This window comes from Nicotiana tabacum, chromosome 17 (genome assembly GCF_000715075.1).
Source record: "Nicotiana tabacum cultivar K326 chromosome 17, ASM71507v2, whole genome shotgun sequence".
Classification (NCBI taxonomy): domain Eukaryota; kingdom Viridiplantae; phylum Streptophyta; class Magnoliopsida; order Solanales; family Solanaceae; genus Nicotiana; species Nicotiana tabacum.
Window position 1 is genome coordinate 88,949,404 of NC_134096.1, and position 72,089 is coordinate 89,021,492.

The 72,089-nt window shown below is 36.5% G+C and overlaps 5 protein-coding genes across 6 annotated transcripts in view; all 5 read right to left on the reverse strand.

Moving 5' to 3' along the window:
- The window catches only part of LOC107828041 (actin-related protein 2), a 6,480-nt gene extending 6,174 nt beyond the window's left edge, over positions 1–306 (reverse strand). For both annotated transcript variants that reach the window (XR_012701316.1, XM_075234574.1), the window contains exon 1: positions 109–306. Coding sequence is in view for 1 of the 2 variants with exons in the window: in XM_075234574.1 (XP_075090675.1) it covers positions 109–150 (42 nt within the window). In the remaining variant the exon portion in view is untranslated. The remainder of the gene's footprint in view (positions 1–108) is intronic.
- An 8,242-nt stretch (positions 307–8,548) lies between these two features.
- Positions 8,549–11,465, reverse strand: LOC107807773 (pentatricopeptide repeat-containing protein At5g14080-like). The gene is made up of 2 exons (XM_016632211.2): positions 9,707–11,465; positions 8,549–9,129 (listed from the first exon to the last, which is right to left on the reverse strand). Exons 1-2 carry the CDS (start codon positions 11,361–11,363, stop codon positions 8,831–8,833), a joined length of 1,956 nt encoding a protein of 651 aa, XP_016487697.1. The 5' UTR covers positions 11,364–11,465; the 3' UTR covers positions 8,549–8,830.
- Positions 11,466–11,862: 397 nt separating this feature from the next.
- LOC107807774 (ACT domain-containing protein ACR6) lies at positions 11,863–15,383 on the reverse strand. The gene is made up of 7 exons (XM_016632212.2): positions 15,096–15,383; positions 14,709–14,754; positions 14,477–14,591; positions 14,321–14,388; positions 13,024–13,632; positions 12,715–12,819; positions 11,863–12,625 (listed from the first exon to the last, which is right to left on the reverse strand). The coding sequence occupies exons 1-7, from the start codon at positions 15,140–15,142 to the stop codon at positions 12,284–12,286; spliced, it is 1,332 nt and encodes a 443-aa protein (XP_016487698.1). The 5' UTR covers positions 15,143–15,383; the 3' UTR covers positions 11,863–12,283.
- A 16,318-nt stretch (positions 15,384–31,701) lies between these two features.
- Positions 31,702–32,919, reverse strand: LOC107787814 (transcription factor TCP20). The gene has a single exon (XM_016609417.2). The coding sequence runs from the start codon at positions 32,753–32,755 to the stop codon at positions 31,946–31,948; it is 810 nt and encodes a 269-aa protein (XP_016464903.2). The 5' UTR covers positions 32,756–32,919; the 3' UTR covers positions 31,702–31,945.
- A 3,543-nt stretch (positions 32,920–36,462) lies between these two features.
- LOC107787813 (putative metal-nicotianamine transporter YSL6) lies at positions 36,463–44,079 on the reverse strand. The gene is made up of 7 exons (XM_075234573.1): positions 43,573–44,079; positions 42,320–42,492; positions 41,827–41,924; positions 41,244–41,381; positions 39,749–39,938; positions 38,011–38,143; positions 36,463–37,572 (listed from the first exon to the last, which is right to left on the reverse strand). The coding sequence occupies exons 1-7, from the start codon at positions 43,937–43,939 to the stop codon at positions 36,638–36,640; spliced, it is 2,034 nt and encodes a 677-aa protein (XP_075090674.1). The 5' UTR covers positions 43,940–44,079; the 3' UTR covers positions 36,463–36,637.
- Positions 44,080–72,089: the final 28,010 nt, after the last annotated feature.

Genomic DNA, 72,089 nt, shown 5'->3' on the forward strand with positions numbered 1-72,089 from the left:
AAGCCTTGGATAAAAATTCAGTTTCGTTTGACAAATGCGCGATCTTCAGATGAATTAGAACTCTACTACACCAAATAAAAAGGCAATGTGAAAGAGCAAAGACAATACCCCGGTGCCGTTGTCGCAAACGACGACGTTCCTACTGTCCATCTTGTAGCTATTCAGCTGGATCAATCATGGACTCGATTTTCCTTCCAAGTTTTTTGTGCTTGCGCTAACAGCAAAGATCAAAGCTTTTAGTTGGTAATGGTCATGGACTTGCTCCGGCTACCGGAAGTTAAAAAATATTTTTCGTTTGAGTCCTCCAATTTGGTAATTTTGTACTTTTTACCTCTTTGGTGAACTTTCCTGCATAATCAATCCCTTCAATTATGTTTATTACTATAAATTTGTCTAATTATCCGCTCAAAATTTTACTCCCTCCGTTCACTTTTACTTGGCAGGTATACTAAAAATAAATTTTTATTTTTACCTGTCACTTTACGCATATCAAGAGAAAGAGAAAGAGCACACAATTTGTTTTCTTTGTTTTACCCTTAATTCATTGACCAACATTTTTAAAATAAATAATGGTCAATTGTAGCTTTTCAATGCTCAATATTGAAATTCACAAAGAACTCTTCATTATTATCCTTAGCTAAACACAAAAATCCACTAATGGTGACATGCATGCTGAAAATAAAAGAAAATAGAGATTTTGCGAAACTTACCTTTGGTGACATTCGTTCTTTAGGAATGGACATTTTGCACTGCTTTGTTCATGCTGCAAACAAAAAAAAATTGTGAGTTTTAAAAAGTGATGGTCAATTTGTAGCCTTGATGTCTTTGGCAGCTTGGCTTTGTGCCCATCTTTTTTTATGATGATTTCCTGAATACCACGGCTAGCCGCGTGGGACGTAACTTTTTCAACTTTATTTTGACTTTGTGGCATTTCACTTTCGACTTTTTTTCTCAACACTTTCAATTTCGGAGCATTGGAGAACCTTTGGCTTTTCAAACTTTGCCAAAATGGTTAGCCACCTGGGACTTAACCTTTTCAACTTCATTTTGCCCTTGTAGGCACTTTCAATTTGATTTCATCCTTACAAGAGTTTTTGATTTTGATGCATCGGCTGCCATGGCCAGTCGGGGTCAACTTGATGCCCCTACCGAGTCTGGGTACCTCTTGAATATTAGCTTGTATCAAACGAAAGCCCTGTAAACCAGTTTTGCTATCCCTTCTTTGCCTTAGTTTTGGAACAGAGTTAGATCGAAAGGGATTCAAAGAAAAACAAACAATGGAGTGGACAATGAATTTAGAAAAGAGGTATCCCTTTCGGGAGAAGGAAAGAAAGACTTATCTGGAGTACATGCGGACCTCAATGAACATGACATGCCTTTTGGACTGGATGCTTGATATGTGTAAACCGACCGATTCTTAGAAATTCATCACAACTTTTGCCTTGAAACCGATAAACAATGCCTAGGACTGTCAATACCAATGGCTGTGAAGATCATCTTTTTGATCAGTAGTGCCCTTTGCGGGTTTTTACCAGTTAATCTCTCTCATTTCTCTTCTCACCATCGCCTTATAGTGCCATTTGCGGGTTTTCACTAACAAGACTCCTATTTTCATTTTCTCTGCTCGTCATCGCCATATGGTGCCCGTGAGGGTTTTCACCAATAAGACTCTCTCATTTTATTACTTTAATTTTGGTGGCATCTGATCCAAGTGACTGTATCCTCCAATTCTTGAACATTCTCGTTGATTGATCAGAAGGACTTGAAAAGGATTTGGGTAAAAAGGATTTGGATTGAATTAAAACTTTGGAACCTCTCAGGCGAGACCATCGCCGAACCATTGTAACATTTTTCCAATTTTAACTTTTTTGGGGGAATATGAATTTTTATTTTGGTGTGACTGAATCCCAGAGAGAGGCTGCCTACGTATCATTCCGGAATCAAGTCAAACGTAGTTCAAAAAACTTTTTTTTTATTCTCCTTTGTCTTTCTTTTTTTTTTCTTTCTTTTTTCATCAATTTCTTTTTAAATAATAACTTCTAGATTCCAAAGAGGGTAATCAAGAAAGGGGACCGGCTCAACGGTTTTGCAAAGGGTTGATAGTGTTTGGGTAGCGAGAAAGAAAGCCTTCGTCATCCCAATCGGAGCATGTTAAAGTTGTGAAAAAAGGGTCAAACATAATATTTTTTGACCACGTCTGCATTGACAGCTGTCTTAGGGTCATTTCCCTCGATGTCTCCCAAATACAGTGCTTCCTTCGACAATACTCTTCTTATAATGTATGGACCTTTCTAATTTGGAGCAAATTTACCATTGGCTTCTTAATGGTGCGGGAGGATACGTCTTAGGATGAGTTGCCCCAATAAAGTCATCTTTTATTCTCTTGTTATTTGGAGTATTTTTTTTCTTCAGAAGTTATTTGGGAATATGGGTTCAATTATTGAAAATCAATTAATAGGGTTATTGTGGTAAAATTATCATGTCAATCATTGTTTCTTAAGTGGCGTAAAAAGTCAAAAACCAAGTAAAAGTGAACGGAGAAAATACGAATAAGTGATTTTTTAGCCTTTGTCACACCCTTTAAGAAAATACGAACTCCTACAAAAAAAAGATGTATTCACTAAATTACCCTTAATTAATTATTACCTTGACACATTGGGATGTGTAAATAAGGGCAAATTTTGAAAAAAGAAGGAGGAATGCCCTAACCACGATGTTGTGCGTAGAAATCCTCCCTCCATATCATGACCTCTCTATATACAGATATAGGAGCCTTATAAGTCCCCGTACAAATAGAGGCACCTATCAAAAAGATACTTCGAAGGCTTCGGGATCGAGGTCTCATTAGCCGAAGAAAACCCTGGCCAATCCACGTGGCATGTTTAACGAAGCTGAAAAACTTTCTCAAGAACATGGAGAGCGGTAACTCTTTAAATAAAATTAATTCTTTCTTGATTATGTAAAAGAACATTTATTTTGGACCAAAATAAAAGGGCTAAAGGTCACTTATTATGGACCGGATAAAGTAACAAACAAGAAATTGATTTTTGAGAATACTAATGACAAATTAGTTAAAGTTATACAAATCTAATGTTTCTAGGATATTATGTTTTTATCAATTCAGTACTTCACATATCTTTTCCATAAAAATATTTATAGAAAAATCCTTAAACTCTTCATGTGTAAGTCTGTTCATATCCTGTGATGACCCAATATATCATCTTTAAATTTAATAATTACTTCTATGTTAAAAAAATCAAATAGTACCATTCAGCTTTTCTCGACTTGCGTGCGCTGTTCGTAAATTTTTTAAAAAGTGTTTATGTAAAAAATTGGTTAAAATGTGAAATAGTGCTTCAAAACTCATTTGAGTTGACTTCGGTCAACATTTTGAGCAAACGGACCCGGATTAGTATTTTAACAGTTTCGGTAGATTCGTATCGTGATTTGGAACTTGGGCGTATGCCTGGAATTTAAATTGGAGGTCCCTAGCTTGAGTTATCACCATTTATTGAAATTTTGAAGTTTGAAAGGCTAAAGATTTCCAAAGATTGACCGTAGATTTGACTTTATTGATATCAGGGTCGTAACCCGGTTCTGAAAATTAGAATAGTTCTGTTATGTCATTTATGACTTGTGCGCCAAATTTGAAGTCATTCCGGATTCGTTTAATACGTTTCGGCACGAGTTTTATAAATTGAAAAGTTTGAAACTCAAAAGTTCGAATCGAGGTGTGAATTGTAAATTCGACATTGTTTGACGTGATTTGAGATCCCGAGTAAGCCCGTATTATGTTACGGGACTTGTTGGTATATTCGGACGGGGTCCTGAGTACCCCGAGTGTGATTCGGATCGAAATCGGATAAAAAATTACACTTAAGCAAAATCTGGAATTTTGCTGCTTCTGGTGCCTTCGCTTCTGCGAAGCCTTGGCCGTAGAAGCGAGAAATCCCTCGCAGAAGCGGCCTAGGCAAGCTGGGCAAAAAGCCGCAGTGCGAAACCTTGAACGCACTCGCGCGTCCGCAGAAGCGGACTCTGCGATCGCAGAAGCAGAAGGCAGCGCAGATGCACATTTGGCTCCGCAGAAGCGAGACCGCAGGCGCGGTCAAGTCCACCGCTGGAGCAAAAATCCCTGGACAGTGTATAAATCGAAGAGTCCAGGATTTTTCTCATTTTTAGACATTTCAAGCACGGATTTGGGCGATTCCAAAGAGTTTTTTCACGATTTCGACTTGGGTAAGTATTCTATATCCGAAAGTGATTATATTTCATAAATCTATGTCAATATTCATCATTTATTTCGGATTTATAAAACTTTCCAAAAATAAAATTTTAGGATTTGAAAGCCAATCCGATGTCGGAATTCGATAATTTTTATATGGTTAAACTCGTATCGAAACGGGTGTTCGGATTCGTGAGTTTTTATGGGATTCGAGACGTGGGTCCCACTATCGATTTTTAGAATGAATTTTGAATTTTAATCCGAAAAATTAGTAATTTCATATGGAATTAATTCTTACGATTCGTGTTGAGTATATTGAATTTTTTGTGACTAGATTTGAAACTTTCGGGCACGAATTCGCGAGGCAAAGGTTTATTGGAATCTTGAATTTTGGTTGCGAAACGAGGTAAGTATCGTGGTTAACCTTGACTTGAGGGAATAGAACCCTTGAATTATTTGTTATGTGAAATTCATGTGAACGACGTATAAGCGAGGTGACGAGTGTCTATACGTCGTCAATTTAGTTATTTGCATAATTATTTGAAAATCATAAATTATTTTAAATCATGAATTAATTATTATATTAATTATTTCTCTCATATTCCTTGCTCAATATTATGCCTTGAATCCATGCTATAATTGCTACATGCTTATTTGATTTATGTGACTTAATTGCTACTTCACATTTAGCATACTAATTATTAAATTATCTATTTCATCCTTAATTTCCACAATTAATTGTCACATGTCATCACTTATTTCTAAATAAATCATAATTATTGTATGCTTGCTGTCTTATAATTTCATATTAATTATTGCATTTATTGGAGTAATTTATTTTATAAGAATTGGTAAATTATATTATTGGAGGAACGAGTTGCACGCCGTAACAGAAATGGAAGTGAATATATTAGAGGAGCGGGTTGCACGCCGCAATAGAATTGATTGAAATGAATATATTGAAAGAGCGGGTTACACGCCGCAGCAGAATTGATTGAAAATATATATTGAGGATCGAGTTGTACGTCGCAACAAGATTAAATAAAAATGAATATATTTGTGGGTTCAGGTTGCACGCAGCAACAGAATTGAATATGAATATATTGGAGGAGCGGGTTGTACGACGCAACAGAATTGATTGAAAATATATATTGAGGATCGAGTTGCACGCCGCAACAGGATTAAATAAAAATAAATATATTGTGGGTTCGGGTTACATGCCGCAACGGAATTGAATATGAATATATAGTAGGATCGGGTTGCACGCCGCAACGGAAACTAATTGAAATAATAATTGGTTATGACTGTCAAGTTGGCTTCAATTGTTGAAAAGAGATACATGTTTTGTTTCTATTATTGTTGTTATTATTATTATTGCGTACAGATTAATGTAAGTGACCTGCCTTAGCCTCGTCACTACTTCGTCGAGGTTAGGCTCGACACTTACTGGGTACATGGGGTCGGTTGTACTCATACTATACTCTGCACTTCTTGTGCAGATACCAGAGTTGGTCCCAATGGCGTACAGTAGATTTGCTCGGATTCAGCTATTCGCAGGAGACATGAGGTATAATTGCATGACGTTCGCAGTTCTGACGTCCCCTTCCACTTTTTCGTAGTTGTGTATTTCTTTCAGGCGACTTCATTTTCATTCAGACCTTTATTTGTATTATTTTAGTACCTCGTGCACTTGTGACACCAGTTCTGGGAGAGTATTTAGACATCGCTATTATTATGGATTATTCACTTTTATTTCAGACTTTATTTTCGCATTTGTTTCTTTGTTATTAATTAATTTAAAATTTATTTAAAAATGGCTAATATTATTCTAACGTTGGCTTGCCTATCAAGTGAAATGTTAGGCGTCATCACGGTCCTGAAGGTGAAAATTTCGGGTAGTGACATATCCTCACTTTCAAGCTTAGATAAAGAAAGAGAGAATTATGGTTGGTTAACAGCTAATGTAAAATTAGTCAATCTATGATGATTTATCACAATACAAAATATGTTACCGTGTTGCGAAACACACTACAGTGTTGTAACAAACAAAAGTGTATTTTAAAAAGATTAAAGAGTTAATACCCTAAAATCCCTTAAACTATCAAGTTTTTGTCAGTTTTCTACTTGAACTATTCAGTGTCCCCAAAATTTCTTTGAACTATATTGCCCTTCATATTAAAACCCTTTAATTGCATTCTAAGAGGTGCGTCTAATACACGCTCCTAACTGTCTAAAAAACGTACCATGTAGCACTACATGTGGATATTTAACTCAGACTAAAACCCACCTAAACTATCATTTTTTATCAGTTACCTACTTAAACTATGTGGTATCCCTAAAATACCCCTGAACTATATTCTCCTATATATTAAAACCCTATATTGGAATTTTAAAGGTACGTCTGTCTATCTATATTAACTTATGGATGATACAATTTTTTTTATATAGTTTACTCATGATGTATTATTCTCGAATGATTGATTAATTCTAAGAGTTTTGGCTATATCTAATGTGCTGTGTTAATTTTAGGTTTAATGGTGAATGTGCTTTATGTTAGACTCCAATTGATAACTCCTTATTTATATTCACTTTGTAGCACAATTAAAGCATAAATAATAGCATATAGTGTTGTATTTCTTAAAAGTCATCTTATATTACATAAAAAAGATTATACAAAATAAAATTTCATAAATAAAAAATCAATTGCCCAGCAATTACATTCTCTAATTCCAGATTACATAAAGAAGGTTCAAGAGATTCAACTTTATTCTTTATAAGGTGTTGAGTTTAATAAGAAGATTTAAATTGGTATTCTTTAAACAATATGTGTAAGACATGAAAGAAGACTTAAGTAAGAAAGAGAATAAATAATTTCATTGGAAACAAGAGAGTGAGAAATTTTTCCAAATGAAACCCATACGGAGAACTGAGGAAAAAAAGTTAAAAAATGAAGAAGAAGGTGAAAAAATAAGGAAGAATGGTGAAAAATGAGGAAGAAAGATGGATATAACTGAAATAAAGAGAATATTTATTAAAAAAAAATTGAAAGAGGGTTAGGTTAATTAGCAAATAATTTTGAGTTAATACCCTAAAAACCTCCTAAATTATCTGGTGTCCCCAAAACCCCCCAAAACTATATTTTCCTTCATATTGAAACACCCTCGTTATATTTTTGGTAAACCGTGTGTAATAATTTGCTATTGCGCGTGTGATGACTGAAAAATCTATCAAAAAGTCCCCACCTGACAGCATGTAACGACTAATTAAACCTTTCTTCCTCATTTATTCACTTTCTTCCTCTTTTTTTCACCATTTCCCCCCATTTTTTCTCCTTTCTTCTTCATTTCTTCATCCGGTTCCATCTGAAATTCTCCCTCTTTTGTTATTACTGGATCTTCTTTTTATCTTTCTCATTTTATTCTTTTTCTTCAAAGTAACTCGAAGTTTTACCAATAATCTTTACTCAGCCATAACTCCAATGAACCCTAGATTTTTCGGCAAACCCTAGTTTTTAATCCCCAATCTTGAACAAAAACAAAATAAGACTGAGCAATCGAGGGTTATTGGGGGGAAATCAAGGTTACAACGAAGCTTAATGGAGCAAATCGCTACTGAGAGGTGTAGTATCCATCATTAGAAGAGAGGAGAGAAAAGGGGAATTGACGGAAACAATTTTATCCTACCCCTCTTTTTTTGTTTCTAACTGGGTGAATATTTATCACTCTAATAATACTTGATTATTATTTAAAAAATTAATTAAGTCAATTTTTAGATTAAGCTAATTAACCCCACATGCATGTGGATTGCCACATGGCAAATGTTTTTGAAAATTTGGAGCGTGTAACACACAAACTATCAGAAATATAGCGACGGTGTTTTAATATAAAGGAGAATATAGTTTAAGGGGTTTTTGGAGACACCGGATAGTTTAAGCATGAAATTGACAAAAACGTGATAATTTGGGGGGGGGGGGAGGGTATTGATTCAATAATTTTCTATTAGGTGAACCGTTTTGATGGTTTTTTTCAGCTACCACGCGCTCCCAAGCGAGTATCTACTCATGTTATGCCAGGTCAGCGACAAGGGGTTTTTAATACGAGCGGCAATATAATTCGGGGGGTTTTGGGAGATACCAAATAGTTTAAGTAGGAAACCGACAAAAATGTAATAGTTTAAGGAGGTTTTAGGGTATTAACTCATGATTAAAAGTGGTAGAACATAAAATAACTCATTAAAGCGTTACCATAAATATTCTGAAAGATTTATAAATGGTCGAAACTCTTTAGTTAGTGGTTATAGAGGACTAGAATTGATGTTGAGCAAATCACAAATGGTCCCTCATACGTGATAGGAAAGCAGTTAGCTAACTTACGAGCAATTCAAAAATTATTATGTTCCGCAAAAGAGAGCAAAAATAAGAAAGGAAAGCCTTTTAAATTGACCTTGTTATTACCCAAAAAAAAGAAAAGATTCTCTATGTATTACACTATTACTTTGTTCTCGGTTCTGTATTCTCATGTGTATATTGATGTGTCCGCTGCCTCGTCCATTAATTATATGGTGAAGACCAATGTATAGAGCATTCTGAATGTACAAACATGTGGTATGTCATCTGTAAGCCATTTCTTTCCCCAAGTCATTAGTAGAATTGAGACGGTTTTCTTGCATCACTTGAAATAACTTGAAAATTGGATCTGGTTTTGAAGTAGATGAGATTGATGCCAATATTTCATTGCTCAATGCCTGATACGTCGAAGGAGATTTGCCTTGAATCCACTTCAAATGTTCAACAGCCAAACTTATTTCTCCAGCATCGGCTAAAAATTTAAGAAAAATCAGATGGGAGTCTAAAAATGCAACATCAGTGCTTTGGCCACGAAGTAACTCCATTGCAGGAAGCAAATAACCTGCAATTATAGGATAACACTTGAATTAGAACAGATTCATCTTGTTTTCTTGGTATATATGTGTATTAAAACTACTTTTCCAGTTAATATATAATCATAAGGGTTGCCATTATCACACGAGTTTAACTTCAATACACTAATAACTATGGTAACCGTCCATAAAAATGGGACCAGTTTAGTAACCTGAAAAAATAATAAGTTAGTGTGTACGCAGATCTTACCCCTACTGGTAAAGGTAAAGAACTTGTTTCCGATAGACCCTCGGTCCAAGAAAAGGTGAAAAAGAGAAAAGAAGAAAAGAAGAAAAGAAAGAAGAAAGAAAAAGAAAGAAGAAGAAGAAGAAGAAGAAAAGATAAGAAAAAAGTAGCACCAAACAGTAACAACAGGAAAATAATATAGTTGAAGCGAACGAAACAACAGGGTGTAAATAAAGCTTAAGAATATAAAAATACAAAAGTGCTACTAATACTAGTAGTAAGGAAAGGGGAAACTCTCGATTACCTACTAACCTTCTACCCTAATTCTCGACCTGACAGTGTCAATAACTTAAATCTTTATAAAAGATGCCGAGTCATACCTTCCTTGCAGAGGCTGAGGATGAATGTACACAAGATGGAACGTGCAACGGTTGGATCCTGCATAGCACATTTGTTGAAGACTTCAAGAGCCATTTTGAGATTTGCTTGACAAAGCCCTTTAAGGACTGAATTGTATGTAATAGCCTCAGGTACTACTCCTTTCTCTGTCATGTCATTGAAAAGCCTACAAGCATCTTCAATTTCACCTTCTTCTGAACACTTCTGAATAAGAATATTGTACGTCTCTAAATTACCAGGGCACCCATTTGTGAACATCTCATCCCACAACCGTTTAGCTGGTCGTAGTAGATCTTCTCGACAGCAAGCTTCTAGCAGGAGATTGTAAGATTGTATATCAGGAACTGCACCTTTCCTTCTCATGTCACGAAGAACCTCGTAAGCTTCTCTAACTTTACCAGCCTTGCACAAAAATGAAACCATAATATTATAGCTCTGTGTATCAGTAAAATAGTTTATAGCGGACAACTTTTGAAATACTTCTAGCAATTCATCAATCTTTCCATGCTTACAAAGGTTTGCACTTAAACTCGTCACAGTAACAAGATTAGGCTCCGTTTCTCTACCCAGCATGAAGTTAAAAAAGAAGATGGCGAGTCCAGGATCAATAGCTGATACCGATCCTATCAAAGCATTGAGCAGATCATCATCCATTGGAAAGTTCCCAGATGCAATTACTTTGCCCAACTCTTTAGCTTCGGAAATCAGCCTCTCTGAAAACAAATCAAAGATGAACACTTTATAATCGTTATTCCTCGGAGCCACTCCTAGTTTTCTCTTCTTCTTCAAAACCAACTCTTTGTCAACTACGTTTCGCATATTCCCCAACGCTTCAGCAACAACGCTATAAGCAATAAAATCAGATTTACATTCCCTTATCCTCAATTCATCAAAAGCAGAAACAGCTTCTGCTATCCTAGACCGCGAGCACAACCCATGGACGACTAAAACAGCAACAACGGATCCATTAATCCCAGAAAAGTCAATCTTCCTGACCTCATCTAACAAACTCAAACTCTTTTCCAACCCATTAAATCTACAGAACCTCCACAAAAACACACCAAAGCCAAGAGTATTCAATCGAACACCTCTGCGATTCATTTCATCGAACACCTGGAAAGCACATTTATAGTTCCCTTCCGATGACAGAGCAGCAAGAAGTGAATTACAAGTTTGGGATCCAATCTCTGATGCCAAAGAAGGAACCTCACTGAAAATGGAAAATGCTAAGTGGGATTTCTTACCAATGATCTGAGAAGCAATGACAGAACGATAAAGCGAAGGATGAAGGCGGATTTTCTGGGCTTTTACCTGCTTAAAGAGCTTATCAAGGGTATTGAATTGACGGGAAATGCAAAGAGACTTGAGAATGGAATGGTAAGTAGAGGAGTCGTGGGAGAATCCAGGTTGCTGAGAAGCCCAGTTGAAGAAACCAAGAGCAAGGGAATGGTGGTGGACAAGGAAAGGGTCGATGACTCGGGCGACGAGTGTCGGACTGAGAGATTTCCGACATCCGAGGCTGTACAACGTTTGCTCCAATGCTGAAGTCCATGTTTGGCTTGGGCTGCTTTGCTTTGATCCGTGGATGAGAGCCCGGCTTATTACACTTGCCAACTCCCCCACTGATCGTTTCATCATTTTATACGGTCTGTTTTCTGTGTGCCCAAACGCTTGACCCTTCTGTTTTAGGATCAGAGTATTTCAGTATTTATATTTGTTAGCTACTACTAGACTATATTATTAATTGTGTTTTTATTTTGAACTTTTCAATTAAATGAAGGAAAGCTTTTTCCTTTTTAAAGACCAAAGGCTGATATCGCAGAAACTGTAAAATAGCTAAATAATCATTACGTCATTAATACTACAATATAATCTTTTGCATGCTGCTACAAAGTAAAGCCAATAACAGACGCAGAAGAGTAATCTTGTTGCGGCTAAGTTCACGCTCGTGAGTACGACAGGGGAAGCCAATAAGCCATAACAGCTCCCAAGCGTTAGTTGAAAACATTGGTAAAAAATTATAAGGAGCACAATGATACTTGTAGAAAAGAATAAATAAAGTATTACTGCATTAGCACAGCAGACTATAGGACAAAAGAAACGTCAGGAAAAGGAATGACTGAGGAAACCAAATGGCTTTTAGCCAAGGCAAATTTTCATTTGATCTAAACCCATTGCCAAAATACCACACTAAGCTCTTACACGTATATTTTATTTTCTCCACAGTACAAGTATCTGTACAAGTTATCATTTTCTGCTTTATAGTTTGGTTCTCTTTCCTTCTCAGAGTGAATACTGTACAAAGTATATAGTATGTATATATGCACCTATACAATACCCATGTATATACAGAGACCCCTTGGCTATATCTGCTATCTGTATCAGTATTCTTGGTACTACATCACTATCTACATGGTCTGTTTAATGGTCACTATTTACATAAAACTAACATGTCTTCACCAATGGGTAGGATATCTATTTACACTTCCTATTTGTTATCCGACATCTCCATTCTGACATATCTACAAAGTTTTTTCCATTCTTCTACGGGCAGCCACTTAAGTGTAGTATTTCATCAGCTTCAGATTTTGGAGGGTGCTAACTTTGAAGAGATTCCCCAAGAGGTAGCTGATTGTTCCTTCTTCAGGTAGCTTTGTTGAATGACAAGGATTCCACTTAACATGCAGCATATTTTGTCCAACTTGCTCACAAATTGAGTCGACTGTCTTTTGGTCAACTGGATTCCCGGTCACATCTGTGACATAAAAGATATCCTTTGCCTTCCCACCTTCTGTTGAGATTTCAGCTCTTTTAACGCACAAACTATTCTCCCTGAATATCCTAGTGATATCTGATAGTAGTCCTAACCGATCTTCTGCACACAATTCTAGCTCCAGACCCTGCAGAAAGCTAGCACATATTAGTGGGCTCGTGCTAGAGAAAGCTTTACAAACTTAAAATCTTCTTGTCTCAGAATCAGTTGCTTTACCACAGAGGCTCTTCTCTCAATAGCTGCTTCAAGGCACTGTATCACACGTTCTCGCTCAGCCTCCGAGCTTATTGGAAGCCCGTCAACATGTCGAATGTAGAATTCCTGCAGCAGGCCAAATTAAGGTTGACATTGGACACAAATTTTCAGAGCAACAGAGATATAAGAATTGACTTAAAGCTAAAATGCCATCCCATTAACACATATAAAACCAAAACTAATCTGCTACTTCAACTGTAACTATGCTTTTTTTGAATCAGTACCGCTAGAAAGACCATCAATTACTGTCCAGATAGAAACTAACATTACCTGATAAGCTTCCTTCTTCCCTGTGTGAACAACTCCATGAAAGACCACATACTGCATGTCAGTTAAAGTGCAGACTATATCAAACAACAGCTTAGGTCGATCCCTTGACCTCATAGTGATCACAGTGTAATCCTTTTCGCTACAATCATAAACATTTATACAAGGGCCGGACTTCAAATCCTCAACTTTGCCTTGCTCTGTTCTTCTAACCTTTACATAGTCCCTATCAGCAAACATTATCTGGTGTAATCTTCTCTCCCGGTGCGTAAATCCCGGAGGTGATAGTGTCATCTTTGCAGTCTTCAAATCATTGTTACACTTGAGAACGTTGTGAAGTAGCTTCTTGATTGTAGCAAGACGTTTTGGGTCTTCAATTGCACAACCTGTAATGTTATCGACTACATGAACCACAGCTGCAGCCCTAGCATTATGTGTCCAGATTGCAGCATTCACCACATTACAGCTAAGGTCAGCAAGAACTGCGCACACTTCAGACAATAAACCAGGTCTATCAGTCCCACTTAGTTCGATGGACGTGTGCTCTTCAGAAGGCATCAAGCCGACAGTTCCCCTCAAAGAGGGTAGCAGAACTTCATCATTTTCAAGAGTCTGTGTAAAAGAAAATTGGAAGAATTTAGGGTGCACGCGCAACTTCAAGTAAAGTGAGGAAACAAAAGAAATCAACATAATCATTTGCATTTACGATTCTTGTTGTTTACAGCCTATTTATTTTTAATATTTTTTGGGCCAAAAGACAAACTTTAAGGGCACGTTTGCTTACAGGTATAAACAAAAACAATCATGGTATAAAAATTCATATAAATTTATACAACATTTGGTTGAATTATAAAATCATGCATTACATTTTTTTTTTTAGTTAATACAGTTATGCAGAGTCTAACACCGGTAGCCAAACGTTGTATGACTAATAGGGGTACAAGTTTTATGGGATCTATGTATTATTTTATATGGAATAGAAGGTGGAATAAGTAATACATGTATTAGCAATGCGTGGTAAGAACATAGAAAACAGAAATACCCTTATAATTGATATATCCAGAAATAACAAACCCCATATAATTTATTCACCGTATAATAGTTCATGCGTAATTTATTCTCCGTCTACGGTCTAACAATCCTGTGTTATTTATTCTCCACATAACAATCCATGCATTTCATTATATAACTAAGCCATCAAACAAATGACCTAAAGGATCAAGCTAGCTTTGCTGATAAACCATAGTACAATACTGCGATGAAGCTTGTCCAAGGAATAAGAGGCCCTTAATATGAATACCTTTTGAATATAGTTGATAATTTCTTCATCTCTAACTTTATTTCCATCTCGATCAGTCACATTAAAAACTGAAGAAATAATATATAGAGAATAGTTAGTGGAAAGTCAATTTCCGAATGGAATTCCTTGATCTTCAAGTAAATAAGCAGAGCTTACCATCCATAAACCATCCCCCATCAGAGGAAATGTATGCTTTAGTGATAACAAGGTTCAAATCTGTCAGAACCTGTACAACTTGAAGAAGAATCCCATGCTTGTTGACACTGTCAACCTGCCCAAATTTGAGCATAACATAAATATTTTAAGCACCAAAGTGAAATCTTTTACTAGCTGATTGGATGCCTAGACTGACAGAGAGAAACAGAAAAGATGGTTTTTTAGGGCATGCCTGTATAATGGTTGCATCCTCGCAAGAGTCGTTGTCAATTACCACTCTGTAACAAGAAAAACAAAGGTTAAGGAGAAAAAAAAAAGGGATTTTCCGTCATAAACCCTAATTAAATAAACCACTCGATCAGTTCTCGAGTGGAAAAGCAATTCTTGGACAGGGGAGGGGAAGGAAAAACTTGACAAGAAGAAGACCAAGGAAAATAATCAAAACAAGTCACTCCTAACAACAGAAGAAAAGCTCAGATAGTAATCAAATTTTACTTTCGGCTATCCCGAAAGAAAAATAGCGGCTGTGCTGGGCTGGTAAGTGAATAGATGATCTGGGTCGGACACTGAGTCAAAGGAAAAAAATGGAGACCCTAGGTCGAAACAGAGAAGGAAGTACCTGGGAGGATTCATCCTCCGAATAAGCTTGGCATACTCGTCATCCATGTCTATGAAGATGGTCTCAGAAGAAGAATTTGGTTAATAAGCAAAAGGAGAAGAATAGTGAGGCTGAAGAAGATAAGAACAGAATGAAGAAAGGGTTAAAAATAGAATAAGTCTCCAATGTCCCTGGAACCTAGGCAAAGGCTGATGATATTTAGAGTAAAGTGACGCTTTAAGGAGTGGAAAAGGCACCAATTTGGAATGGGGATTATGAAACAGCACGCCGCACCACTATTTGACACTTGACATTACATTACATATTGCAGAATTTAGCGCCTCCTTTTCTTTTTTCCAAGGCGGGTGACCACCGCCCACCATTTGGGACGCTTTTCTTTTAAGGAAAAGGTTTAAATTTAGTTGGACTGTTTATTTTATTATTAATTTTTTTATCTAATATTATTCTGTTGTTAGAAATAAAATTAGTTTTATACTTAGTTCTTAATTGAACTCCAATCTGACGGTAACTTTTTTAAGAAGTATTTTGAACATGTAAGCTAGTACTTTATTAATGGCAAAGAATATAATAAGATAATTTGGTAACAATGAGGATATGAACCAAAAGCATAATGGGTAACAAAATTGAACAGTTTCAAATAGTATGTGAATAAAATTGAATTTTTTTCTTTTTGAAAAAATTTGACACGTAGCATGGTTGACCACAAAGCCACTTTGTATTTTAGACTTCTAGGTATTGAGCAATCTCATCGTATGATATGCGATTTATGCCATTAATCATGATTATTATTTTTTAATTTCTTCCCAATTTGACTAATATTACTTTTATCCCTTAACTGTTTAAATCAAAGTGATAATTGCATTTTAGCCCTTATAATGCTAAAAGGTGAAAATGAAATAAAAATAGAAATAAATACTCCAATAAGGTAAAAAATATATATAATACTTTCTATATTGATAATAATTACTAACAATTCAGACTTAAACTTCTTATCTGATTGTAAATAACATAATTTTTTTTCTTAAAATTTTGTGTTTATTCACAATATATTCACATTAAATAAATCAAAGAGAGTAATAAATACTATACGGTCAACTTAGTTCGGGGAATGGGGTGTCTTTGGCGGCATTTCCCGCGTGACCCACTTGTTTTCAGGCCATGTTCTTCAAATGCTTAGCTCTCTCCCTCACCCTCCAAGTCTAACAGAGTTCGGCGGAAATGGATTTTTTTCGCCAAGTCAATGACTGAGGTTAGGCCTAAATCTTCTTTATAATCTAGCCATGCAATTTTCAACTTTCCTTCCTAATATAGACCCGTTTCTTATTCCTGATACGTATATTTTTACGACGTGTTCTCCAAATTATTCTTTTCCAAATTCTATATCAATTTCTACCCATTTTTACTGATCTGCGGAGGATTGGATGGAGAATGAATACATGTGATCACGCCCAACTCTAGTCCTAAAAAGGATAAGCGGTCGCTGCAAATATAATCCGGTCTAAAAATCCGGAGTCGAATCCCACAGAGAACTAAGGCTTCGCTATAATTGTTAAGTATCACTAAGAAGACAAGTTCGAACAAGTTATAAATATAAAGATTCTTATGTTAAACTAATTAACTAACAAATTAAAGTAGTGAATTAACAACTAGAGATACTAGGGGTTGGAGAAAATATTAAGGAGGTCTAGAGTTATGATTTCCCCAATTGTCGGAATCATTTCCGCTACGTCTTCTATAATTTTGCCTAAGTATTCTCTACCGATCGTGAGTACTTCGGGTGTCGTAATTCTCTCTCGAGCAACCATACCACAATTTACTAGACATATTCTTTCGAACTACGCTAGCTGACACTAACTCATCGCTCACTACGATCGCACCAAGGTTTCGTTATCTCTAATCCCGCATTTAAACCCTCCGTATTGATCTCTCACATACGTTATGAGTGATGTTGTTCAACGACTACCTAAATATGTACTCTCTCTCGAGAAATATACACACTAAATAGGCACAGTCAATTGATGATCATTCAATCAACAACAATAAACACGTAGTTGAACAACTAGAGAAATTCAACTACTCAATTATATAAAAACGTAATAAGAATTCATCCTACAAAAGGTTGGATCAAACCTAGATAACAAATTAGCTATTCATAATAGTATGCAAAAGTACAATACTAGAATTCATAACCAATAATAGAAATAGGAAGAAGGAAGTGAAAAACTCATAGAAGAATTCTTCGCCTTACTCCTAGCGTGTTCTTACCTCCTTAAGTCGAATCATTTCTTCAAAAACGTCTTCTTTAGGTCGAATTTGCTCTAAAAACGTCTTCCCCAAGTCTTAGACATGTTTAGGGAGTATTTATAGGTTAGGTTTGAAGTTCTTGAGTCCAAATCCGGCGGGCCGCATAGTGATCACATACACAAATAGATGTTTGCCCGTATTAGACACCGATTATGCAACCGATATGTGGTCCGCATATCGATTATGCGATTGCAGACCTTGTTACAGGAGAAACTCTAGCGAATATTTTGGAAATTTAGGGAGTTAGTCAAATTTGGGGCTTCTGGTGTGTGGTATGGAAACTGAGTCGTAAAATATGCGAATAAGAGATTTTTACCCTCATTTGAGGACGAATGGTCCTAAGTGGGGGAGAATGTAAGGCCCCATAAAATTTTTGCAAAAGAAAATAATATTTCGTGGTACCGAATTGGTTTTACGTGTTGAGTACCGCGGCTCGGACTTTTTGGGTTGAACAATGCACCGGAAAGTAAAGGAAAATTTTTGGCATAAAAACGCATTTCTGCGGTCCATTATGCGACCGCATAATCACTCTGCGGGCCGCATAATGGTCGCAGAAGTGAGGCAGGAGGGGGTCAGTCTGGAAGCAATTATGCGGTTGACTATGCGAACACATAACTGTTCTGCGGTGCATTATGCGACCGCAGAACAGTTATGCGGGCCGCATAGTGATCGCAGACACAAACAGATGTTTACCCATGTTGGACACCGATTATGCGACCGATATGCGGTCCGCATATCGATTATGCGATCGCATATGCGATCACAGACCTTGTTACAAGGGAAACTCTAGCGAAATTTTTGAAAATTTAGGGAATTAGTCAAATTTGGGACTTCTGGTGTGTGGTATGGAAACTGAGTTGCAAAAGATGCGAATATGAGATTTTTACCTTCATTCGAGGACGAATGATCCTAAGTGGGGGAGAATGTAAGGCCTCGTAAAATTTTTGCAAAATAAAATAATGTTTCGTGGTGCCGAATTGGTTTTACGTGTTGAGTATCGCGGCTCGGACTTTTTGGGTTGAACAATGCACCGAAAAGTAAAGAAACAATTTTGGCAGAAAAATGCGTTTCTGTGGTCCATTATGCGACCGCAGAATCACTCTGCGGGCCACATAATGGCCGCAGAAGTGAGGCAGGAGAGGGTTAGTCTGGAAGCAATTATGCGGTCGACTATGCGACCGCATAGTGACCGCAGACACAAATAGATGTTTGCCCGTGTTGGACACCGATTATGCGATCGATATGCGATCCGCATATCGATTATACGATTGCATAAGCGATCGCAGACCTTATTACAAGGGAAACCCTGGCGAAAATTTAGGAAATTTAGGAAGTTAGTCAAATTTGAGGCTTATGGTGTGTGGTATGGAAATTGAGTTGCAAAAGATGCGAATAAGAGATTTTTACCCTCATTCGAGAACGAATGATCCTAAGTGGGGGAGAATGTATGGCCCCGTAAAAATTTTATAAAATAAAATAATGTTTTGTAGTGCCGAATTGGTTTTACGTGTTGAGTACCGCGGCTCGGACATTTTGGGTTGAACAATGTACCCAAAAGTAAAGGAAAATTTTTGGCAGAAAAATGCGTTTCTGCGGTCTGTTATGCGACCGCAGAATCACTCTGCGGGTCGCATAATGGCCACAGAAGTGAGGCAGGAGAGGGTGAGTCTGGAAGCAATTATACGGTTGACTATGCGAACGCATAATTGTTCTGCGGTGTATTATGCGACTGTAGAACAGTTATGCGGGCCGCATAGTGACCACAGACACAAATAGATGTTTGCCTGTGTTGGACACCGATTATGCGACCGATATGTGGTCCGCATATCGATTATGCGATCGCAGATCTTGTTACAGGAGAAACTCTGGCGAAATTTTTGAAAATTTAGGGAGTTAGTCAAATTTGGGGCTTCTGGTGTGTGGTATGAAAACTGAGTTGGAAAATATGCGAATAAGATATTTTTACCCTCATTCGAGGACGAATGATCCTAAGTGGGAGAGAATGTAAGGCCCCGTAAAATTTTTACAAAAGAAAATAATGTTTCGTGGTGCCGAATTGGTTTTACGTGTTGAGTACTGCGGCTCGGACTTTTTGGGTTGAACAATGCACCGGAAAGTAAAGGAAAATTTTTGGCAGAAAAACGTATTTCTGCGGTCCATTATGCAACCTCATAATCACTCTGCGGGACGCATAATGGTCGCAGAAGTGAGGCAGGAAAGGGTCAGTCTGGAAACAATTATGCGGTCGACTATGCGATCGTATAGTGACCGCAGACACAAACAGATGTTTGCCCGTGTTGGATTTCGATTATGCAACCGATATGCGGTCCACATATCGATTATGCGATCGCAGACCTTGTTTCGAAGCTCATTTTTGGGTTTTTAAAACCCGACCCTACTTCGTTAAATACACTCTCTGGGCTATTTTTGAGCTATAATATGATATTTTAGAGTGAGAAGGTGTTCTTCAATACTTGTTTTTCAATTCTTGCCCAAGTTTTGGAAGATTAAGAAGGGAAACTCACCAGGTCTTCATCCTACAGGTAAGATTCTACACCCTAACCCTCAATTTTGAATTTTGTCTAGAAATAGATAATTAGCAAGATAATTTTTGTGCAAGAGAGTTGTTTATTTTACATGCATGTGATATCAAGGGGTGTAAGAAGATTGTTGAACTAAGCATGGTAAAGATTAGGTTGTGGGATGATGGAATCCTCCATAAAAAGAAACTTGAAAGCTAATGCACACCTAGTGTTTGATAAAATGATCAAATGAGCTAGAACTATGATCATCTTCCTAATTTTGGTTCAATTTGTTATATTTCTAAAATAGATTGAAGTTTATAAGAATTCTGGAATATTTAGAGTGTAAGGAAGCTCAAGTGAGGTATATTGGCTAAACCCTTCTTTAAGAATTGGAATTCTCATTATCCTTGTAAGTTCCAAGATATTGATTTCAAATCGAGTATTCCGATAAGTTTTGTGTTAAAGATATATGTTCAATTAGTGTTTCAAATGCTCTCATCATATTGCATTATAAATTGAGGATGTGTTCCAAACTATGGATTGTGTATCCATATGTTATAATTTCAAGTCGTGATTTATGTGAAAGTTATAATGCTAAGTTGTGTAGAGATTGTGATTGTGATACACCTCCACCCGCATATATTGGGGTGAGGCGGCATGACCGCTTTGTGTAGGGATTATGGTATTGTGGGACTGCACCTCCACCCGCATACATTGGGGTGAGACGGTACGACCGCTTTGTGTATAGTTTTGGTATTGTTGTGGCACCACCACCCATATATATATATATTGGGGTGAGGCGGCATAGCTGCTTTGTATTGGTATTGGTATTGTTGATGCATTTCCACCCGCATACATTGTTGATGCATTTCCCCCCGCATACATTGGGGTGAGGCGGCATAGCCGCTTTGAGTAGGTTCTTGGTACTGTGGTTATACATCCATCCACATACATTGGGGTGAGGCGGCGGGGCCGCTTGAATAGAGTTGTGGCATTGTACTTACACCTCTACCTGCATACATTGGGTGAGGCGGCGGGGCCGCTTTGTGTGAAGATGGTTACAGAAGATCTCATCTTAAATCCTATAGATGTTATTGATAGCTCTTAATAAGCTTGCTCTGGTTTAAAAGGTTATCTATATTATTCTATTGCCGCCCTAATTCATCATATTCATATTGTATTTCTAAATTCTTAAATTGGTGTTTGATTTTCATACTAGTACTATTCGACGGTACTAACGTCCCTTTTACATGGGGCGTTGCATCTTTAAATGGATGCAGGTGGTTCCACAGCAGGAGATATTGATCAGTGATAGCAGTACACCTTCTTCCTAACTGACTTGGTGAGCCCTACTTCATCCCGGGGTCATGAATCTTTTGTACTTTGTGTATTATGTTTGAGGTATAGCCGGGGCCTTGTTGCCGGCATTATCATTGCACTCTTCTTTATCTATAGAGGCTCCGTAGACATAGTGTGGGTTGTATATTGGTGCTGGGGAAGTCAAACTCGTTGTGTTGTGTTTGAATTACTATTTCCATTTCAGATTATGAAAAATATGTGTGAAATTGAGACTTTAAAATGAAGTAACTATTGGTATTGTAGACATGAACACCTTTTTGTCTAATTAATGAAAATATGTATTATCTCCATTCGTGGATGAGTTTGGGTAGAATGAAATCTAACATGCTTGCTCGGTCGGGTTCACTCGGTTGAGCGACGGTCGCGCAACTCGGTTTTGGGGCGTAACATACCCTGCAAAAAATAATACAAAGATTGGCTCATAACTTATACATGTATTATTTAAATGACAACCAAACATAGTATTAGTTATTGTGAATTGTGTACAAAATAACTAAAGGCTACCAAACATTATATAAGTTATATTGCTCCCAATACATGAATAACTTTTCTCCTAACCAGCTAATAAACGACCTATAAAAGTATAGCATTTTGACCTAACATCAACATGAATCACCCATTTTAAACTCCCAAAAAGCGACAAAAGAACATCGGTAGTGACTCGGCCTAAATATGTGATAGTTATTGATGGTCGGCACTGATTCACTACTATTAGAAAGACATATATAGTTGAGTAACAAAATTCGACTCTATCATATCTCAATATCGACATTTGATGTCTACTTTTGAAGTCACAGGTTATTAGGAAAAAACTAGAACATAGATAAAGTAGTCACTATTCACTAATCAACCATACGTTGATTGAGAACGTCCACGTTGATGTTTTCTGTATCGCTCTTCTTCGCTCCTATCAGATAATATTGGATAACGTATTCGTCAAACTTGCTAAATTTTTAATCCTAACCCAGATAATTTTGAGTTCACGCCTTTCTGTCCCCAACGACAAAAGCCAACTTTTCATTTCTTGTTTCACAGAAATAAAATTTTCGTATAACTTTTATTCCAAAAAGATTTGTACATTATGCATGCACCAGGATTAATTGTTGGTCCGTGGTATGCATCAACAATAAATAATCCCCAAAATTTCTTCTAGTATTGTTTAACTAGTATCTAAAAGTTTTGTTAAATGATCGATCATAATAGAATTGTTCGATGATAGGAGAAAAGAACCAATTCCCTTTAAACAACAATCGGTATCTAGTTTAGACTGTCAATAGCGACACAAACAACAATAGCCATCATAATCATTTGCAGGTTAAATTTCACGAATGGTCATATAATTATGACTTTTTCTCACACAAAAATCATAAAACTTTCACTAACTCACACAAAAATCATAGTGGTCAAAAACAAATTTTCCGATAGTATTTTCTTATTTTACGTTTTTTATTTTTTATTTTCAATCTAATAAATAATTATCCAATTAAAATAGGAGAAATATGAGTATATTTTTAGCCGTTCCCAAAAATAATAGCCGATAAAATATTTATATATATTGGCTAGAAAATACAATTAGTTTCAGCCAGCTGGTTAATTTTATATATATATATATATAGCTAGTAAATGCAATTAGTTTCGGCCGGCCTACTAATTTTATATTTTCCTCTTAAAATAGGAATGGCCTAACCCAGCCAGACCCAATACTCATATACGTAATAATAAATCCTTCAAAACATGATACATCTATCTTTTAAGGTCGGGTTGGCTCATCCCTATAAGAAAATAAAAAATCACAAAATAAGAAAATACTACTGAAAAATTATATTTTCCAATCACTATGATTTTTGTGTGAGCTAGTAAAAGTTTTATGATTTTTGTATGAGAACACATAGTTATATGATTTTGGTGAAAAAAAAATCATAATTATATGATTTTTGTGTGAGAAAACAAAGTTATATGACTTTAGTGGAAAAAAATCATAGTTATATGACCATCTGTGATATTTACCATCATTCGCTGCTAAGGCATTTAAAGAGCAAGTTATGTTTGGGAGTACTGGAATCAAATCTTATAGAATTATATCAAGTAGGCAAGTATATTTTTGATAATTGAAGTTTGGATGTGTCGTGATTCTTTTGAAGATATGGAAAGGAACATGGTTATAATAAGCCGTCCACGTAGCCCCATAAATATCTTTAAAAGGTGCAGTTGCCATCTCTATCAATTTACCCAAGAACATGGTTTAGAGATCAATAAAATGAATTGAGAACCACGAGGTCTTAAGTTCAAATTCCATCGAAGGCATAAACACTAAGTGATTTTCTCCGTATGTCCAAGCCCCATGCGCACAAGCTATACTTGTGCTCCCGGGAAGTAGCAGCGTACCTCGTAGAATTAGTCAATCGGTGCTCCTGGGATAGGCAAACTTCACGCAAGCTGACATGAACACCACTATTATTAAGAAAAAAAATCAAATGCCCAACAAAGAAGAGATAAAGGGGTGGCAATGGCACAACGTATACCAAATGGTTTGGATTATTCAACTTATTGCATAATCCTAAAGCATATATGAAGCAAGTAAGGATGAGGATACAACAGGGACCACAACTGAGCATTTACATATACGCACACAGAGAAAGACATTCGCATAATAATGTTCAATTTAATTATGCCCTTCCCAACTTGCTACTATGGGATTGGGCATCTTGTATTTTCTGTACGAGCTACCACGTTTGTGCTTCTTCTCCTTTTCTTTTAGCTTTTGCCTTATGGTCTGTAGACTTAGCAAGTAACAGAAGAGAATAGAATGAAATGCTCTACCTGTATATTCCTCATAACGAGCAAACACTGTGATAGTGGGTGGCCACACTAACATCTGAAAAACTCTTACCCCTATCCAAAAGATAGAAACAAAAGAAAAAGGGAATGACTCATGTTGAAATTCATATATCAAGAATCCATATATTAGGTTCAAGTAGAAGATGATTGAATATAAGAAAGCAAAACTTTCCCCATAACTTGTTTAATTTATAGAACAATTCATTCAATGACAGCTGCCAAAGTTATAGGAAAGCAACCTCTTCCTTTGATGCTTTTACAGATTTGAATATCTTGCAAATACAATTAACCTGATCTTTGAATCATTCGTGCCAACTAATTCCGCTGTTCATGATTCTTTCTTGCATATGCAACATTACATTTTGGTTCTTTTTTTCTTTCTCGGACTGAAAAATGTACAGACTACAGAGTCATCTGTATATCTACCTATATACAGCCAGCCCCTGGGCTATATTTGCAAAATACGAATTTCAATACTTTGATGAAGTTTTTATATCTTCAAATCAGAATAGTAAAATTCAAAAGGAGTAGAAAACCACACAAGTTTTAATCTCCACAAACAAAATACGGAATATAAAAAAATAATTTCCTTAAGAATGTTATAATTCTGTACTGCTGTAATAAACAATTAAACTTTCTGAAAAAACAAAACAGAAAGTTAGTAATACTTGTTTAACGAAATAGATTCTGAAAAACAAAAAATAGTATAGGAATAAATCGAGCCCACTAAATACACAGTGTGTCCTTAAGGAAATTATTCCCCTCAAGTACCCGAGGTGCTGGAATATATCCTCCCACGATAGAACGATTTAACTCACCGGAGTGTCGGTACCAAAACGCCGGTGAACAACGAGTCACTCGAAGGCTGTAAAATACACTGGAATTTATTGTGCAGAAGAAGAAGAAGAAGCTCAGAAAATTTCGTAATGAAAGATTCTGAGATTCAAACTCTATTTATAGAGTTGCTCGCATTATTTCTGAAAAGGTTTGCAACCTTTCAGAAATGGCTGTTGGAAAATGGTTGTTTGAAATATTGCGGGAAAAATGTATTTAAAATAATTCGGGAAAGAAAACTGGCCTGACCGAACCGGGTCGCGGGTCATGGGTTATTCCGGATTGAATTTTTCGTTAATTATTTAATTAATTAATTAAATAATTGAAAGAAATTTTATCTAAAAAGATTAATCAATCAATCGATCTTTGACCGAATCCAAATACGAAGCCGAAGCCGAGCCGAGCGACGACGACGACGGCGCGAGGCTTGCCTTTTTCTTAACTCTTTAAGAGCTAGAAGAAGAGCAATTATATATATATATACCCATCAAAAGCCTTTTCTTCCTCCGATATGGGACAATGTCCCTTTGCAGAAATTCAAATATTTTATTTTTCCTCCATTTCTCATTCACCCTCTTTAAGCTACACAAGCTTAAAATCTCAACAATCTCCCACATGAATGGGGAATGGCTATAAAATAAAGGAATGCACGGACGCGTGTGAGTTTTACATGCAAGAATTAATTGCATCTGGATAAGTAGGTTTCCCTTTGAACTTTCCGTAGTGAACTTATATCGGATATACTCGGTCAATCGGTAGATTTGATATCTTTGAACCGTCGAGTTTTGTTGTATACCTAAACAACATAAGTACACAATCAATCCTTAACCATCTATGGTTCTCACGGTTGTGTTCGTTTTAGCCATGAACACCGCCTGGTTTCATGAGTGCTTAGAGAATGGGCCTTTACTTTCATTCCCCTTAAAGCGGCTTACACTTCACACTCACATAGGTGATTTCTAAAAGTGTAATCCTGTAGACACACTATCTGGTCATATCCTGCCAGACTTAGCAAATCATTAAAAAATCTTTAAGCTTTGTTGACTCATCAAAAAGCCTTAATGCTTTACCTCGATTTCTGAACATTGTCTTCATCACGAGAATGGGTTGAGTTATTTGACAATGTTGAACCGTCATTCATAACTTTGTTTGATCTCTTTGAACCTAGCTCGTGGGATCTCCAGTCTGCTAGGTAGAGTTACCGTCATGATGACTTGTCCTAGACCTTAACCCCATTCCCTTTGATGATCTTTCAACTGCCTCTCTAGATAGGCCTTTTGTAAGTGGATCCGACACGTTATCTCTTGACTTTATGTAGTCAATTGTGATAACACCACTAGAGAGTAGTTGTCTAACGGTATTGTGTCTCCGTCGTATATGACGAGATTTTTCGTTATACATAACGCTCCCTGCCCTGCCTATTGCCGCTTGACTATCACAATGTATACAAATAGGTGCCAAAGGTTTGGGCCAAAATGGAATATCTTTCAAGAAATTCCGGAGCCATTCAGCTTCTTCACCGGCCTTATCTAAAGCTATGAATTCAGATTCCATTGTAGAACGGGCGATGCACGTTTGTTTGGATGATTTTCAAGACACTGCTCCACCCCTAATTGTGAAAACATATCCACTCGTGGATTTAACTTCAGATGATCCAGTGATCCAATTTGCATCACTATATCCCTCGATCACGGAGGGATATTTGTTATAATGCAAAGCGTAATTTTGGGTATGTTTGAGATACCCCAAAACTCGTTTCATTGCCATCCAATGTATGTGATTGGGATTACTTGTAAACCGACTCAGTTTACTAATAGCACATGCTATATCTGGTCGTGTACAATTCATGATATACATCAAACTTCCCAATACTCTTGCATAATCCAGTTGTGAGTCACTTTCACCTTCATTCTTTTGAAGTGCATAACTCACGTCAATTGGAGTCTTGGCAATTTTGAAATCCAAATACTTGAACTTGTCAAGTACCTTTTCAATGTAGTAAGACTGTGATAATGCTAGACCTTGTGGAGTCTTGTGAATTCTGATTCCTAAGATCACATCAGCAACTCCTAAGTCTTTCATATCGAATTTGCTAGCCAACATGCGCTTAGTAGCATTTATATCTGCCATGTTTTTGCTCATTATCAACATGTCATCAACATATAAACAAACAATGACTTCATGACCTGGAGTGTTTTTAATGTAAACACATTTGTCGCATTCGTTGATTTTAAACCCACTTGCCAACATTGTTTGGTCAAATTTGGCATGCCATTGTTTGGGTGCTTGTTTAAGTCCATAAAGCGATTTAACAAGTTTGCACACTTTCTTTTCATTATCAATTACCACAAAAATCTCAGGTTGTTCCATGTAAATCTCTTCCTCTAATTCTCCATTTAAGAAAGCTGTTTTAATATCCATTTGATGGATTTCAAGACCATACACGGCCGCTAGTGCCACTAACACCCTAATAGATGTTATCCTCGTTACTGGCGAGTAAGTGTCAAAGTAATCAAGGCCTTCCTTTTGTCTATAACCTTTGACAACAAGTCTTGCCTTATATTTGTCAATAGTGCCATCAGCTTTCACTTTCCGTTTAAAGATCCATTTCGAACCTAAAGGCTTATTTCCCGGAGGAAGATCTACCAATTCCCATGTATGGTTATCCAAAATTGATTGAATCTCACTATTGACTGCATCTTTCCAAAACGCTAAATCAGAAGATGACATAGCTGCTTTAAAAGAGGCTCATTTTCAAGCAAGAATGTCACAAAATCTGGTCCAAAGGAAGTAGATGTTCTTTGACGTTTGCTACGCCTTGGATCTTCTATACTTGGAGTATTTTCCTTTGGTTCTTCCCGAGGTCGTTTAGCTCTTTCACTTAACGACTCACATTCAGTTTTATACGGATAGATGCTTTCAAAGAATTCAGCATTATCTGATTCCATTACCGTATTAACGTAAATTTCGGGATTATCGGATTTATGAACCAAAAACCGACATGCTTTACTGTCTGTAGCATATCCAATGAAAATGCAATTAACAGTTTTTGGTCCGATTTTAACCCTTTTAGGTAAAGGAACTTGTACCTTTGCTAGACACCCCTACACTTTGAAATATTTCAAATTGGGTTTTCTTCCTTTCCATTTTTCATATGGAATAAATTGCGTTTTGCTGTGGGGTACTCTGTTGAGTATTCGGTTAGCTGTAAGGATAGCTTCGCCTCACAAACTCTGCGGTAATCCGGAACTTATTAATAAAGAATTCATCATTTTCTTTAATGTCCGATTTTTCCTTTTCGCAATTCCATTGGATTGAGGTGTGTAAGGTGCAGTAGTTTGATGGATAATTCCATATTCCGAACATATTTCTGCAAATGGAAATTCATATTCTCTACCCCTATCACTTCTAATCATTTTGATCTTTTTATTTAATTAATTCTCCACTTCATTCTTGTATTGCTTAAATGCTTCAATTGCTTCATCCTTACTATTAAGCAAATAAACATAACAATATCGAGTGCAGTCGTCAATCAAAGTAATAAAATACTTTTTCCCACCTCGAGATGGTATCGACTTCATATCACAAATGTCAGTATGAATTAAGTCTAAAGGATTTGAATTCCTTTCAATAGACTTATAAGGATGTTTTACAAACTTAGACTCAACACATATTTGACATTTTGATTTATTACACTCGAATTTAGACAACACTTCTAAATTAATTAACTTCCCCAAGGTTTTGTAATTGACATGTCCTAAACGAATATGCCATAAATCATTTGACTCTAATAAATAAGAAGAAGCTGCAATTTTATTCATACTGTCAACAACCATTACATTTAGTTTGAAGAGGCCCTCTGTGAGGTAGCCCTTTCCAGCATACATTTCATTCTTACTTACAACAACTTTATCAGAAACAAATACACATTTGAATCCGTTCTTAACAAGAAAAGAAGTAGAAACTAAATTCTTCCTAATAGTAGGAACATGAAGAACGTTGTTGAGCGTTAACACCTTGCCGGAAGTCATCTTCAGGAATATCTTCCCATAACCTTCAATCTTGGCTGTTGCAGTATTTTTCATGGAAAGCTCTTCTTCGGGACCAGCAGTAGAGTAGGTCGCAAATGCTTCCTTGACAGCACAAACATGTCGAGTGGCTCCAGAGTCAATCCACCACTCCTTAGGATTTCCAATCTAGAAACTTGGCAACCACGAACTTTTTCAAGCATGCATCTTCAGTCTTGTACTTCTTCTTAAGTGCGTCCCATAATTCTTTCGAAGTATTCATCGCACTGTACACATTGTACAAGTCATCCTCTAAAGCGCTTAAGATATAGCCTTTGCAAAGAAAATCTGCCAGCTTTCACGCGTCAACAATCATGAATTTCTCGCTGTCCGGCATGTCCGCAACAGGCACTGGAGGTTCTTCACTAGTGAATTTCTGCATACCAAGTGTGGTAAGCCAGAAGAAGACCCTTTGCTGCCATCCTTTGAAGTTGGCTCTGGAAAATTTCTCCGATTTCTCTGTCGGTGGAATAGCATTCCGGCTTGACGAGGCTATCGTCGTTGCCGCAATAGTCGTAGAAGAATTTCCGTTATCAATTACTATTTCTCACTGTAAACAACAGAAGAGTTCAATTAATGGCAAAATCAGAACAGTAAATAATATTGTTATTAACAAAAACAGTATGTATAATAAATAAAATCGAAGTTTTTATATACTGTTTCACAGAAAAATGATGAAGTTTTTATGTTCTTCAAATCGTTTTACGAATTTCAATACTTTGATGAAGTTTTTATATCTTCAAATCAGAATAGTAAAATTCAAAAGGAGTAGAAAACCACACAAGTTTTAATCTCCACAAACAAAATACGGAATATAAAAAAATAATTTCCTTAAGAATGTTATAATTCTGTACTGCTGTAATAAACAATTAAACTTTCTGAAAAAACAAAACAGAAAGTTAGTAATACTTGTTTAACGAAATAGATTCTGAAAAACAAAAAATAGTATAGGAATAAATCGAGCCCACTAAATACACAGTGTGTCCTTAAGGAAATTATTCCCCTCAAGTACCCGAGGTGCTGGAATATATCCTCCAAGGATAGAACGATTTAACTCACCGGAGTGTTGGTACCAAAACGCCGGTGAACAGCGAGCCACTCGAAGGCTGTAAAACACACTGGAATTTATTGTGCAGAAGAAGAAAAAGAAGAAGAAGAAGAAGAAGAAGAAGAAGAAGAAGAAGAAAAAGAAGAAGAAGAAGTTTAGAAAATTTTGTAACGAAAGATTTTGGGATTCAAACTCTATTTATAGAGTTGCTGGCATTGTTTCTGAAAAGGTTTGCAACCTTTCAGAAATGTTTGAAATATTGCGGGAAAAATGTATTTAAAATAATTCGGGAAAAATGTTATTCCGGATTGAATTTTTCGTTAATTATTTAATTATTTAATTAAATAATTCGAAGCCGAGCGAGCGAGCGATGACGACGGCGCGAGGCTTGCCTTTTTCTTAACTCTTTAAGAGCTAGAAGAAGAGCAATTATATATATTCCCATCAAAAGTCTTTTCTTCCTCAGATATGGGACAATGTCCCTTTGCCGAGGGAAACTCAAATATTTCATTTTCCCTCCATTTCTCATTCACCCTCTTTAAACTACACAAGCTTAAAATACCAACACAAAATCCCCCGCCAATAATCTCATGGCAAGGCATCAGAATCATTAGTCATAACTGAACAACTGATGAAATAATGACCAATCTTTTCTTTGATTCTTTTATGTGTTGCAAATCTATAAATACACCATCCATAGAATATATTACTCTATCTGCTTCAGACTTTTCTATTAGAAGCAGCTGAATAAAGAATGTCTAGGAGTGTGATAAGGATGTAGCTCTAGCAATTTCACTATGAGGAGAGGAAATATAAATTACATTTGTGAAAAAACTCTTCTATTTATGCAAAGCAAATTAAAATATCATCGCAGCATACTGGCACACTCCATTTCCACGCTTCATTTATACACCTTCCTCTACCCAACTATTATTGTTGGAATAACAACAAATTAGTGCTTTCATCTGAAGAAGATAAAACTGCTAAATGGGGGATAGCAACTTAAATCTGTACCATTCCTTAGCGCTTCTATGCAATCACTTAGCCCCCTTCAAAAACAATGAAATTGCTCTCTTCAATATCCTGTTCCTGATCCAACCTAACTACCTAAGCCATGGCAAGTATAGACACTTATAACAACATACTCCATGAATAATACATAATGCTTCTTTTATAAGATTATACATAAAATACTGGAACGTACAATCAAAAGAATTTTCTTTTACCACTTTTAGGCCATATGGCAAGAAATAATGCATTTCTCAATAACAATGTTTCTTTGTGAAGCAAAGAGTTATAACTGAAAGGTTGACTTGAAAAAAGGAGCTCAGTAAAGCGCTGACTTTTTTCAACTGCAAGTAGAAGATATCAATTCTACAGCACTCTTTAAGAACATTGAACTGTATAGAGGATGGAACTTCACATTATTGAAGCTTGGATCTTCTAAAGAAAGCTTCATCTTAAAAAATTTAGCCAAACAAAAATTAGAAAAGCATTGTTGTCCCTCCCCCTAAGGATCCATCTTAAAGAATTAATTTAGAGCTGAACTCATTTGGCTCTGCTTAGGTCAAATTTGAGTGCCGGAAATCGTATTCTTGGGCTGACAGATAAATATGATTCAATCAGTTACTGAAGAAAGAAAGTTGCTTGTGTATATATGATTTCTATGTTTATTTCAACAAACAAGATACAAGCACTTCACTTGGCATTTGGATCTAAAGGGCAAAATGAATGATACAAAGATTTTCTGCACTTTTTAAGAAGACACTCTCTAAAAATCAAATCATTCACCAAAAAACCCTCTAGCTCAGAAAACGCCAGTATCACTTTATATATGTACCACCCAAATTGGAATATGTTATGGGAAAAGCTCTATTATCCTGATCCTTGAGAATCATCCACCGGAGAAAGCTGCTGATGCTGATTTTGTTGCTGCTGATGCTGATTTTGTTGCTGCTGTTGCTGTGAATGGTGCATTCTTGAATGCTCCATCTGCTGGTAAATCTGGCTCAAAGATTGAGAATTCAAACCCCCAATATGACCATCTTGTGATAAACCAAGCTCTAACCCAGGTAATTGCTGGGGATTAGCAGCACCCAACATAGAAGTAAAACTCATAGGATTCAAATTGTTGGCTGGTAAGTCAAACCCAGGGAAGCTAGTAATTTTTTGTAGATAATTGGAACTCTCTGTCCCCAAATTTGTTGTGGATGGGGGCCATATTCCTGTTGTGGCCAAATGGGGTCTCCCAAAATTCCCATTAACCATAGGCCAACTGGTCCTACAAAAACTACTACTACTAATATTGCCACTTAATTCATCCATTTTTTGCTGCAAACCAGCAGAAACAGAGATCCCCTGTTGCGAAACAGAGGGTCCTGCCGCGGCTAAAGCCGAGGCTGGAATTGTTCCATTGCCTGTTGCAGCAATAATGGAGGGCTCCGCCTGCTGCAACAGCCACTGGATTGTTTCTCCATCAGATTTATGACCCAATTCGCGTGTGAGTTGAAAAATCCTAGCAGCACAGAGAGCAGGCATGCGTATCCTCCTGCCTCTGCCTTCAACTTTTGTGTGCCTATCTTTATTAGAACTTCTTTTTGGAGCCAATTGTTGCTTCTTTGTTTCGTCTTTGTCTGAAATTGCAATCTGGAAATCTTTGATTTCTGCAGGATTGTTCTCCCCCATGTTGCTGTTGATATTGGTATTGATATTTTTGGGATGTGAGCGGCTCAAGAAATTTAATATCTCCTTTAAAGTTGTTTTCTTGTTACAACTTAATATTAAAAAAAGTGAGCAAATATTTTTTTATTATAGAAGAAGATGACCTCACAAATATGAAAAAAAACAAAGAATAACTACAGGAGGTTTCAATGTTTGCTTAATTGCTCTGAACTTGTTCCATTTGAAAACCAAACGGTCAAATCCCGTGACTGAGCTTGGAGCAGGTAATGGAAAGTCATTAATCTAACTACTCAAAATTAAAAAATTTATTTTAGTTTAAGAGATTAGATGTGCAATTATTTAGGTTAATTCTTCTTCGAATAATTCATAGCATGATTGAAACGGCGCACCCTACAGCCATGCCTTTTGAAGTTATTCTTTAGAATGGAGTTTTACAATAACATAGTTCATTTTCTCCCTCATTAAACAAGAGGTGTTTACTCCTTTATTAAAGGAACAAGATTATTGGATTGACGACGATAGCACATCTGTAAATTATACTCCCAATAGTCTGAGTAAGCAACGAGAACATATGAACAGGAACTGGCTTGGGTAAAGAAAGAATTACCTGATAAGGAGCGAAAGATAATACTCCTACTAATTTGCACATATTACAAATTGGTCGCAAAGTTTAATTATTCTCATAAAATAATTTTTACCTGTTTAAATACCACATTTATAATTTATCTACGCACTAAGAATAACGGTTCTCACATTGAGTATGTAATGATCCTAGACTATAATTAAGCGATTAAAGTTACATTTATTTTTTAGTGTAAGAAATAAAATTGTCCCCTTATTTCCAAATTAAATGAGGCGGTTAAATGGCAGCAGTAGCCGACAAGCAAGGGTTGTATACTTAAGTATTGCCTAATGCCTACCAAAACCTAGGAAGTGGAAGAACTCTAATCTTTTCTGCTTTTTGGTAGTCAAAAAGTGATGATGATAACATGCGAAGCAAAATTATTTTAATTATTTTGAATCGCAATACCAGTGTAAATCTTTATACATAATTTTCCTGATATCTGTCGTTAGAAAAATATTTTCCTGAATACACAATACATAAAGTTATTTTATGCATAATTTTCCTGATATCTGTCGTTATCAATTTCTTCCATTGATTGAATTAAATACATAAACACAAGCTAATATGTGTTGTTAATTTTCTTGTTCCCAATTTCCCATAGCCTAAGGGAATCGGAAAGGGCGGAGAGGGGATACCGGTCCTTCTCAGTTCTCATCTGGAAATGCGCTTCAACGTATAAAAGTCAACGCAATTACTTAATAAACAAAAGGTAATTGTTCAGCTGGGAAATATAGGCGGCTATAGAAAAAGACAAAGAAAGGGACTTCCCTTGAATCAAGACGCCCCATAATCATAAAATTTAAGAAAAAAATCCAAATATGCCCTTGTACTATATGAAAATGAGCATATTTGACGTCCGTTAATATTTTAATTCAAATATATTCTTACCGTCACACAGTTGGTCCATATATACCCTTAGAATTACACAGTTGGTCCATATATACCTCCTTTTAAACGAAATTCACCCAAACTAATTAGCTCTTTCGTTAATTATATTAAAATGTATTACAAACACTATTTCCTTTTTATTAATACTTTTTTTCATTACCTTTCTCTTTTCTTTCTTCTTTTTTCTTTTCTTCTCTTTTTTTTTCCTTTTTCTTTCTCCCTTATCCGATTTCCTCCATTACTGATATCTTCTCCATTTTCGTCACCAATTTCACTTGACAAAATTCATGAATTCCAATTACTAAGAAAATTCTCCCATAAGAATATTTTTATAGATCATATGTTTGTCAATTTTTTAATTTTTACTGAACATATATTTAGTGCTAAAACATTTAACAAAATAAGATTGAAATAATATTTATGTAACCAAAAACCCGAAAAATCCAACAAAATCGAACAATCCAAACCGATATAATTGGTTTGGTTTGGTTTGGTTTTAATAAAAACCGAACCAACCCATTCCATGTACACCCCTAATTTACATAGTTAATTAAAAAAAATAAAAAATGTCCAGCTGAAAAAAGACCAACAACTCAAATTTATAACACTACAACTTGAACTCTAGGCTTTTAATCATTAAATTATCTTTCCGGAAATAATTTAAATATTTTGGTCTTTTGAGTATTGTTAAAGGTTGAGATGTTTTTATTATTTAAAGTTTAAACCATAATTTTTGGAACAATTTAATTTCGTTTATTTAGAGGGTCAGTGAAATTGGAACTTGATTACCTTATGGGAGAATTTTCTTAGTAATTGAAATTCATGAGTTTTTTCAAGTGAAATTGGTGACGAAAATGGAGAAGACATCAGTAATGGAGGAAACAGATAAGGGAGAAAGAAAAAGGAAAAAAAAAAAGAAGAAAGAAAAGAACTAATAAAAAGAAAATAGTGTTTGTAATACACTTTAATACAATTAACGAAAGAGCTAATTAGTTTGGGTGAATTCCGTTTCGAAAAGGGCATATATGGGCCAACTGTGTAACTCTGAGGGCATATATGGACCAACTATTGACGGTAAGGGCATATTTGAGCTAAAGTATTAACGAAGGGTAAATATACTCAATTTCATATATTACAAGGGTATATTTGGACTTTTTCCCTAGAATTTAGTTTTTTGTAGTTCTCTAATCTCTAATGATGTAATTTGCATGAAGCTTTTTCTTTTATCATCAATTCTGCATAGTATATGTTTAAGGCTTTAAGCTATAACTCTTATCACTACTTCCCAGCTGTTCCAAAACGTGAACACGACTTTGTGATTCTTAGTATAGGTGCTCGAGTATTGGTAAATGGTAATAAATATAGAAAGATGATGTTATTAGCATAATTCAGTACTACTATTTGAATTGGTCGTTTGATTATAACAAAAGGATAATCTTGTAACAATTCCATCCATTTTGTTTTTGTTGTCGATTAGATAAGGCTCTAAAAATTGGGTGGTCAGACTTTGGAGTGGGTTTCTTTACCTCTTTCAGCTTATAAATCATTTCATCTTTGAATCTGAGGTTGTCACTTGTCAGGCTGCCGCAACTTATACCATTTTCTTACTCTACAAGAAATTTGACTAAACCTAATGGTAGTATCCAGAGCAAACTTCATTGATTAAATAGCAATTTCTTCTAGATTTCTTTTTTGCAGGATAATAAAAAACTTACTTGAAATTGAAGAGTATTGCTTTATTTTTTTTAGGGTAAGCTTGACAATTGAACATACTCACACTCTAATTTCCACTAAAATATTTGGAAAGAGAGAACGCCAGTTCTAAATCTCAATATTTCCAATTTTTAGACAAAGGCTTTAACAAAAATAAGTAATTACACAAAGTTCTACAATCTTAGTAAAATTTAAATAATTTATTTCTAATACCTATGTTTCAGAAAGTAACATTTCAAGGACATAGGCTAGACTTTTCTTATTCATCCATACCTTCCAATATACTATCCAATATATAAACTTTATATTGATATTACCTAATCGGCATAAAGTCATATTTTTAAAACCTTCCAAAATAAAAAATTGTGTAATATAAGTTGAGAAAAACTTACAGATCCGACAGCTATATTTGGGCTTTGTGCTGTAAGGATTTCTCCCGGACCCCCTGGTAGCAATATTTTTCCAACACAACAGCAATGTCAAATACCTAATGAAGTGGTAATTCATTTTCATGTATGACACTACCAAGTTTATAACATCTGGTGCACATTTACAGGTACAAATGATTGGAGAAATACTTAACAGAATATTTACAATCCGAGAGGTTTTTCTGATAAGAGTAAAGAAAGAATTGCAAATGCTACAAGGCGTACACTTGTTCAGGTGCTCACAGAAGGCCCAAAGTACATGCAGATTGGTGGGTTAATCCTGAAGATAGAGAGGATAGCTGATGGTATGGTCCAAATCCCATCGCCACATATCAAACCAGAGGCAACAGCACCAGCAAAATCTTCTGCATCCTTCTTATTTATCCTCTCCCATACAAATAATATCACTGTGCCAACAAACATGTCAATTGCAAAGTAGGCCCCAATATAGAATGGAACAGCCATCGCCATTGGAATAGGGATGAATTGGGAGAATTTTGCTGGCGTAACATCCCTCAAGAGGTTTATGGCCAGAGCTGCCACAAAAAACCCACAACACAATGCAAGGCAATGCTTTGGAAGTTCGGAGAATCCCTCAATCCCCAGAATGGCCATCTCTCGGTAAATGACAGCATATGGTGCTTTGTATGGACTATCAGGAGACCCAATGTCAAAAGCATTCCAATACATCCAGAATGTGAGGGGCGCAATAATGCAACCCATTGCTGTTCCCACCAACTGACTCACAAACATTGATTTAGCTGATGATAGTGTAAGATACCCCGTCTTGAAGTCTTGCATTAAGTCAGCAGCTGTGGAGACTATGGACATCATAACTCCACATGCTGCCAATCCTGCTATGACCCCACCATTGCTTCCTACCAGTGACGCAATCATAAAAAGACCAATTTTACCATAAGTTGAAGCCAAGCTCCAGTCTGTAAGTCCTGTGCCGTAGGAGTTGCAGAAGGCAAGGGCAGGGGCAATAACGTATGAGCAAAGGACCAAATACCACTTCAGAGGAGGAAATATCATTGGCATTGCGGCTGTAGATATTGCCGCCAGGGCAACGTATCCAGATGCAGCAAACCAAAACGGTATCCTATCTTTCAGAAAAACTTCGTTGCGCTTCTTCCTTTCCAATTCTAGTATGGAACTCTCACCACCTGTAAGAATATGAATAGACAAAATCAAGAAACATTACATACCCCATAAAGTAGTAACCTCTCAAGTTCATTTTAGAGCGAACAAAAAAAAGTGTTCGCCCTTCTAATAGTGCAGTAACAGAGGCTTTCAAAATTGATTAATTGGTTCACAAAGCAATTACAGAAATGGGAATAAGTCAGTGCAAAAGCTGACATCAACCTTTTCCTCTGCTTGATCACTGTTCCTCAATTGCATTGACATAATAACCAAGCAGAAAGAAGAAGCTTAAATCTTTTCAGATCCCAGCAGCTTGTTTTCTCATCATTACGAGTGAACCATTTGTTTATCAATTTGGAGTTTTGATGTAGCAATTTGTAATTTTATCACTATACTGCAGTCAAATAGGTAATGTTGTTCTCAGTAATTAAATACCAAATACTTGGTCAATTAAGGCCTACCAATGACTTCCATGACCAAGGGAAGATCCTTCTGTGTGCTGCTACTTTTAAAAATTTCCCTTATGGTGATTGCAACTATCTTAACTAAATTGTAAAGCCCATCTCCAAGTATGAGGGAGATGGCTATGAATACCTGCAAACGAAGGAAAGAAAATGAAGATTATAATAACACCAACAGAAGTATATGGGAAGATTTTAAGTACATCAAAGGAAGTATACGGCCAGTTCTCTAGGGGAAAGAATAATAGAATAAGCGTACTTGTGATACTATGAATGCGCCTTAAAATGATTTGCTAGAAGACAACATGATAAATGAGGTCAATAAATCTCTAGGGCTGCAACAGTAAAATAACAAATCTCTAGCGGAAAAAAGATAAGCTGAAGATTCTCATTTCTTCCAGGTCCATTTCACCATTAAGAGGTGACATATGAGGACAATGCTCATATCTTAGCTGTCTCACACCTAGAGAGCTTTTAGTAAAACGCGGGAAGCATATAAAAAACATGCTTCTAATGAGGACTTTGGACTCTTAAGTTGGGGAAAAGGAGCTTGTAAATTGCTGATTACTGAACGGCAATCTTCTGTTGACAGTGCACTATCGTCCTACATGTAGAATTTTCCAGAAAAATAAAGATACAGCAATTTCTTTACTTTTATGATTTAAGAAGTGCATATCTTCAGTGATGTTACATGTCAAGGGTGTTGTAATTGCTTCTAGCCTACAGCTTCGGAGTAGGCAAGCAGATACATCCTGGATCCAGCACCCCGCAACCGAGGGGGAGGCACCCCTGTCAGTGGGCATTCCACCAAAATTCCCAACTACAATGTCAACTGACTTCTTGAGTATCACAATTTCTAACTCTACCAACAATCTTATGTCATAGACAGAGCAAGCCTACATAGGACCAATGGCCAGTCGTCGCACAAAAGCATTGAGACCAGAAAGATAAAGCAGACTTTATGAAAATACAGCTATCAAGCTGGAATTGAAGAAATTGAATGTTATGCATTCAAATCCTGCAATGAAATTGCAGATTCTATGCTTGAGAAGTATTTTGGCAAATTAGAAGTACCCTAACATTTGAAAATATCTCTCATTGCTATATAGTCGACTACAAATCCTTATACTCTACGCTGACAAGAACCATAGGCAAGGAATCCACTAACATAAATTTCCTCTTATCTTTCTCTTTTTCATTCCTTCCTTGTCTTACCTCATTTTCTGCCAAAATGAAGTACAGGAATAGCTTGAGAAAGTTTATACAATCTTTCTTGAAGTACATTACTCTTAGAGTTGCACATTAAGAGCCCGTTTGGACATAAGAATTTTTTCAATTTTTTTCGAAAAATTTTCACTTTTTTTCGAAATCAGCGTTTGGTCATAAAATTTTTAGGGTTTAAAGGTTTGGATTAATGCCATTTTCAGTTGAGTTATGCACAAATCAGGCCCAAGACTTGAAGATGCATTTTGGAATTTTTCGAAAATTTGAAAAACTCCAAAAAACTGTTTTTCAAAATTTTCACTAAGATCACTCACAAAACTTCAAAAACAACCCAAAATTATATTCATGTCCAAATACAACTCTAATTTTCAAATACCATTTTCGCTTGAATTGTTTTTTCACTTTTTTATGTAATTTTACAATTCTTATGTCCAAACGCCCACTAAGACAGCATTACAGAGTTATCGTGTTTCGGATGTGCATCAGCTAGAATTAGTTATCAGTAAGTACACACCTTATATCCATAGAGACCTTTGAAATCATTGCTTCCAAGGTCTGCTGGGTACCAGTCACCAGCACGTTGGGAGATCAATGGCCACAGTACACCCCATGATATAATAGCTCCAAAGAGAACTGAACAGTTGACTATGTGAGGACAGATAAGTCCACATCCAACATAAGTTGGACTAAAATCAAAATAGAACCTGCAGGATGACGACTGTGTAAGAGCCAAAACATCAATAGCGAATCCATTCTTTAACAAGAAGGTCATAGTTTTAGTTCCAGCAGGTAGGGGAAGAGGGAGAAAACAGGGAAAATGAATTCATAGTCATACTACAAGGCTTCGGGTCGTGTTTCTCTCTCGGCCTCAATTTACTATAACAAAAACCAAGGACAGAGAATATCTAGTGACAAAATAAAAGTTAAACATAATATGTAAACATTAAAAAATAGGGCAAGCATCCATAAGAGATCATACAGAAGAGCCAACGGAAAAAGAAATTTTCACAGCCTCTAATTTAGCAGTAGCACCAAAATCATGGCATCTATAGAATTCAAATAATGCGGGTGTTCTAGCAGCCTAACATATATTGTGCTCGAAGAACTATTGCAAGTGTTTCCTCCTCTTGAAAATGAACAATTGTTCACAAAAGCATAAATCTAGCTGCTTTCTCATTCCAATCTAATAGCCTGTTTAGCCAAGCTTCTTCCAGGGCCAAAAGTGCTTCTCAAAAAAGTATTTTTCTCTAACTTGAGGTGTTTGGCCAAGCTTTTGGGAGAAAAAAAAAAGTACTTTTCGGGAGAAGCAGAAGCAGCTTTTAAGAAGCAGAAAAAAATAGCTTCTCCCCAGAAGCAGTTTTGAATTTTCTTCCTACCAAAAATATCCTTAGCAAAATGTTGTATATACCAAAATAACCTTAGTTTAAACTATCAAATAATATATAATGACTTTTGGGTTTTGCTGAATGATTTTTTATATATTTAAATCTTCTTAAAAGAATAACGTACTTTTCAATTTTATGTGTATATTTTACTTAAATAAAATAAAAAACTTAATTATTGTCTTTAATAATAAATATTTGTGATTATTTAATAACTTATACAATATTAACTATTGAATAAATCTTTTCATGTCCATATTTATAATTTGATACTTAAAGGCACTTTTGAAAAGCTTGGTCAAACACAAATTGTTGCTCAAAAGTACTTTTTAAATTGATTAGCCAAACATAAATTGTTTTTCTCCAAAAGTACTTTTTCGAAAAGCACTTTCAGAAAAAGCACTTCTCAAAATAAGTTGATTTTTCCAGCTTGGCCAAACAGGCTATAAAGCTACAATAATTCTCTTCTCAGCTAACCCATGGAAATTATTAGCTTAAGAATAAAAAATAATCAATCTGAATAGAGAAAAAAAAGGAAGAAAAAGAGCTTTTACCTTGCCCCTATTCCAGATCAAGAAAATATAGCAAGGAATACAAGAATTGCAGATATTAGAAGAATATACTTACGTGTTCTTGAATAGGGTCAGCCCAAGGGTGGGAAAATTGTCAAAGCCACATGCATCGCCAATACCACTGAAAAACCATTTAAAACAGCTCCAGCAGAAACTTATGCTCAAATATTTTCCTAGACGGCCAACTTGATTCCTGTGACAACAAGTGATACTTGTGATACTCATAGAGCACAAGATGTTTCGAAGTAAGTTCTCCTAGGACCATAGAAATGATTGAATGCCCCCAGCGCCGCCCCCCCCCCCCCCCCCGACCCGACTGGGGAAAAAAGATAAATGCGAAAAAACATATATTCATTAACGTCTGAACCCGAGAAGAAGAAAATGAATGACTCCAAAAGCCAGAGAAGAAAAGGCGATGCTAATTATTTGGTGATGTTCATGTACAACTTTATTCTCAAGTACACCAATCACCAAGACTCTCTCTTGCTGATAAGGACCATTAAGCATTAAATAAGTTTAACCGGTCTTATCTTACTAGACACCTTCTGCACTTCTATCATCAATCAGGTAGCTAGCCCAAAGATGTAGCATCTTTATGAAATTAGATACAGAAATGAACATAGTAATGAATCTCTTGCCTTGCAAGTTCAGCACCAGTATTTGTGTGGAAGCTATTTATTAGCATGGCAGTGGCGGTTCCACTAGGGTATGTGAGCTTATAACCCATAACCATAACCTGAAATTACATTTAAAAGAGAATTAAATTTGTCAGATAGATATTTGAATCCCAATCAACATATGAGCAACAAGGATGTGGAGCATATGCCCAAAATTTATTCAATTAATACAATATAGCTACAGAAAACTTTCAAAAGAAGCATTTCATAGAATAGCACAAGTAAATAAATAGAAAGGACATTGCTGGCCGGTGGTTGCTATAACAGTTCAAGCGTAATGTAGTGGTGTTGGTTCCCCATTCGACAAAAGTTTTGTTTTATGTCTTCTCCATCCCTTACATTAATTAATAACAGATTTTTTACATGAAAAAATTGCGGAGACATTTTAATCAAACCATGCAAACCTTAACAATCTATTGAACTACTACCAAAAATGGTCGGAATCAGAAAGTACCTTACGGAGAGGCACAAGACTAAAAAGGCCAAGGAAACTAACAACAAATATAAAGCCCATCATCCATAATAACCCTGGATTCTTAACATCCTCTGCACGGTTTCCAGGATAATCAGGACCTATAAGCTTGTATGTTTTCTCATCCATTGCTAGCAAGTATGACCCAAAGCCACCTGCAAATATATAAGGTAACAAGAATCAAACATATGATAAGCTTAAAAAGTTAAAAGTACGAGAATTGTTAAGTCCTCATCATCCTATAGAACTGAAAGAAGTCCTAGTAACCAATAAATTACACAGAAACTCATCATCATTTCTCTAGGGTGATAAATACTCCTCATTTTTGTTCCATAAGTAGAGAGACAAACCGTTTTCCAGTCAACTGAAATTCCTTATATATAAGTAAATGTAAATTTTATACAGGATGAAAGATTCATCTGTCACCACAGCTAGTCTCCTCCTGTGGTGGCAAAAGGGGAAGATGTGAATTTTAAATTTGTACGTTTCCTCATACGCTTCTAACAAAATTAAAGGTCTGTCCTCTAAAGTTGGTTTCAACACATTATGACTAATTGTATGGAGAAATTATATAATCGACCTCACTTAGTTTGTGATTGAGATATAGTTGACTGATTGATTGATCTCTAACAGTTAGTACTAGCTCGTTGCAGAGGCGGATGTAGCGTACTAGCTACGGGTTCAGCTGAACCCATAACTTTCGACTCGGAGTAAAAACTTGTATGTAAAAATTTATTAAAATTGCAAAAATAGTAGATATGAACCCATAACTTTAAAAATATAATGGGTTCAATGTTAAAAATCTTAAAATTGAACCCATAAGATTTAAATCGTGGATCCGCCTCTGGCTCGTTGACAACATCCAAAAATCCTTGGTTACTGGCCCTTCAAATCAAGGAGTAAATGCGAAACAAAAACTGAAAATTATGCTCGCGAATGAAATGATAGGAATTCACCATGCCAAATGCAAGAATTGATTGATGCTCCTAAAAAGAAAACTAAACATCCAAAATAGAACGTCGAGAAGAAGGCAACATCAGCTAATAATAATAATAAAACCCAAGAGTTTCTGTTTAATACAATCAATCAATCAACTATGCCTCACCCTAAACTAGTTGTGGTCGACTATATGAATCCTCTTTATCTGTTCCGCTCTATTTAGACCCATTTCATTTCAATACTCATGCTCTTTGTTTAATTAATTAAATAAAAATCAGATAAGAATAGGGCAATACCACTAAAAGCGAGGCCATAGCAAGCAACAACACAGGTCTGAATAACGGTGTTCTCTTGCTTAGTAAAGGGTTGAACAGAAAAGCCCAGCTTGGACATAAAACCGGTCCATGATTTGACGAAGAAAAAACCCAGCAAACCAGCAGCGACATTGAGAGAAGGAATGATACCAACAGTGAGATTGAGCTTGTGAGTGATGATACAGAAGAGAGTCCCAAGCACTGCACTCACCACTAGGCCTCTGATCGTGATCTGATCCTTCCAATAAGGGATAGTTTCCGAATCGTCCAAATTGGAATCGGGGATTTTGGAGGGTTCCTCTAGCAATGGCTCCGTTATCTCCACTGTTCCAGAATTTTCGGTCCCCATTGAAAGTTTGCACTATTAGGATTCGGATTAGGGAGATGTACAGATGGTGAAAGAGAGAGAGAAAAGGGCTAAAACTTGATAGAAGTCAAAGGGAAGGACTGGTAGGTAGGTAAGTTAATACTATTTCTATTTATAAACTTAGCACGCAACGTCATGAAAAAGAAGAAAAAAAAGTTACTAGCACGCAACGTAACAAAGGTCTTTTCATTTTTTTTTTCCCTAACACGTTAGTTCACTATTAACTCCACGTGATTTAAATGGAGATGAAAATGCTTATGGCGTTTTGACATAAGAATTGTAAAATTCTGAAAAAAGTAAAAAAAAAATTAAAGTAAAAATAGTATTGGAAAATTAAAATTATTTTCAGACATGAATATAATTTTGAATTGTTTTTAAATTTTTAACAAACTTTTTGGAATTTTTTAAATTTTCGAAAAATTTTAAAATTCATATTCAGGTGAAAATTAAAAAATTTGTGACCAAACACTGATTTTGAAAAAAAGGTGAAAATTTTTCGAAAAAAAATGAAATTTTTTTATGTCCAAACGGACTCTTTAAGCTAATCATCTTTTCGTCAATAGATTGAAATCTTGGCCGGTGCACGTAAAGGCTTGATCAAACGATCACTATTTAACTCCACGAGATTCAAGTGGAGATAAAAATACTTACCCCTAAGTTAATCATCTGGTTAATAGATTAAGATCTTAGCCAGTGCACGTAGAGGCTTGATCTAATATAACTAAAGTGAGATGAAAATAATGAGTGATTAATGTTTAATATTTTGAGGTAAAAATATTACTACTATTATCTTTGTATGTTCAAATTTTGATTTACTTGTATATATTTTAGCGAAAAGTAACAAACATTTGATAAAGTAGTTAAAGTGCTTACCAACTAGTTAATCCAGACATCAATTTATTACAAAAATAATGATAATAATCTTGGCCATCAATACCGTTATTTGAGTGTGCCGCTCGTACCCTCGTACATAATATAGCGCCTTTGCAGATACTCTTAATAGGGAAGCAAGCTTTTATTTGGTATGTCCCTCAAAATTTGATCTCAACTAAATTCTCTATTTTTGAATACTTAAAATAGTATTTTAATACTTCAGTGTTCAAAAAACTAAGTTTAAAGTAATAATATAAAACGAGAAAATAGGCAAGAGATGTAGAGAGGAAAGAGAGAACTTTTTTATTTCATCACGTATTTTTCAAGTGTATACTACGTGATTTCCAATACGCTATTTATAAGATTATATAGAGGCTTACAATAAGGTTGTTTTAAACATGGTATTAACCATTTGGATCATGGGGGAGATCACGGGGATGGGATGGTTATGGAGGTGTGAAAATTATAAATAAAAATAGTAGAGTAACGGGAGTTATTATGTAATTTATGAAAAAGATAACGAGTATTACTCCTTTAAAAGTTATAGACATCCAGTGTAGTATATTAATATGTCTGAAAATTTCTATTATATAGAAAAGTCATGCTTGGTCGATCAAGGGTAGAATTGTTATTTTATTCTGTCATTTTATTTTTCATACGATGCCACATATTCTAGAACCGTCCACACTTTCATGTTCTTTCTTAACTCTCTCACTTTCCCTTCATCTTCTCGGCTTGGAGTTTTACCATAATTTTTGATTAAATCTTCTTCCACTTCTTTTCAATTCATCCTCCTCTCTCTTTCAATCTTCTGTTATTACTTTTTTTCAATGGATTTTCTCCTATTTTATCAGCTTCTTGGTTGAAGTATCTATATTTATGGGTCTTCTACTTTGAGTGTTACAAGGTTCAGGTTAATGTGTGAGCTATTTTCTGTTTCAGTCTTTCTTCTATTTTGTTTTATTTTTTGTCTGTTATTATCCTTTGTTAGTGTTGTTATTTATTTTGGATTTTTTTTTGTGCATTTTATTTTTTCTTTATATCTCATGTTTAATTTTTGTCTTCATATGCAGACTCTATCAATATAATACTTCTGCTTTCATTTGTGGTCTATGTGGTCTAAGCGACTGGTTAAATTTTTAGTTAAATTTGATTTAAGTTTCTTTTCATTTGGTTTTTTTGCTTTTTCTTTTTGCCTCTAAAGAACAATACCGTTGGAACTGGGTTTAATATGGGACATGTGGGTGATGCTACCTGAAGCTTGAGTTAGTTTTAAGGGAACTTTACATAACTGTCACATTGTTACATTTTTAGGTTAAACATTTTTGTGCAATAAGTGTTTGATGAATTTATTGAAAGAAATTACTTTACATTAAACTTCTAGATTCTCCCTTTTTGAATCTTGAGCTTTGATAGATCATGGCTACACAGTTTGTAGGTTCAAAAGCAATATACTCTGTTTGACAGAGAACTTTCTATCCTTGTGGTCTCTCCATCTCGAGGAGTCAATCGCTTGCAATTTACATCACATCTTCTTTCATCGGAAAGAACAATCTAGAAGAACTTTATATCTCTGCCACAAAATTCAATCATATCTCAAAAAATTGAATATAGCCTATAGTCTATCTTTCTTTCCTTTTTGTTATAATGGTGGTGATAACACCTTCTCATTTCTCCTATTTTTCTCTATTTATTTAGATAAACCAAAAAAACATAATACATTTTATCGTGTTGTGGGAAGACTTTATATTGATTAATAATTATAGGAAGATCACTCTACCACATTGCTTTGTCCTCATTTGATATTTTATCAAATTTAATAACTACTGAAGCAGAATAAGAATTAGAAAATATGTTAACTTTGTGTTAAACTTAAAACACATATCTTCTCTAACCATCATAATTCATCTAACTCATTTTATAAATGAGTTTAATGACAATCGTTTAATATCATTTCTCCTTTATCTATCTTCTTTTCAATTTCTGACTTTTCAGAGAATGTTCAAGCTTTGTTCCCACTTTGAATTTACCTTATTGAAATATGTTAGTACTCAAAAGATAGAAAAATATTTACTTGCTATGGTCATGGAAGACTCGACGCTCCTCCTCCATCACTTTCAGAAAGGTTATAAATTATCTATCTTGGTACCCTTTCTTTGATCCCACAATATGTTGTTCTTCACGTATTATGTTTATCTTTATGACGGTAAGGTCTAAATCTCTGCACGTAATTTGTTGTGTGTGCTTGCTTTTGTGCTTTAATTTAAAGTTAAACTCTTTCTAAATAAAGAAGTATGACATTCTTTTTGGGACGGAATAAAAAAAAATATAACACATAAATTGGGACAGAGAAAGGATGGTTTAGCATGATTAATGTGGAGTTATTTCGTAACTGTTATATGGTATAACTTTTTTATTTTCTTTGTTCATAAATCATTGCAAATTGGATATGTGTCACATGTTGATGTCAAGGACAAACCAAAAATTTGAGAAAGAAAAATATATGACCTGGACTGAGTCCGTTTCAAATACGCGGTGCTCTTGCGGACAGAATAACACAAAAAAGTTATTGATGTTACTTGGTTTATCAACCATTTAGATTCCATGTTGATTAACTTCTAATCGGAAGGGTCAAGATTAAGCATTATTTTGAGCTAACTATATCTAGAAGGATATTTTTTTATTTGATTAATGACTCCGATGATTGAGGTATGTATTGGGTCATGAGCAACAATAACTTGACGGGTAAATAAAATAAGTTTATTGCCAAGCACCTACTCTAAAATAATGCTGAGATGATATAAAGAAATGTCATGTCAGTCCATATTTTATTCTTTTAGTGGTGATAAAAATTGTATCAATGAACCTACGTCACAACTGTATATTTTAATAAACTTTTTAGACATTGCTAATCATGTAATTGGGCTTACTTCTTTCTTTTGTTTGAGGGTAAGTAAATGTAGACAAACATTTCTGGAGATCATTTGCATTAAATTTTAAACATATTTATATAGTTGTTAGCATTAGCTTATTAAAAAAAAATAAGAATTAACATTTCTTCAATGTTTTTATAATTGTTAACCGGTTTAATCTTAAGGATCTGAGGACCCCTTATACTTTTGAGAATGCATTAGTTTTATGATGCATAAGTAGATTGTAGTAACGACGTCTTTGCTTTTAAAGACATTGCTAGCGTGACTCATACACTTGGATATAGTACTCTAGAGTAATTGATTTGCATAGATACTTGGCTTGTGTCTATGTTCTCTCTTTCTAGCTTATTTTTGTATCATGATATATTTCAAATTCTTGGTGTGAGACTTGTAGTAGTAAATATTTTCTATTAAGAATATTTAATATCTTATTCTTTTCTCATAATAGGAGCAAGCTCTCATGATGGAGATCAGGAAGAATATAAAGTAGCGGATGTTTCCAGCAATATGAAAATCCTTGCAATACTCTATATAGCTCTTAACTCGACTACATAATTTCTATTGTTCATAGGTGGTATAGCACTGATAGCAACATAATACGTTTGGTTAATCATTTGGTATATAATGATAGGCAGAAAATGAACAATTAGTCATATGCTTAGATTTAGTTTTGTAAATGATTTTAAAAGAAAAGCACAACAAAATAAAATATTTGCTCGGTTCTACACATGCCGGGCCCCTGGGCAGGTAAATATGACTTTTTCATGTCTCACTATTTACTGAGAACGGAACTGTCTTTTTGTTTGTGATATGGTTATTTTAAATAACTTATTGTTATTTATAGTTGCAATCACATATAAATGTGAGTGAATACATAGTCAAAATTATATCAGAACTTAAATTATTAGACTCTCGGCCAGAATTATAGACTCAAATTATTGGACTTCTGTATAATTATCACTACAAAAAATTCGGACAAAATCGTCTAAAAAAAATCGATCAAAGTGGGTTGGTAATGGCCAAAAATTATCCAAAACGTGATCATTTACGTGTGAACGGTATTTTGAAGATCGGAAGGGCCTACCGACCAAAGTTGGTCGGAAATTACCGACCAACTTTGGTCGGTCAATTAAATTTAAAAAAAAAATTGCCGAAAAAATCGACCAAAGTTGATCGATTTTTTCCAACCAAAGTTGGTCAGTATTTTAATTATGTAATTAAAAAAAGCACCATCTGGGAATCAAATCGGGGTCTGTACTGTGGTAGGATACTATTCTATTACTAGACCATTGGTGCATTTTATTTTAAGACTGTCTTTTATTTCATTTATACTCTTTAATTGTATTTTCGCACGAAAATAACCGACCAAAGTTGGTCGGTTTTATTAAAAAATAAAATTACCGACCGAATTCGGTCGGTTTTTAAAAATGACCGGCCGAATTAATCGATCGATTTTGGTCGGTTTTTTTTAATATTAGTATTAATTTATTTTAAATGAAAAACCGACCAAAGTTGGTCGGTTTCTTGAAAAATAAATTTTGCTGGGACTCAAAAATAGTTTATCGTATTTTTGCGCCAAAGAAAATCGATAAAAGTTGGTCGGTTTCGTAAAAAAAAAAATATTTTGAAAACCGATCAAAGTGGGTCGATTTTTTGATCGATCGACTGTGGTCGATTTTTGTCGAATTTCTAATAGTAGCACGGGCAATACTCATCTAGTTCAATTAAAATTTCTGCTGAACGTAACTCCATAAGTTGGACCGGAAGAATAACGTGAAGATTCAGATTTAGTATGGGAATATGGAGCTGCATCCTGCATCAGCCATTTATGGGCGTTTCACTTCCCAAAGAAACATTTTTGTCTTATAAGGCACTTTGTTTTGCTTCCCTTTCAACTGCCTTGCATGAATTATGTCAATTCTCAGGTCGGACCCAGCAACATTAATGGCCTTTAACATTTTTCAATACATGAAGGTTAGATAAAAGGAAAAATGGCTAAGAATATTCCTCAACTATGCAAATAGAATCATTTACTTTTGGCATATTATTGACACCGACTATGCAAAAGTGATGCAAAAATGATCATTTTTGCATAGTAAAAGGGTAATTTAAACATTTTTCCGCTAGATAAAAATCATGTACATAAGACTGTTTCTTTTCTTATTGGTAGTGTTCGAAGAGGACATGAAATCACCAAATAGTATCTAATTATTTTTAACCTTGCTGGAATTTGAACGTTGATCTTTGAAGTATTCACCTCTTTGACCTTTAAGCCACATTCTTAAATGTTGATTTTGATATCGTTTCTACTAGAAGCATAAGAGTAGTCCCCATGAAGTTGCTCTTAAAGAGTTTATATTATTGTATACGGGTAAAACCGAGCCCATGAGACGCCTCGGCTTCCGATGAAGCAAACAGAGCAAGAGACGTGACGGCAAGGAACCAGAATCGAGACAAGGAGCCCCTTGAGTCGGGGTCCGGGCAAAACACCCGACCTTGGGAGTATCGGGGCCATGACCCCGAGTTCGGTTCGAATCCCAAAGGCCTCGTAGAGTACTACCAAGTAATCGAGCACGACCAACAAAATGCCGTGATATTCGTGACCAGCCGGATATCACGGCATGGATCTCGGCACGTATCGGCAGAGAACCGGTGATTAGTTAAACAGAAGATTTTTACCTTTTATGGAATTATACTTAGGGTAAAACTTTTCTACTATATAAAGGGGGGTCTAATTATTCATTGACCACACTGTAACACGCATATCAAGGCAATATACTCTTATTTTCTCTGTTATTCAAAGTTCTTACTCTTGTTCATCAGTGCTTCGTTATTGTGAGTCCGGAATAGAGGACATGCATCTCATTAAGGCTGTTATTGAGTCCAAAATCACCCCCTTAAGTGGTTTGACAATCAATTACGCCCTCCATCTGTTTTATCTAACGTAATTTTTCGTTTGTATTGAATTAATCCGTTTATCCTTAAAACCGCATATAAATTTAATTGTTATCCGTTTTTAGGGTAAACAGTTTGGCGCCAACCGTGGGGCTAAGGATAATACTGGCAATTTGATACAAATTTTCATAACACACTCTATTTTACACTTGTTCTTTGAGCTTTGAATTTCAGGTCAGATTAAAAATGTCGAACTCCCAGTCTGCCCATTTGAACGTGAATGCTAAATCCGGCCACCATGGCGAAAATAACAACATGGTACCCAGCAACGAGGTGCCCCCAGCTGACCTCAACGGAGTCCCGGTCGCTGATCCGATTGATGCTAACTCACATGCGGTTGTCGAAGCAAACTTGCCTACTGACCTCGAAAACAACATTAGCGGGGGAGCCTGGTCAACAGCTCGGAATACACATGAGGGCGAAGGTGACGAGATCAACTTGCGCATGATCTTCGAAATGTTACAGGCTCAACATGCAGCGATAGCACAGTTACAAAACCAAAGCCGAGCCCCCAATAGAGTTGAGCCCGAATCGTCCCGGGAAAGCTCCCGCAGAAATGAACCGGCCACGGAAAGGCCGGATGAAGCAGAACTCGGGACCAATCCCGAGATAATAAAGATGCTTGAGGAACTGATAAAGCAGGTGAAATCGGGAGAAAAGAAAATCGAAGCCAACGACAAAAAAGTAGAGACCTATTTCTCCAGGGCCGACCAAATCCCAGGAGCACCACCGATACTGACGGGCCTGGATTCCAAAAAAAATGTCCAAAAGCCTTTCCTTCCGAGCACAGCTCCGAAGTCGATCCCAAAAAAGTTCTGTATGTCCGAAATTCCGAAGTATAATGGGACAACTGATCCTAACGAACATGCGACCTCTTATACGTGCTCCATCAAAGGAAACGACTTGGAAGATGATGAAATCGAATCCGTCATGTTGAAAAAGTTTAGAGAGACCTTGTCGAAAGGAGATATGATATGGTATCACAACTTACCCCTAATTTCATTGACTCGTTTGCTATGCTTGCAGGCGCCTTTGTAAATGCGCACGCTGGGCCATCAAGGTCGAGACCAGGAAATCGGACCTTTTCAAGGTAAAACAAAGAGATAACGAGATGCTTAAGGAGTTCGTATCGAGGTTTCAAATAGAACGGATAGAACTGCCTCCGGTCGCAGATGATTGGGCCGTTCAGGCCTTCACCCAAGGACTCAATCCCCGAAGCTCGTTGGCTTCACTGCACTCGAAGAAAAATCTGATAGAATACCCGACACTAACTTGGGCCGATGTCCATAACCGGTACCAATCAAAAATTAGGGTCGAAGATGATAAGCTAGGGGCCCCTTCCGGGTCCATTTATCCCGTCAAAACTGGTGACAGATCCAAGAGAGACATTGATCGTGAACCAAGATTGAATAGAGACCAGTATCAACCATATAGTGGAGATCAAAAAGGCAATGGGTCCAGACGCAACATTGTAAGAAGTGAAAGAAGGAGCAACCGAAGTTAGAATAACCGGGGACTCACGGGTAAAAGCGGTTTTGACAGACCCATCGGGTTTAAGGAAGCACCAAGGTTATCAGAGTACAACTTCAACATCGACGTTGCCGCTATCGTATCAGCCATCAGACGCATCAAAGATACTAAGTGGCCTCGACCATTGAAATCCAATCCTGCCCAAAGGGACCCCAACCTAATGTGTAAATATCATGGCACTCATGGCCACAAAACCGAAGACTTCCGACAATTGAGAGAGGAAGTAGCCCGATTATTCAACAACAGATACCTCCGAGAGTTTCTGAGTGATCAAGCCAAAAATCACTTCAGGAATAGAGACTCCAACAAGCACATCGAGCAAGAGGAACAGTAACGAGCCGACTTGTCATTTTGAGAATTAGCATCTCGTTCAGTGGCTTAAGATCTCAAGCAACCTCGTAATACGCATTATGACTTGCGTGTATGGTTGAGTTTGGTTTTCGGACGATTCAGGATCAAATTTGGAGAACCATTCTTATTTAAGAAGCTTAAAAGAAAAGAGTTGACCGGAGAGTCGACTTTTGTGCAAACGACTCCGGAATGGAGTTTTGATGGTTCCAGTAACTTCGTTTGGTAATTTCGGACATAGGCGTATGTCCGGATGTGGATTTGAAAATTCGTAGGGCAATTTGACGCATTTTGGCGAAAGTTAGAAAAATGGAAGATTTTTAGAAAGTTTGACCGGAAATTGACTTTATTGATATCGGGGTCAAAATTCGATTATGAAAGTTGGAATATGTCCATTATATCATTTATGACTTGTGTGTAAAAATATGAAATCAATCGGACTTGATTTGATAGGTTTCGACATCGAATGTAGAGGTTGGATATTTCTAGGATGTTTCGACGTCGTTTCTTCAAGAATAAGTGGTATAACATTAAGCAAATTAGCTCCAAATTTAGTTTTTATTATACCATTAGATCCGTATTGAAATTTTGAAACCATAGCAAAAAGAATCGTCAATTTCGGACATCGTATGAGAGAGTTATGCCTATTTCCTTGTCGGAAAATATTTTCCGTTGTCGTTAGCGTCCAGGGTAGCGTGGGGCGCTATCCCTGGCACTGGAATTTTTGAAGTTCTGGAAACGGCGCCACAGGCAGCGCCCCACACCACCTGTGGAGATACAAACATCAGAGGTTCTATAAACGGGGGTTTTCTGCCATTTTTGAAAAAAATAGACTCAGGAGCTCGGTTTGGGCGATGTTGAGAGGCAAATTTCATCACAAAACTTGGGGTAAGTGTTCTTGACTCCCTTGTGATTATATTTCATGAATCTATGGTTATATTTATCATTTAATTCGAGTTTTGATGGAAGAAATTGAGATTTTTGCCAAATCTTTCAAAAACAAATTTTTAGATTTGGAGGTCGATTCGTTATCGAAATTTGAAGGTTTGAAACGAGATTTATGTTAACATGAAGTTAAACGACGATGCTGTAATTGGTTATGAATAACTATTATGACTAGAGATGTGGTTATGGGCGTATGCATGTTGCGACATGTTATGTGTTTGTGCCTTGCGAGCGTAGGCACGGGTTGTTACAGTCGCCTGAGACTAATACCGTGCGTTGATATGAAAATCGGACCCTTTTAAAAATAATTGGAGTGTAAGAAAGTTGGTTTTAAGGTTTATAAGTGCGGATAGAAAAATTAATCTCAATTGAGATGGTGTTGTCGAACCTATGTTAGTTGCGGTGATGTGGCATCACCCGCGAGTATATGTGTAAGAGTGAAATCAGCAATTTGATAACCTCATAATAATTCTTAGCACGTTCGAGGATGAACGTTTGTTTAAGAGGTGGAGGATGTAACGACCCGACTTGTCGTTTTGAGAATTAGCATCCCGTTCAACGGCTTAAGATCTCGAGCAACCTCATAATACATATTATGACTTGCGTGTATGGTTGAGTTTGGTTTTCGGCCGATTTGGGATCAAATTGGGAGAACAATTCTTATTTAAGAATCTTAAAAGAAAAGAGTTGACCGGAGAGTCGACTTTTGTGCAAATGACTTCAGAATAGAGTTTTGATGATTCTAATAGATTCGTATGGCGATTTCGGACTTAGGCGTATGTCCGGATGTGAATTTGGAAGTCCGTACGATAATTTGACGCATTTTGGCGAATGTTGGAAAAATGGAAGATTTTTAGAAAGTTTGACCGGGAATTGACTTTATTGATATCGGGGTCGAAATTCGATTTAGGAAATTGGAATAGGTCCATTATGTCTTTTATGACTTGTGTGCAAAAATTTGAAGTCAATCGGACTTGATTTGATAGGCTTCGATATCGAATGTAGAGGTTGGATATTTCTAGGATGTTTTGACGTCGTTTCTTCAAGAATAAGTGTTATAAAATTAAGAAAATGAGCTCCAAAATTCAATTTTGATTGAAGCATTAGATTTGTATTGAAATTTCGGAGCCATAGCAAAAAGAATCGTCAAATTCGGACATCGTATGAGAGAGTTATGCCCATTTCCTTGTCGGAAAATATTTTCCGTCGTCGTCAGTGTCCAAGGTAGCATGGGGTGCTATCCCTGGCGCTGGGATTTTAGAAGTTATGGAAACGGCGCCACAGGCAGTGCCCCACGCCACCTGTGGTGATACAAACTTCAGAGGTTCTATAAACAGGGGTTTTCTGCCATTTTTGACAAAAATAGACTTGGGGAACTCGGTTTGGGCGATTTTCAGAGGCAAATTTCATCACAAAACTTGGGGTAAGTGTTCTTGACTCCCTTGTGATTATATTTCATGAATCTATGGTTATATTTATCGTTTAATTCGAGTTTTGATGGAAGAAATTGAGATTTTTGCAAAATCTTTCAAAAATAAAATTTTTAGATTTGGAGGTCGATTCGTTATCGGAATTTGGTAAGATTGGTATGGTTGAACTCGTATCGGAATGAGTGTTTGAATTTCGTAAAAATTCTATCGGGTCACGAGAGGCGGGCCTTGCGTTGACTTTGGTTGACTTTTTAATGTGAAATTTTAAGTCGATATTTTATTATCCGAAATTATTTTCGATGAATTTTAATAAAGTTATACAATTAATTTGGATAGATTTGAGCTGTTTGGAGATCAATTCAAGCTAGAAGGCTTTTTTAAAATATCGGCCTAACTTCGTTAAGATAAGTGTCTTGTCTAACTTTGTGTGGGGGAAACCACCCCTTAGGAATAGGGATGATTGTGTTATTCGTGTTATGTGAAGGCCGTGTACGCAAGGTGACAAGTGGGTACACAACCTATATGTGGTATTTGACCGATTTTGTTTGTTAGGCTCCCTTCATGTGACTAATTGTAACTATTGTTTCATGACTGCATCTTTTGTGTTCTAGTTGTTTGTACGTGCTTTACTTGAAATTGTTAGCACATGTTCCATCTTTGTTGTCGATAACACCTTATATGCCAATTGTTGATTGTAACCACTCGTTGAATTCATGCTTTACCTGATACATACCTTAATTGTCAGTTGATGCTCATAAATTGTGCCTTGGCTTGTGGATTGTCACTTCCTTACTATTTTATTTCGTGAACTATCGTGTAGCCTTTTTCATTGGTTGTGACATCTTTGTGTAGCCTCATTATTCCTTTTTACTTTGTGGTATACCGTAGTTGGTTGTAAATTGGTTGCTTTATTTGTGTTGATGTTAGAACGGGTTGCACGCCGCAGCGGAATATATTTGAAAGATTATATTGTTGGAGAGGGTTGCACGCCGCAACGGAATTTATTTGAAGGATTATATTGTTGGAGCGGATTGCACGCCGCAACGTAATTTATTTGAAAGATTATATTGTTGGAACTGGTTGTACGCCGTAACAAAATTTATTTGAAAAATTATATTGTTGGATCGGGTTGCACGCCGCAACGAAATTTATTTACAAGATTATATTGTTGAATCGGGTTGCACGCTGCAACGAATGAACAAATATGAAACTATTGTGGTATTAAGGTTAATTCCAATTGTGATTCTCATGATGCATTTCATGTTAGGACGCTTATTGTGGTTTCTTAAATTACCTCACTATATTTGATTATAATTTATTTATCTGTCAATATATTAAAAATGGAATAATATGGACTTCTTGTGTGAGTCATGCATTTTATGTGATACGTTAAGTTGCTGAAAAATTTAGCAGATATAAATGAAAGAATTTTCAAGCTGTTCCACTTGTGTGTCTTTCAAAAATGAAACTCATACCTTATTCGAAGGTCTACTAATTTAAATGGTGACTATATTTTTCATCTAATTGATGTCTCAACCCTCTCATTATCTTATTGTCGTGTAAATTGCGTGAAAATTATTATTTCATTTTATTTTAATAAATCTCATACTTATTTCGTTAAAACTTGATTGAATGTCTTATTTTGTATAAATATAACATTTTATCGGATCTCATATACTTCTAAACTAAACTCAATTGATATTCTATTTGTACAATCTCTCAACTATTTTACCTTATTTAAATCTTAAATTGATTTAATGACTTATTTGATATTTCACTGCATTTAATTTGGAAATTATATTTAATTGTGTTTAAATTATTCATTGGTCATCTTGGTTGATATTGATACGGAAATTATACAGATGGTAGTACAAGGATTTGCCGTGCAAAAACTGATTTGGGAGATGTGGGCACAAAATGCCACCTGTTTAAGAATTTGAAAGTTGTGAATCATGAATTGAGATTTTGAGAAGTGATACCTCGGGTAATTTATGTTGAATTACATGCATCATAAATAATTTAATTGATTGATTTGTCATAAGATTCCTTACTTGAACCTACTCATATGTCATTTGTACTCTGACTATGTTGTTGCGTAATTACTTGATTGTTTTCTCGTTGTTATTCCGTGTTCTCATTGTTGATTTGAATTGGAAATTCTTCGGTTAATGGCCTTACATTGATATTCCTTCCTTGTTGGCTTTATGTAGTATTTTGTACAGGTTTATATGTCCGGTAGGTGTCTTGACATGGCCTCGTCACTACTCTACCGAAGTTAGGCTTGATACTTACTGGGTACCGCTGTGGTATACTCATACTACTCTTCTGCACATTTTTGTGCAGATCCAGGTACCTCAGTGTTGTTGATAATCTGGCTAATCGATTGGGCATTGTTGTGGAGACTTAAGGTATAACTGCTGACGCGTTCGCAGGCTCAAATTCACCTTCTGATATTTTTCCTGCACTGTTGATTCTATTATGGAATAATTGTATTTAGAGATTTTTCTAGTAAACTCTATAGAGCTTGTGACTTGTACTACCGGTTTTGGGATTGTAGAAAATTTCTATTTCATATTTAATAATTGTTGGTCGAGTTATCACTAATTCAGTAAGTGTTAGGCTTACCTAGTCCTTAAGACTAGATGCCATCACGACATCCTACAGAGGAAAATTTGAGTCGTGACAAGTTGATATCAGAGCTCGAGGTTCATGGGTGCTACAAGTCACAAACATGTTTAGTAGAGTCTTGCGGATCGGTCCGGAGACGTCTGTACTTATCTTCGAGAGGCTACAAAAACTATTAGAAAATTCTACTTCTTTTATTCCCTATCGTGCGATATTGATTTAGCTTGAAGCATATATCTATATTCATTCACATCCACTCGCGTATGACATTGCGCACTCGGTATCAGTTGTGCGCCGATGGTTCGTGATGTCGCAGATAGACTACGAGGGAGCCGGGGATGCTCAAATATCGTCTCAACGTGTGGTCCCAACTGAAGATGCAGATGTATTGGAGGATCACTCATTGATTTACGTGGGGGTGCAACGGATTCTTGCATTTGGTTGATGAGTACAAGTTGTGAAGGTTAGTATTGTGGATCATCGAACGTTGTGGCCTATGGCTTCACGCCAAGTGGGGGAGTCTACTATAGACGAACATATTGCGGGGTCATGTTTTATATCAGTTCTGGCCTGATATGTACATATGTGGCACTGAAAGGTTCCCCAAAACTTTGCACATGTTTAAGGCTTGAGATTTTGCAGCTGACAATGTTGGGACTCGCAGTATGACTGCGTCCTTAATAATCCTATACTTCAGTACCAAAGGAGTTAGAGAAACCACTTCCGATTTATAGAAGGTCTATTCAACGTGGACGTTTCGGTTGCGGCAGTATGGAGTGCTTTAGAGGAAGTACAATGGTTGATGAGCTTATGGGCTACGTGGTTCGTGCCAAGATTTGTCGGTACGGAGCTTTACTTTTGGGGATCGTTGTGTACAAATAGGGGGAAGTATTACCCCAAGGAAGAATCGAGGAATATGTGAAGAAATGGGTTAACTCAGCGGTGTTGGGTTAGCATAGCAAAGGAAGAAATTGACCTTTGGAGAGATAATTCTCCACCGGTGTTTGTGGCAAGTCTCTGAAGAGGGCAGACCAGCCAATGAAACACCACCTACTTGGGCTCAATTTTTAGAGATGTTTTTGAGGGAGTTTGTTCCCTAGACTCTACGGAATGCGTGGCACATCGAGTTTGAACTATTGCGTCAGAACACCATGACGGTGTCAGAATATGCCATCAGCTTCAAAGAGTTAGCCCGTCATACACTTACTTTGGTTCCTACAGCCATAGAGCGAGTCCACAAATTTATTAAAGGACTCAGTTATGATCTTAGATTGTGTATGGCTCGGGGGCTACAAGCTGATACATCACTTCAACAAGTGGTGAAAATTGCCAAGATGTTAGAACGTGTTTGAGTTGAGGAAAAAGGGAACTAAGGAGACTAAGAGGTCTCAAGGTTCTGGAGAATTCAGTGGATGCTACTCTGTAGCTATAACTCATTATGGTGGAGACTGGAGCAGTCTGTCAGCTCAGTCCGCACATCAGATTACTCGAGGTACTCCAGTAAGTTCTTTTACTGCACCACCAACACGAGATTCCTATAATGGTTATTCGAGTTATCAGGCACAGACTCAGTATAAGCAGCCGAAACCGCAGATGGGTTGTTATGAATGTGATGATACTAGGCACATCATGAGAGATTGTCCCAGACTTGGGAGATATATATATTACATTAGAGCACTCAAGCAACGAGCTCCATTTTATTTGGTATTTTACCTACATATTCAGTTAGGGGTGAAGGACATGCAGATATAAGGTGTCCTAGAGGTGGAGGCCCGACCCGTTGATATAATTGCTATGAATTGGCTGAGGCCATTACACTAGATGGTGTCATTATAGGTATGATTTAATTCATAATACAGGAGCACTATTCTTATTTTGATTTGATTCCGGTTATCGAGGTGAGATCTCCTTTAGTGCTCCTTATATGGTGAGTTTGTGAATTTGTACTCTACTCTCGTGTTTATCCTTGTTGGGAGATTTGATGGTGTTAGCCCGTGTCTATCATTTTTGTTTTGTACACTATTGAGGGCTATGAGTCCAAAAGTGACTTCCTGTTACTCACTACAGTGGGTTTTGATGTAATTTCGGGATAATTGATTATAATTTTATGAATTATATGCCCTACCAGTATGGGGGTTCATTATATGTTGTGATTCTATTTAACATAAATTATTTTTAAAGAAGAAAATGGAAAGATTTTGATTGGCACAATGTGCATATTACTGGTGATTCAGAACTGAGGACGAGATCCTCACATTTTAATATGATTTATTATGTTTAAACTGGGATACAAGCCACGATGGAAGTTATAAAAGGACGAGATCCTTGTGATAAAACTTTATGTGTTTAAATTCTCCCTTGTGAAATTAAATTTGTACTATAATACTAATAGGGAATCATGCTTGTTAGGTTTATTTGAAAATTCTTGTATGAATTTATCTGTGCATAATTTGCCATATTCGTGTTGTAATTATTGAGTTTTATCCTATGAGGTGGGTACCCAGGTGGCGTTAAATGTGACTCATTAATTTAGGTAAATAATTATGAGGCCTTAATGCCCCGTGTCTCGTTGTCAGTATTGTGAAGGTTTGAAACGAGATTTATGTTAACATGAAGTTAAACAACGATGCTGTAATTGGTTATGAACAACTATTATGACCAGAGATGTGGTTATGGGCGTATGCATGTTGCGACACGTTATGTGGTTGTGCCTTGCGAGCGTAGGCACGGGTTGTTACAGTCGCCTGAGACTAATACCGTGTGTTGATATGAAAATCGGACCCTTTTGAAAATGATTGGAGTGTAAGAAAGTTGGTTTTAAGGTTTATAAGTGCGGATAGAAAAATTAATCTCAATTGAGATGGTGTTGTCGAACCTATGTTGGTTGCGGTGATGTGGTATCACCCCGCGAGTGTATGTGTAAGAGTGAAATCAACAATTTGATAACCTCATAATAATTCTTAGCACGTTCGAGGATGAACGTTTGTTTAAGAGGTGGAGGATGTAACGACCCGACTTGTCGTTTTGAGAATTAGCATCTCGTTCAACGGCTTAAGATCTCGAGCAACCTCGTAATACATATTATGACTTACGTGTGTGGTTGAGTTTGGTTTTCGGCCGATTCGGGATCAAATTGGGAGAACAATTCTTATTTAAGAAGCTTAAAAGAAAAGAGTTGACCGGAGAGTCGACTTTTGTGCAAATGACTTCGGAATGGAGTTTTGATAATTCTAATAGATTCGTATGGCGATTTCGGACTTAGGCGTATGTCCAGATGTGAATTTGGAAGTCCGTACGACAATTTGACGCATTTTGGCGAATGTTGGAAAAATGGAAGATTTTTAGAAAGTTTGACCGGGAATTGACTTTATTGATATCGGGGTCGAAATTCGATTTAGGAAATTGGAATAGGTCCACTATGTATTTTATGACTTGTGTGCAAAAATTTGAAGTCAATCGGACTTGATTTGATAGGCTTCGATATCGAATGTAGAGGTTGGATATTTCTAGGATGTTTTGACGTCGTTTCTTCAAGAATAAGTGTTATAAAATTAAGAAAATGAGCTCCAAAATTCAATTTTGATTGAAGCATTAGATTTGTATTGAAATTTCGGAGCCATAGCAAAAAGAATCGTCAAATTCGGACATCGTATGAGAGAGTTATGCCCATTTCCTTGTCGGAAAATATTTTCCGTCGTCGTCAGCGTCCAGGGTAGCGTGGGGTGCTATCCCTGGCACTGGGATTTTAGGATTTATGGAAACGGCGCCACAGGCAGCGCCCCACGCCACCTGTGGTGATACAAACTTCAGGGGTTCTATAAACGGGGGTTTTCTGCCATTTTTGACAAAAATAGACTTGGGGAACTCGGTTTGGGCGATTTTCAGAGGCAAATTTCATCACAAAACTTGGGGTAAGTGTTCTTGACTCCCTTGTGATTATATTTCATGAATCTATGGTTATATTTATTGTTTAATTCGAGTTTTGATTGAAGAAATTGAGATTTTTGCAAAATCTATCAAAAATAAAATTTTTAGATTTGGAGGTCGATTCGTTATCGGAATTTGGTAAAATTGGTATGTTGAACTCGTATCGGAATGAATGTTTGAATTTCATAAAAATTCTATCGGGTTCCGAGAGGCGGGCCTTGCGTTGACTTTGGTTGACTTTTTAATGTGAAATTTTAAGTCGATATTTTATTATCCGAAATTATTTTCGATGAATTTTAATAAAGTTATACAATTAATTTGGATAGATTTGAGCTGTTTGGAGATCAATTCAAGCTAGAAGGCTTTTTTAAAATATCGGCCTAACTTCGTTAAGATAAGTGTCTTGTCTAACTTTGTGTGGGGGAAACCACCCCTTAGGAATAGGGATGATTGTGTTATTCGTGTTATGTGAAGGCCGTGTACGCAAGGTGACAAGTGGGTACACAACCTATATGTGGTATTTGACCGATTTGGTTTGTTAGGCTCCCTTCATGTGACTAATTGTAACTATTGTTTCATGACTGCATCTTTTGTGTTCTAGTTGTTTGTACGTGCTTTACTTGAAATTGTTAGCACATGTTCCATCTTTGTTGTCGATAACACCTTATATGCCAATTGTTGATTGTAACCACTCGTTGAATTCATGCTTTACCTGATACATACCTTAATTGTCAGTTGATGCTCATAAATTGTGCCTTGGCTTGTGGATTGTCACTTCCTTACTATTTTATTTCGTGAACTATCGTGTAGCCTTTTTCATTGGTTGTGACATCTTTGTGTAGCCTCATTATTCCTTTTTACTTTGTGGTATACCGTAGTTGGTTGTAAATTGGTTGCTTTATTTGTGTTGATGTTAGAACGGGTTGCACGCCGCAGCGGAATATATTTGAAAGATTATATTGTTGGAGTGGGTTGCACGCCGCAACGAAATTTATTTGAAGGATTATATTGTTGGAGTGGATTGCACGCCACAACGTAATTTATTTGAAAGATTATATTGTTGGAACTGGTTGCACGCCGTAACAAAATTTATTTGAAAAATTATATTGTTGGATCGGGTTGCACGCCGCAACGAATGAACAAATATGAAACTATTGTGGTATTAAGGTTAATTCCGATTGTGATTCTCATGATGCATTTCATGTTAGGACGCTTATTGTGGTTTCTTAAATTACCTCACTATATTTGATTATAATTTATTTATCTGTCAATATATTAAAAATGGAATAATTTTGACTTCTTATGTGAGTCATGCATTTTATGTGATACGTTAAGTTGCTGAAAAATTTAGCAGATATAAATGAAAGAATTTTCAATCTGTTCCACTTGTGTGTCTTTCAAAAATAAAACTCATACCTCATTCGAAGGTCTACTAATTTAAATGGTGACTATATTTTTCATCTAATTGATGTCTCAACCCTCTCATTATCTTATTGTCGTGTAAATTGCGTGAAAATTGTTATTTCATTTTATTTTAATAAATCTCATACTTATTTCGTTAAAACTTGATTGAATGTTTTATTTTGTATAAATATAACATTTTATCGGATCTCATATACTTCTAAACTAAACTCAATTGATATTCTATTTGTACAATCTCTCCACTATTTTACCTTATTTAAATCTTAAATTGATTTAATGACTCATTTGATGTTTCACTGCATTTAATTTGGAAATTATATTTAATTGTGTTTAAATTATTCATTTGTCATCTTGGTTGATATTGATACGGAAATTATACAGATGGTAGCATGAGGATTTGTCGTGCAAAAAGTGATTTGGGAGATGTGGGCACAAGATGCCACCTGTGTAAGAATTTGAAAGTTGTGAATCATGAATTGAGATTTTGAGAAGTGATACCTCGGGTAATATATGTTGAATTACATGCATCATAAATAATTTAATTGATTGATTTGTCATAAGATTCCTTACTTGAACTAACTCATATGTCATGTGTACTCTGACTATGTTATTGCGTACTTACTTGATTGTTTTCTCGTTGTTATTCCGTATTCTCATTGTTGATTTGAATTGGAAATTCTTCGGTTAATGGTCTTACATTGATATTCCTTCCTTGTTAGCTTTATGTAGTATTTTGTACAAGTTTATATGTCCGGTAGGTGTCTTGACCTGGCCAAGTCACTACTCTACTGATATTAGGCTTGATACTTACTGGGCACCGCTGTGGTGTACTCATACTACTCTTCTGCATATTTTTGTGCTGATCCAGGTACCTCAGTGTTGTTGATAATCTGGCTAATTGATTGGACATTGTTATGGAGACTTAAGGTATACCTGCTGTCGCGTTCGCAGGCCCAAAGTCACATTCTGATATTTTTCCTGCACTGTTGATTCTATTTTGGAACAGTTGTACTTAGAGATTTTTCTAGTAAACTCTGTAGAGCTTGTGACTTGTACTTCCGATTTTGGGATTGTAGATAATTTCTATTTCATATTTAATAATTGTTGGTCGAGTTACCACTAATTCAGTAAGTGTTAGGCTTACCTAGTTCATAAGACTAGGTGCCATTACGACATCTTACGGAGAGAAATTTGAGTCGTGACAAGTTGGTATCAAAGCTCTAGGTTCATGGGTGCTACAAGTCATAAGCATGTTTAGTAGAGTCTTGCGGATCGGTACAGAGATGTCTGTACTTATCTTCGAGAGGCTACGAAAACTATTAGGAAATTCTACTTCTTTTACTCCTTATCGTGCGATATTCATTCAGCTTGAAGCATATATCTATATTCATTCACATCCACTCGTGTATGACATTGCGCACTCGGTATCAGTTGTGCGCCGACGGTTCGTGATGTCGCAGATAGACTACGAGGGAGCCAGGGATGCTCAAACATCATCTCAACGTGTGGTCCCGACTAAAGATACAGATGTATTGAAGGATCACTCATTGATTTACGTGGGGGTGCAGCGGATTCTAGCATCTAGTTGATGAGTACGAGTTGTAAATGTTAGTATTGTGGATCATCGGACGGTGTGGCCTATGGCTGCACGCCAAGTGATGGAGTCTACTATAGATGAACATATTGCGGGGTCATGTGTTAAATCAGTTCTGGCCTGAGATGTACATATATGGTACTGAAAGGTTCCCCAAAAATTTGCACTTGTTTAAGGCTTGAGATTTTGCAGGTGACAATGCTGGGACTCGCGGTATGACTGCATCCTTAATAATCGTATACTTCAGTACCAAAAGAGTTAGAGAAACAACTTCCGATTTGTAGAAGGTCTATTCAACGTGGACGTTTTGGTTGCGGCAGTATGGAGTGCTTCAGAGGAAGTACGGTGGTTGATGAGCTTATGGGCTACGTGGTTCGTGCCAAGATTTGTGTGTACGGAGCTTTACTTTTGGGGATCGTTATGTACAAATAGGGGGAGGTATTACCCCAAGGAAGAATCGAGGAATATATGAAGAAATGGGTCAACTTGACGGTGTTGGGTCAGTATAGAAAAGGAAGAAATTGACCTTTGGAGAGATAATTCTCCACCGGTATTTATGACAAGTCTATGAAGAGGGCAGACCAGCCAATGCAACACCTTCTACTTGGGCTCAATTTTCAGAGATGTTTTTGAGGGAGTTTGTTCCCTAGACTCTATGGAATACGTGGCGCACATAGTTTGAACGGTTGCGTCAGATCACCATGACGCTATCAGCCATCAGGTTCAAAGAGTTAGCCCGCCATACTCTTACTTTGGTTCCTACAGTCAGAGAGCGAGTCCACAGATTCATTAAAGGACTCAATTATGATCTTAGATTCTGTATAACTCGGGGGCTACAAGCTGATACTTCACTTCAGCAAGTGGTGGAAATTGCCAAGATGTTAGAACATGTTTGAGTTGAGGAAAAAGGGAACTAAGGAGACCAAGAGGTCTCGAGGTTCTGGAGAATTCAGTGGATGCTACTCTACAGCTAAAACTCATTATGGCAGAGACCGGAGCAGTCGGTCAGCTCAGTCCGCGCATCAGATTACTCAGGGTGCACCATTAAGTTCTTTTACTGCACTACCGACACGAGATTCCTATAATGGTTATTCGAGTTATCTGGCACAGACTCAGTATGAGCAGCCAAAACCGCAGATAGGTTGTTATGAGTGTGATGATATTAGGCACATCATGAGAGATTGTCGCAGACTTAGGAGAGACATATTACATCAGAGCACTCAAGCAACGAGCTCCATTTCAGTTGGTACTCTACCTACATATTCAGTTAGGGGTAAAGGACATGCGGATAGAAGGCGTCCTAGAGGTGGAGGCCCGGCCCGTTGATATAATTGCTATGAATTGGCTGAGGCCATTACACTAGATAGTGTCGTTATAGGTATGATTTAATTCATAATACAGGAGCACTATTCTTATTTTGATTTGATTCCGATTATCGAGGTGAGATCTTCTTTAGTGCTCCTTATATGGTGAGTTTGTGAATTTGTACTCTACTCCCGTGTTTGTCCCTGTTGGGAGATTTGATGGTGTTAGCCCGTGTCTATCATTTTTGTTTTGTACACTATTGAGGGCTATGAGTCCAAAAGTGACTTCCTGTTACTCACTACAGTGTGTTTTGATGTAATTTCGGGATAATTGATTACAATTTTATGAATTATATGCCCTACCAGTATGGGGGTTCATTATGTGTTGTGATTCTGTTTAACATAAATTATTTTTAAAGAAGAAAATGGAAAGATTTTGATTGGCATGATTCGAATATTATTGGTGATTAAGAACTGAGGACAAGATCCTCGCATTTTAATATGATTTATTATGTTTAAATCAGGCTACAAGCCACGGTGGAAGTTATATAAGGATGAGATCCTTGTGATGAAACTTTATGTGTTTAAATTCTCCCTCGTGAAATTAAATTTGTACTATAGTATTAATAGGGAGTCATGCATGTTAGGTTTATTTAACAATTCTTGTATGAATTTATCTCTGCATAATTTGCCATATTCGTGTTGTAATTATTGAGTTTTATCCTATGAGGTGGGTGCCCAGGTGGCGTTAAATGTCACTCATTAATTAAGGCTAATAATTATGAGGCCTTCATGCCTCGTGTCTTGGTGTCAGTATTGTGAAGGTTTGAAACGAGATTTATGTTAACATGAAGTTAAACGACGATGCTGTAATTGGTTATGAACAACTATTATGACCAGAGATGTAGTTATGGGCGTATGCATGTTGCGATACGTTATGTGGTTGTGCCATGCGAGCGTAGGCACGTGTGTTACAGTCGGCTGAGACTAATACCGTGTGTTGATATGAAAATCGGACCCTTTTGAAAATCATTGGAGTGTAAGAAAATTGCTTTTACGGTTTATAAGTGCGGATAGGAAAATTAATCTCAATTGAGATGGTGTTGTCGAACCTATATTGGTTGCGGTGATGTGGTATCACCCGCGAGTATAGGTGTAAAAGTGAAATTAGCAATTTGATAACCTCAGAAGAATTTTTAGCATATTTGAGGATGAACGTTTGTTTAAGAGGTGAAGGATGTAACGACCCAACTTGTCGCTTTTTAGAATTAGCGTCCCGTTCAGTGGCTTAAGATCTCGATCAACCTCGTAATACATATTATGACTTGCGTGTGTGGTTGAGTTTGGTTTTCGGACGATCCGGGATCAAATTGGGAGAACAATTCTTATTTAAGAAGCTTAAAAGAAAAGAGTTGACCGGAGAGTCGACTTTTGTGCAAATGACTCCGGAATGGAGTTTTGATGATTTCAATAGCTTTGTATGGTAATTTTGGACTTAGGCGTATGTTCGGATGTGGATTTGAAAGTCCGTAGGGCAATTTGACGCATTTTGGCGAAAGATGGAAAAATGGAAGATTTTTAGAAAGTTTGACCGGGAATTGACTTTATTGATATCGGGGTCAAAATTTGATTCTATAAATTGGAACAGGTCCATTATGTCATTTATGACTTGTGTGCAAAAATTTGAAGTCAATCGGACTTGATTTTATAGGTTTCGGCATCGAATGTAGAGGTTGGATATTTCTAGGATGTTTCGACGTCGTTTCTTCAAGAATAAGTGGTAACACATCAAGAAAATGAGCTCCAAATTCAGTTTTGATTGAAGCATTAGATCCGTATTGAAATTTTGGAGCCATAGCAAAAAGAATCGTCAAATTCGGACATCGTATGACAGAGTTATGCCCATTTCCGTGTCGGAAAATATTTTCCGTCGTCGTCAGCGTCCAGGGTAGCGTGGGGCACTATGCCTGGCGCTGGGATTTTTGGAGTTCTGGAAACGGCGCCACAGGCAGCGCCCCACGCCACCTGTGGCGCTACAAACATCATAGGCTCTATAAACGGGGGTTTTCTGCCATTTTTGACAAAAATAGACTTGGGGAGCTCGGTTTGGGCGATTTGCAAAGGCAAATTTCACCACACAACTTGGGGTAAGTGTTCTTGACTCCCTAGTGATTATATTTCATGAATCTATGGTTATATTAATCGTTTAATTCGAGTTTTGATGGAAGAAATTGAGATTTTTGCAAAATCTTTCAAAAACGAAAATTTTAGATTTGGAGGTCGATTCGTTATCGAAATTTGGTAAAATTGGAATGGTTGAACTCGTATCGGAATGGGTGTTCGGATTTCGTGAAAATTCTATCGGGTTCTAATAGGCGAGCCTCCTATTGTCTTTGGTTGACTTTTTAATGTGAATTTTTAAATCAACGTTTTATTATCCAGAATTATTTTCGATGAATTTTAATGAAGTTATACAATTAATTTAGATAGATTTGAGCTGTTTGGAGATCAATGCAATCTAGAAGGCTATTTTGGAATATCGGCCTTACTTCGTTAAGGTAAGTGTCTTGTCTAACTTTGTGTGGGGGAAACCACCCCTTAGGAATAGGGATGATTGTGTTATTCGTGTTATGTGAAGGCCGTGTACGCAAGGTGACAAGTGGGTACACAACCTATATGTGGTATTTGACCGATTTTGTTTGTTAGGCTCCCTTCATGTGACTAATTGTAACTATTGTTTCATGACTGCATCTTTTGTGTTCTAGTTGTTTGTACGTGCTTTACTTGAAATTGTTAGCACATGTTCCATCTTTGTTGTCGATAACACTTTATATGCCAATTGTTGATTGTAACCACTCGTTGAATTCATGCTTTACCTGATACATGCCTTAATTGTCAGTTGATGCTCATAAATTGTGCCTTGGCTTGTGGATTGTCACTTCCTTGCTATTTTATTTCGTGAACTATCGTGTAGCCTTTTTCATTGGTTGTGACTTCTTTGTGTAGCCTCGTTATTCCTTTTTACTTTGTGGTATACCGTAGTTGGTTGTAAATTGGTTGCTTACTTTGTGTTGATATTGGAGCGAGTTGCACGCCGCTGCGGAATTTATTTGAAAGATTATATTGTTGGAGCGGGTTGCATGCCACAACAGAATTTATTTGAAGGATTATATTGTTGGAGCGGGTTACACGCCGCAACGTAATTTATTTGAAAGATTATATTGTTGGAGCAGGTTGCACGCCGTAACAGAATTTATTTGCAAGATTATATTGTTAGATCGGGTTGCACGCCGCAACGAATAAACAAATATGAAACTATTGTGGTATTAAGGTTAATTCGATTGTGATTCTCATGATGCATTTCATGTAAGGACGGTTATTGTGGTTTCTTAAATCACCTCATTGTATTTGATTATAATTTATTTAACCGTCAATATATTAAAAATAGAATAATATGGACTTCTTATGTGAGTCATGCATTTTATGTGATACGTTAAGTTCCTGAAAAATTTAGCAGATATAAATGAAAGAATTTTCAAGGTGTTCTACTTGTGTGTCTTTCAAAAATAAAACTCATACCTCATTCGAAGGTCTACTAATTTAAATGGTGACTATATTTTTCATGTAATTGACGTCTCAACCCTCTCATTATCTTATTGTTGTGTAAATTGTGTGAAAATTTGTTATTTCATTTTACTTTAATAAATTCCATATTTATTTCATTAAAACTTGATTGAATGTCTTATTTTGTATAAATATAATATTTTATCGGATCTCATATACTTCTAAACTAAACTCAATTGATATTCTATTTGTACAACCTCTCCACTATTTTACCTTATTTAAATCCTAAATTGGTTTAATGATTCATTTGATGTTTCATTGCATTTAATTTAGAAATTGTATTTAATTATGTTTAAATTATTCATTGGTCATCTTGGTTGATATTGATATGAAAATTATACACATGGTAGCACGAGGATTTTGCGGTGCAAAAAGTAATTTGGGAGATGTGGGCACAAGATGCCACATGTGTAAGAATTTGAAAGTTGTGAATCGTGAATTGAGATTTCGAGAAGTGATACCTCGGGTAATTTATGTTGAATTACGTGCATCATAAATAATTTAATTGATTGATTTGTCATCAGATTCCTTACTTGAACCTACTCATATGTCATTTGTACTCTGACAATGTTGTTGCGTAATTACTTGATTGTTTTCTCGTTGTTATTCCATGTTCTTATTATTGATTTGAATTGGAAATTCTTCGGTTAATGGACTTACATTGATATTCCTTCCTTGTTGGATTTATGTAGTATTTTGTACAGGTTTATATGTCCGGTAGGTGTCTTGACCTGGCCTTATCACTATTCTACCGAGGTTAGGTTCGATACTTACTGGGTACCGCTGTGGTGTACTCATACTACTCTTCTGCATATTTTTGTGCAGATCCAGGTACCTCAGTGTTGTTGATAATCTGGCTAATTGATTGGACATTATTGTGGAGACTTAAGGTATACCTGATGTCGCGTTTGTAGGCCCAAAGTCACCTTCTGATATTTTTCATGCACTGTTGATTCTATTCTGGAACATTTATATTTAGAGATTTTTCTAGTAAACTCTGTAGAGCTTGTGACTTGTATTACCGATTTTGGGATTGTAGAAAATTTCTATTTCATATTTAATAATTGTTGGCTGAGTTACCACTAATTCAGTAAGTGTTAGGCTTACCTAGTGCTTAAGACTAGGTCCCATCACGACATTCTACGGAGGGAAATTTGGGTCGTGACAGGAACCTCAGCAAGTCATTAACATGATCATTTGTGGGGTTGACATCCCCAGGGGCCGATGTTAAAGTGCACTAAAGTGTCCATTACAAGAGAAAAATGGACTCGAGATTACGTACCAGAGGGAATCGAGTCTTTCAACGATGAAGATGCTGAAGGCATCGTGCAGCCACACAATGATGCACTGGTAATATCTGTACTCATAAACAAATCTCGAGTTAAGTGTGTGCTAATTGATCCAGGTAGCTCGGCCAATATCATCAGATCGAGGGTCGTGGAACGACTGGGTCAGACCAAATTGTGCCTTTCGTCTAAGTTTTAAACGGGTTTAACATGCCATATGAGACCACTAAAGGGGAGATAACCCTGCTGGTAAACACCGCCAGAACCATTCAGGAAATAATGTTCTACGTAATCGAAGGAGATATGAGATACAATGCTCTGTTCGGGAGGCCATGGATTCACAACATGAGGCAGTACCTTTGACATTGCACCTGGTGTTGAAATTCCCCACACCAGGAGGATCTAAAACAGTTTATGGAGAGCAACCAACCGCAAAAGAAATGTTCGCGGTTGATGAGGTGATCCCGATATCCGCACTCTTGACATCAAAGAACCCGAGTTCGGCCACCAAGGAAGTAATCAAATAGCAATCACCGACACCGGCCCCGACAGAACCAGAAAAGTAGGGGACGGGCGAGGATGACGACTACGGAGTTATCAGGTCTTTCATAGCCCCTGACAATTCTGATGCCACCAAGTCAACGGTTGAGGAGCTGGAGCAAGTCATATTGATCGAGTACCTGCCCGATTGGAAGGTATTCCTGGGCACGAGGTTAAGTCCCGAGCTCAAAAAAAAAAACTCATTGAATTCCTTATAGCTAACATTGATTGTTTCGCTTGGTCCCATCTTGACATGGCAGGGATCCCGCCAGAAATAACTACTCATAAGCTGAGCTTGGATCTGAAGTTTCACCCGGTTAAGCAGAAGAAGAGGCCTCAGTCCGAAGTCAAGCATGCATTCATCAAAGATGAGGTATCTAAACTCCTTAAAATAGGTTCTATTTGGGAAGTTAAGTACCCATATTGGTTAGCAAACGTAGTAGTAGTCCCTACAAAGGGAAATAAATTAAGAATGTGTGTAGACTACAAAGACCTGAACAAGGCATGACCCAAGGACTCTTTTCCTCGGCCCAACATTGATCGCATGATCGATGCGACGGCCGGCCACGAGATCCTCAGCTTTCTTGATGCCTATTCTGGGTACAACTAAATCCGGATGGACCCGGGCGATCAGGAAAAACATCCTTCATCATTAAATATGACACCTATTATTATAATGTAATGACGTTCGGATTAAAGAATGTCGATGCCACTTACCAACGCCTAGTAAACCAGATGTTCGAAGAACAAATAGGAAAATCGATAGAGGTTTACATTGATGACATGTTAGTAAAGT

Coding starts and splice junctions, on each gene's coding strand:
- LOC107807773 (XM_016632211.2), bottom strand. CDS start 11,363: ATGATGAAACGATCAGTGGGGGAGTTGGCAAGTGTAATAAGCCGGGCT. Junction 9,130..9,706: donor CCTCAGCCTCTGCAAGGAAG/GTATGACTCGGC, acceptor CTATAATTGCAG/GTTATTTGCTTCCTGCAATG.
- LOC107807774 (XM_016632212.2), bottom strand. CDS start 15,142: ATGGATGACGAGTATGCCAAGCTTATTCGGAGGATGAATCCTCCCAG. Junction 14,755..15,095: donor CGGAGGATGAATCCTCCCAG/GTACTTCCTTCT, acceptor TTCTTGTTACAG/AGTGGTAATTGACAACGACT. Junction 12,820..13,023: donor GGAAGAAGGAAGCTTATCAG/GTAATGTTAGTT, acceptor GGCCTGCTGCAG/GAATTCTACATTCGACATGT.
- LOC107787814 (XM_016609417.2), bottom strand. CDS start 32,755: ATGGGGGAGAACAATCCTGCAGAAATCAAAGATTTCCAGATTGCAATT.
- LOC107787813 (XM_075234573.1), bottom strand. CDS start 43,939: ATGGGGACCGAAAATTCTGGAACAGTGGAGATAACGGAGCCATTGCTA. Junction 42,493..43,572: donor CTATGGCCTCGCTTTTAGTG/GTATTGCCCTAT, acceptor ATATATTTGCAG/GTGGCTTTGGGTCATACTTG. Junction 41,382..41,826: donor ACTGGTGCTGAACTTGCAAG/GCAAGAGATTCA, acceptor TTGTTGTCACAG/GAATCAAGTTGGCCGTCTAG.